Source organism: Microplitis mediator, chromosome 7 (genome assembly GCF_029852145.1).
Source record: "Microplitis mediator isolate UGA2020A chromosome 7, iyMicMedi2.1, whole genome shotgun sequence".
NCBI classification, from domain to species: domain Eukaryota; kingdom Metazoa; phylum Arthropoda; class Insecta; order Hymenoptera; family Braconidae; genus Microplitis; species Microplitis mediator.
Genome location: NC_079975.1, coordinates 15,779,215 through 15,851,303, shown reverse-complemented (window position 1 = coordinate 15,851,303; position 72,089 = coordinate 15,779,215). Strand labels below are relative to the sequence as shown.

Below are 72,089 nucleotides of genomic sequence, written 5' to 3'. Positions count from 1 at the left end.
GAAATCTGATATTATCTAGTTGCTATGTTAAAGTACCTGTAAAATCTTTTTAACCGATAATAACCGATATGTAACGAAAAAAATATATAATAAAATATTTGTATCTATTGCTCAGTAAAACTGAAAATTAAATAATAAAATAAAAATATATTATGTATATGTATATATATATATATGTTTTTCGAGAGGTATATACTTTGTATTTAGTTAAAACTCTCATGTAACATGGATGAGGTGCGCATGCTAGGCAAGTAATAAATTATAGAGATAATAATACAGGTGTATGATTAAGCAGAGGTAGTCGAATAGATCATGTTTTGGAGTGAAGGGTACAACGGTTGATGACAGCTACCAGAAACCGGGCCAGGTTTTCCATTTCATTTTTAGAGTAGATGTTTAGGATCTTGAGCAGGGGGAGGTTGAGGGGATGTTTCGATAACACTTTTGAAGTGGTGGGCTTTTAGATCCTCTAGAGTTGGGCAACTTGTTATGATGTGTTCGATTGTTTCAAGGCTGTCTCCACATGATTTGCATGGCAAACTGGGAGAGAGGTAGAGTCTGTACCCAAGGCATGTAATACAACAAACATATTTATTGGCGAGTCGAAGTTGAGTGACCATACGGGAAAGATTTATCGGACATCGGATTTCTAAGTATCTTGGTGTACCCAAGCTTTGACACCAGAACAGCTGCGATTGTAGTGAAGATGATCGGAGGTATTTTTCGTAGTCGAGTCGTTTAGCTCTATTATTAATTGCGTCTAAAAATGTGGGTTTGTGCTTTTCCCAGAATTTCGGGTCCAGATTGGCGAACATATCTGGTACCGGTACTTCTTTTAGAATTTTTTTGAATTAAGTGACCCAGTTAAACTGGATCTTGCAAGTTGGGTTGTTTGCTAAGTTTATTAGATAGATGAGGCAGATTTTAGGCCATCGATCTTCACCCATCTTAAGAATTCTTATTATCCAGTTTCACATTTGACTGATTGCCATCACGGAAAGTCGTGTAATACCCGTTTCCAGTCTGATCATATATCCAGGTGTGTTCCTGGGAAGTAACAGGATTTTTCTGAAGAAGTCGTCTTGAGCCTTATTAACAGTATTGAGGTGGTCCAGTCCCTATGCTTCGATTCCGTAGAGTACAGTTGGGGCGACGAGGCTGTAAAATAGTTTGGTTTTGGGTGCCCAAGAGTCTGATTTTGCTTTACTTAGGGTGGAGCACGCTGTGCCTGTCGCGATTTTAGCTTTGCGTAGCGCTGCCTCCGCTGCCGAGCTACCCTTGGTTACACTATCTATCATCGTCCCCAGGTAATTGTATTTCGAGGTGGTTTTAATGGGTTGACCTTTGTAGTAAAATGCGTTTTTTTCCCTGCGTCTAATCCTGCCGGAAGAGCGGCGAACCATGACTTCAGTTTTACCTGTGTGTACCGTGAGTTTGTTCTCATCAAAGAACTCTTCAAGTGCGGCTAGGATTTTTGTGGTTTCTATGAGAGATGTACCGAAAATGACTGCATCGTCCGCGAACAGTAGTGCTAGTAGAGTCCTCGGGCCAATACTTAAGCCTTTTATACCTTTTTTCTGGAGGAAGGATATTATATCAGAGATATATAATATGAATAGTGGCGGGCTAAGTTTGTCCCCCTGCAGTACGCCCTCCGTGGCTTCAAAGACTCAAGAAAAGTTTCCCTCTATCCGTAATTTGATGTTTGCCTGCTCGTAGACCTCTCGAACAGTGCGTATCAACCTGCCACTGACTCCAATCTTGAAGAGTTTCTTCCATAATAGATGATGGGGTACCGAGTCGGAAGCTCGGCGGAAGTCTATATATATGCAGTACACCGCATTGCCGTTGAGCCTAATTTTCGTTTGGAGTGCTGTTATGAGGGTAAATATCTGGTCTAGACAGCTTCGACCCTTCCTGAAGCCGGCTTGCTCTTCGGGGACAATACTAAAGGCTTCCATCCAGGTGTCTATTCTTTTATGGAGCAGACTTGTGAAAAGTTTAAGTAGGTTGTTAAGTAGAGCTATACCTCTATAGTTGGCAGGGTCAACCTGCACTCCTTTTTTAGTGATCAGCGTAACTAGTGCTGAAGGCCAAGCGTGAGGAACTTGTGCGGTGTTCCATATCTTGTTTAGCACTTCTTTTATATAGTTGATCCAGGCAGGTGGTAGATGCTGAAGATGTTCATTTAAGATTGCGTCTGGTCCTGGGGACTTATTTGTCTTGCTTTTCGCGATAGCTTTGCGAATTTCATGATACGAGAAGTCCTTGTCCAAGTCAGGGTGGCGGACATCAGTGTATACCGTGTCATAAATTGTTCTTGGAGGATAGACCGTAGAGTAAAATTCTTCACATGTGCTGAGCGGTATTGGGTTTGGGTTTTTTTGGAGGTCTTCTTAGCCTCCTCACCAGCTGCCAGAAATCTTTCGGTTTGGAGGTTTGGGCCATAGTGTGTCTTATATTTTGGAGGTAGTTCTTAATTTTTTGTTTCCTAGCCTTACTGAGTTGAGTTTTGAGGTCATGCAGTTCAGCTAGGTTCTTTGGTGTTAATCCCATTTTACGGCAGTTCCTCTGGCATTTAGATAAGGACGATCTGAGAGTTTTGAGTTCGCAGTCATCCCATGGTTTTCTGGGCATCCTTCTGTTAGGTTCACCGGATGTAATCAGTTTCATTCCCGCAAGCTCGGCTGATTCGTGTATGGCCAGATGGAGATCAGCAGCAAGTGTGTCCACCGTGGTATCGGTGTTGATGAGATGTATACGATGAGAATGACGTAAGGTTTCGGCGTACTGAAAGGCGTTCTCTGGTTTCCAGATTAATTTGCCGATGGTAGACTTGCTTCTGTTCACCGTGGCATTCGAGATAGCCATAGATAGAAAGAACTTAGTTCGAACAGGGAAATGATCGGAGCCGTAGAAGTCATCCTCCACTTCGAGTGAATAGACTGTCTTGGCTGCTTCATAGTTACACCAAACTAGGTCCACCACACTAACACCACTCTGGCCATAATATGTTATTTTACCTTCGCTGTCCTTGTTCGTCCTCCCGTTGAGAAGAATGAGACCATTGCTGGATAAAAAGTTTAGTAGAGAGATACCTTTGGGGGTGACATGGGTGTCCTGGGAAGATCTGGCTGATTGCAGGTATGTGACATTGGTTAATTCGGTTTTAAGACGGTCCAGGATGTCCCCGAGATTCAGGTCTGGTTTAAAGTAGAGTAGGCCCATAAAGACACAACGCTGCGGTAGTTTGATTTTAATGATGATCCAGTGGTTGTTTATTTCAATTATGCTCGATTCAAGTTCGTCTTTGACCAATGCCAGTAGGCCTCCGCTGCCCCTTCCTTTATTGTGAGATTTTGATGCATTGGACAAGATACATCTAAAGCCTCGGGCCCAGCTTGGCGGGGAAGTTAAAGGTGAGGTAAGCCATGTTTCTGTGAGCCCAATAAAGAAGGTATCATTGGAAATTGGTAGGTTGTTACAGTTTTCTATACCATGACAGTTCCAATATATAGCAGTGATGGATGCTGGTTGCGTGAGATTCAGAGATTCTTTAGTCCATTTCTTTGTAAACCTGTTCCAGGTAAGGCATTTGTCTTTCAGGAAAATTTTGTTTGAGCGGATCCTTGGGTGATTTCCTTTTTCACGTTCTTCTTTAGCTTTCCTCCTCAGTTTGAAGGCTTCTTGGCTCTCTAGTGGGGTTAAATCGTTATCAATAAAGATGTTAGTATCGGCCAGTAGTGTCTTTGTACTCTTCATAATTTTAGCTTTGGGTTCATGTTCGTCGAAGTGCACAATGTGTCGGCTGCCACCGATGTTTTTAATTGATTGGCAAGTATTCTTCGGAACCCCAAACCTGGACTCTAGGAATTCACTGATTTCATTTTGAGGGTTAGGTGTAGAAGTTACAAATCCTCTTATGATTATGTTATTTCTACGGGCTCTGCTCTCTTGGATATCAACCGATCTGGAGAGTCTATTGATCTGGGATATTACTTCAGCATTTGTGCTGTTGCTGGAACTGGATTCAATCTTTTTTTCCGCTGCTTCAAGTCTGGAAATAATCGGTTTCAGTGTGTTTTCAAGATTAAGATTGTTGGAACCACACTTACCCGATTCTACGGCTTCCAATCGTTGCATAAGTTCCTTATGTTCGGCTTTTACCGCCTTAACTTCATCGGATAAGTCGGTGAACTTTTTATCTAATGATTGCAGGTGGTTCTGGACTGATTGTGACGTTTGGCTGATGGTTTCCTTTATTTGTGAGAACTGCGTATGATTTGCTTCTACCAATGATACAAATTGTTCAGCTAACCATTTGAAAGAATCGTGGCTGGGGATGGTTGAGAAGTCTGGCAATTCCGGAGGTTGGTTTCTGACTTGATCCATCTTGGGGTTTGAATTAGACGATTCTTTGGGTGAGATGATTGACGGCGGGTCATGGCGCTTTGTTGGTTTTTGATTGTCTGCGGGGGCGTCTGAGAGTTCTCTTCGTCTTTTAATTCCAGTTCATAGCTCGTCAATAGCCCCCAGGGAGTTTGACCGTTCTCTTAGTTGTTGAATTGATGGTCTTCCTAGTTTTTTGGTGCTGATAGTAGAATCAGAGTTGGGTTTACCCTTTGTAGATGTCTTATGTAAGGTTGAACAAGCTGTGAGTTTATTTTTGACCGTGGTTGTAGCCGTAAGAGATGACATGTCAACCTAACCTCACATTGCACCCACGTGGCGCGCTGATATTTTAGGCTCACTACACTGGTGATATGTTGGCAGAATCACAGTTATTTATTTCTTGCTGGGTTCTTGAGGCAATAAGACACAAATACGACGGTATGTCTGTATTTTTTGGAAAAAAGAACTTTGAAAAACAATAAAAAGAAAATTACAAATTCAGAGCACGAGGTGTACTATAACAAGTCCGTAGCGCCCTCCTCCAAAATAAAAATATAAATATAAACAAGAGTTTAAATTTAAATCATTCAAAACGAATATAATAATATACTTTGCTTCTATCTATTGCTCGGCAAAACCGAAAATCAAATAATTAAAAACTACAAATATAAAAATTGAAATACTCAAAAAAGAAAAATATAATAAATTAAAAACTGTGAATTCAAAAGAAACATGAAAGAAAATCGTAAACATATTAAGTGCTATTTCTCGATATATTACAGATAACCGGAAATCAACCACCGACTAAAAGAAAAATTGTACCGGCAACGGAAGTCAGTTGCAAGAGCTACGTTGTGACGGAGATTCTTTCTACGGCCCAGCTCAGCGTACGCGAATATTTTCCCGGCCTATGAACGCAGCAGCACAACAGCAGCTTTATCACTTCGAAGTATAGTGACCCCAGCAAAAGCGAAAGTAAAGTATAAACTGCGAGCGCGCATGCTCCATAGGCAGCGCGCCAATCATATCATCCCGCTTCTTCTGTATCCATCTGTCCACACTGAAAAGTGAAAGTAGTCACTCAGTCCCCTGAAGTTCACACTCGAAAAGTAATAAATCGATACTGTAGCTATATTAGGGTGGTCCTAATTTTGGACATTTTCGAATTTCTATGCTCTCAGAGGTTTATGTAGTTCGAAATGAATAAAAAAAAATATTCTCCAAGTTTTAGGTCTCTATCTCAATCTAACCCGTGCTGCACAGCGATGTAAGTTTCCCGTTTGAATAACATGGAGTTTTTGGCATTGAACGATTAATTATTTATTCCGGCCAAAGCAATCGTTCAAAAAATTTGAAACTCTGTAGACTTTATCCTTATAGTAGTTGCTACTTCTCAGAATTTTTACAGATTTTTAGCTACTATGATTTTGGAGGTACAGCAAGATTAAAAGAAAGAAAAAAAAATTTTTTTTTATTTTTTATCTAAAATTTTTTTTCAATAACAACAAATCACTCTGCATCCTTATCAGAAGTTCTTACTTTTTTCGATTCTCGCACCCAAGTAAGTAAGCGGCATATCTGTGTTGCACTAATACAGTCATCAGGATCTTTGGCCGAGTTTTGCTCACGAAAAAACGAATATTTCCGAAAAATTTTTCAAGTTTATTATATTAACTCAAAAATAGATCCATTTAAGGAAAATTTATTATAGCTATAAAGTTGTAAATAAATCACTAATTTGACCTTATAATACACAAAACTGAAAACTTTTAGTTTATTATTTATTGCTTATAATAATTAATAAACTTAAAGGTGACTAATTTATTGAAGCAAGTATTAAAAGAAATTTAAGTGATTTTTCCAAACGATATCTGAGATCAGTATATCTATGTGACTAATCTTATTATATGCCTTGTTTTATTATTTAATAAATAATATAAATAAATTAAATTTCTTTTAATACTTGCTTCAATATATTAGTCACCTTTAAGTTTATTAATTATTTTAAGCAATAAATAATAAACTAAAAGTTTTTAGTTTCGTGTATTATAAGGTCAAAATAGTGATTTATTTACAACTTTATAGCTACAATAAATTTTTCCTAAAAAGGATCTATTTTTGAGTAAATATTATAGAAAATTTTTCGGAAATATTCGTTTTTTCGTGAGCAAAACTCGGCCAAAGTTCCTGATTACTGTATTAGTGCAACACAGATATGCCGTTTACTTACTTGGGTGCGAGAATCGAAAAAAGTAAGAACTTCTGATAAGGATGCAGAGTGATTTGTTGTTATTTAAAAAAAATTTTAGATAAAAAATAAAAAAAAATTTTTTTTTCTTTCTTTTAATCTTGCTGTACCTCCAAAATCATAGTAGCTAAAAATCTGTAAAAATTCTGAGAAGTAGCAACTACTATAAGGATAAAGTCTACAGAGTTTCAAATTTTTTGAACGATTGCTTTGGCCGGAATAAATAATTAATCGTTCAATGCCAAAAACTCCATGTTATTCAAACGGGAAACTTACATCGCTGTGCGGCACGGGTTGAAATTGAGATAGAGACCTGAAACTTGGAGAATATTTTTTTTTATTCATTTCGAACTACATACGCCTCTAGGAGCATAGAAATTCGAAAATGTTCAAAATAAGGACCACCCTAAGCTATATATACCATTTTATACGATATAGCCTACCTAACCTATAACTGCTGATGCATTACCACGCTGATCGTTTTGCATTTACTTACAAAGATAAATAATTAAACAAAAACAAAATATATACGAATATTATTTAAATAAATTAATGCAATAATTATTATTTTGAAATAATTAAATATCGTAATCAATCTGACTATAACTAATATTACCAGGTAACAATTGTAATATATACCTTGTGGGTCTAACTTGCAATTTATTTAAATTCATTTGTTCAATTAAATAGATTAAATAACCTGGATTCCTCATTGATTACCTGCATATTATTTGAATACAACATTTTTATAAAAAAATAATAATTTATAACCTGTAAGTATCAAAACCATCTATACAATAATACACGAATGGTAGCCAAACTTTATCTCTCATTTTACTACTTGATAAAAAGAAAATGAAACATACAATAAGTAATACATAAATTTTATGTCCTATTCAGCCATCATCGGGATAGCAACGCGCGAAATAAAGTTCATAAAACGAAAAAAGATACGCTCGATTAAAACGTATGATATTAAATTTATGTAACTGACAATAACAATTATAATTACGTGACCGGAATAAAAAACAGAATTGAACGAACGATTTAACCGAGTATATAATATCTATTTAAATAAATCGGACCGGTTCACTGATAATAAAATACTACGTGACACTACATGAATAAAAAAAAAAAAAATCTGGGCGTCGGTTGGCCCTGCGGGCCAGCCTCAAAACTTCCCGCTGTTTTCGAGCTCAAGGAGCTTGAAAACATCACTGTGAATATATTTTTGAGCTCTTCGAAATGCCATTACATGCAATCATTTTTTTATGAGCTTCTCAAGATCTAACAAGTAACGTTTTATGCTAGAGTTTAAAAGATAAGAATCAAAAATCATTAATGAAGAAGCGGCTTTTAAATTTTCATTTTCGATTATGTTCTCTGAAGTACATGTATTGAGGCAGAAATCAATGTCAGTGATCAAAATCAAATTTGAATGAGTTTTGACTTAGGTCAGAGCAATAATATATGGCATATCCGAGAAAAACATTGAAAACTGGGTTTTCTCAATTTTTTGCTGACAATATGTTTAAAACTAAGGAAAAAGTTACATGACATTATCTGATGATCGAAAGAGACTATATTGAGAAAGAGTTGGTATGATTTCAGACACATTTTAGCACTTTATATTTTGATTTATCCGGAAAAAATAATATAAAATGTTATTTTTCTAACTTTTCAGCGCCGATATCTATTGAACTAATCAACCGATTTTGGCGTTTAAGGTGGCAATCGGCGCGTTTTATTGAGTTCTAGAGCTGATTAAATTTTGAAATTGATCGGATAAGTCATTTCAAAGATAATCGAAAAAAACCGTTTTTTATCATTTCTTTCGCCAACGATATCTCTCGAACAAATTAACCGATTGAGATAGTTGAGGTGGTATTCGACGTGGCTTATAAAGTTCTAGAGCTCATAAGATTTTGAAGTCGATCGTTCAAGTCGTTTCTGAGAAATGACTAAAAAACTAAAAAAAAAAAATGGTCTGTCAGTTGACCCTGCGGGCCAGCCCCAAAACTTCCCGCTGTTTTCGAGCTCGTTGAGCTCAAAAACATTATTGTGAATATATTTTCGAGCTCTTCGAGCTCGTAAATACTTTTGTATGCCATTGTTTTGTAAAAAACCATTTTTTAGCATTTCTTTCTCCCACGATATCTCGCGAACAAATCAACCGATTTTGATGGTTGAGGTGGCAATCGACGCGTCTTATCAAGTTCTAAAGCTGGTCAAATTTTGAAATTGATTTATTTAGCCGTTTTTGAGAAATTTCAAAAATACCAAGGAAAAAATTTTTTTTGAATTCTTTCGTCAACGGTTTCTCTTGAACGAATGAACCGATTTTGATGGTTGAGGTGGCATTCAACGCGGCTTATAGAGTTTTAGAGCTGATTAGATTTTGGAATCAATCCATCGAGCAAATTAAAAGTTATCCTAATAAAACATTTTCGGAAAAATTTTATTTTTGAAATATCTCTGAACGCACCCTACCGATTAAGTTCAAATTTTTACGGCTTCAGGACATTAACAAACCACGTCGAATGACACCTCAAGATCAAAATCGGTTCATCCGTTCAAGAGTTATGAATATTTACATACATACATACGTACGTACGTACACACATACATACACTCGGACATCATCGTGAAATTAGTCAGGATAGCTTCCTAGGACCTCGAAACGTCGACATCTGATGAAAATTCGATTTTCGTAAATCGGACCGAAACCAATAACTTCCCGAATTTTTGAAAATTTACAATTTTCTTAGCGGGCGGTTAAAAATTTTTTTTTTTCGTAATTCGCCAATATTTTCAAATCTGCTTGATCAAATGATCTGATATTTTCAGGAAAGTTGAGAGCCAACAAGCTCTTTCGATTGCCACCTCAACCATCTAAATCGATTTATCAGTTAAAAAGTTACAAAGAGTTTACACACATCCACACACACACACACACACACACACACACACACACACACACACACACACACACACACACACACACACACACACACTCGACTTTCGACAATCGGGGTGTTTCGTCGCAATCCTTATTCATATACTTCATTTTACAAAACATTATATGTATATTAATTCATTTACATATTTTTATTTTTATTCTTACAAACCAAATTTTGTTAGCCTAACAAAAATTATATTTTACTGCGCTGGGAAATATTTTTAATCCTCTTAAGTTATATTTTACAATATTTCCATTTTTCGTCAAACTCTAAATTTTCCTATTTTAGAAACTGATTGTAAATATATTTTAAGCCGATTTTTATATTACTAGGGACACTTGGGAATTTCCCAGCACTTAGTCTTGTTCCCAGACCTTAACATCCCGACATTACAATTTTTAAAGTATTGTTTAAACATCTGCTTCATAAAAATAGCTGTTGCACAGTTAAATTTTTGTAATATTGCAATCCACATCCTCTCCAAAAAAAAGGTTCTCCTTACGGTCAAAATATTATGGCTCTAATCCCTTAAGCCCCTCATAAATCATGACTCCCGTTTCCTTAAGTGTCCGCACTGCTCACCTCTGACCTCCCTACCCAAACTCCGTCGGTCCCAGTTAAGTGCCCACCTACAAACCTAGCTAATTACCAATGGCAAGACCCATTATCCCTCTTTCCACTTATTTGCCCGCAACTGCCCAATAATTTCCTCGCATTTTTTCCTTGGTCCTTTTCCGCCACTAAAATAACTCCGCCTCCGAAAAACTCCAATTATTTTTAAACATACTTTTTGTAATCAGTAACTCACCAGACTTGTAAAGAGCAGCAAGCTCAGACAAATAAAATACCATAAGATTATTTTATCTTACATTTCTTTTCATTTCAAGAATCAACGCACACTATTTTATTTTAATATTGCTCATCGCCAGTTCATTATTTAATTATTTTAAATTACTGCGGTAAACTAATCGCGGTACAAAACACGGGGTGAAAAAAATAACTTCTCAATTTTTCGAAAATCGTCGATTTTCTTAGCGTCTACAGATAGAAGAGTGTATTTAAGGTCATCACAATTTGCAACGACAAACTAAGCAATCACAAGACGATATAATTCGACTTCAAAAGGACGTAAATGAATTACAGCGCGGCTTGACCCAATTAAATAATCATCTAAGTGAGACCAATCAAACCATCGCGGTTTACACTCGCTGTACCACATATATTCTGAAGAGAGTTTGCACTCGTGAAGACCTGGGGCTAGAAGATCTCCGATTATCGGAAGAAATGAACATGGAGAAATTACCAGATTTAAATGTCAACCCTGCCGATATCACCGCAGAAATTATTTGAAAAGTTGCCAATACATGTAATACTCGACCTGCTTCACATTTACACGGTCCTCCACCACTACCATCATCTCCTCGCCCTATTATACCGAACGCTAACTCCAGCTACCACCAGCCTCTCCGAGTCGACTGCCCACATGTGACAGCCGGCCAATCAATGCATGGGACGGAATATAACAGCCAACGAAGCTTCGCTAAAAATGTAGCTGCTGCTGAAGCTACTATGAAACAGCGTGGACTCACATATCCCAGCTCCACTTTAAAAGCCCGGGAATATTTACGAGCTTTGACCGACTTTGGAAAAGAGATGGGATTAAGTGAATCTGAACATCTGACACTGGCTAAGACGGCGATGTACCAAGCTGAAGGATATTGGGTAAGACAATACCAACAATCATGGCATTGCTGGGAAGACTTTGCAAAGTCTTACACCGAATACTTTACACAAGGAAAGACCGATCTTGACATAAGTCAAGAAATCATGACGACCTATCAACAATCGCAAGAAGAACCTAAAACGTTCATCAAAGAAGCCATGATGAAATATCAAGAAATAGTTAAAGCACCATTAGAAGAAGAGCAAGTTCTGGTGATCAGAGCTCGCTCATCATATGAAATCCAGTCTCAACTTGACTCTCTGGCTCCTTACACCAAAACCTATGCGCAATTAAACTCAGCCGTGAGAACAGCTGTATAACAATTAGCTCAGAGAGCCAAAGCCGCTGCAGAGACCAGAAAACCTGCAAAATATACCAAAAGAGCGTATGAGGGAGTACCTTCATCAGACTTAGAAGACTTGGGAATTCATCAATAAATATAAAACTTGTCTTCTGCATAAGCCCGACACTAACCCACCTAATATTCCTAGAGGTCACCGACCCATTACCGAACCTTGGGAGTGTGTATCGATCGACACCATCGGACGGTTACCGCGTTCAACTTACGGTAAAACGCATGTATTTGTGTTATGCGACGTGTATACACGCTACCTAGAAATAAAATCGACATCAGAACCAACCGGCAAAAAAAAAGCTGTCGAATTTTTACGAGATATTTTTCGCCGATGGGGACCTGCTCGTGTTGTTAGCTCCGATAATGGCACTGAATTTACCAATAAAGAAGTAACTTCATTTCTGAATTTAATGCAGACCACCCATGAATTACACCACCTTATTCTCCACAATCCAACCCAATCGAGAGAATCAATCGAAATTTAAAAATTATGATTCGATCCTATTTAATAGACAAACATACTAAATGGGATGAGTGGCTACCCGAACTGACCTACGCTTATAACACCTCTATTCACAATTCCCTTGCATGCAGCCCTGCCCTCCTTAATTTTGGCAGAGATCCTAGATATCTAGAACTGCACCGCAACCTTTCCATAATACCTGAAACAAATATACCTGTGGAGCGTGAGCGGCTCGTCGATTTATTAGACGAGATCTGACACTTTGTCAAATCAAAAATGCTAAAAGCTCAGGATACTCAAACCACTTCGCGAAAATCCATACGACCAGAAACTAACTCAACTGTTGGTACCGAAGTATATATTAAATCAAAAACACTGAGTCTTAAAGCAGAAGGAATCACTGGTAAGCTCGTTCCACCGCACAAAGGTCCATTTTACATTGATAAATTTGTATCAACAAGCATGGCTACCATTTGTGATAATAATAATAAAATAATAGGCACTTATAAACTACCTGATTTAAAAGTGCCTATTTACCTTGAGTAATTAATTATTCTTTTTATTCACAGAGTCTACCACCTGGACGTTGCCAACAGTCGAGACACTTGACTGAATACCTGATCATTGAACGAGAAACTTCTGTATAAACAACGAAAGATGACTGAAGAGGCTGTCAACCGTTCATCTGTCCGCCAATACTGGGCCAACCCTGTGTTTAAGGCACCTGCATTTGTTGGTCCAAATATACCAACTACACCAAATTCATTATACTGATTTCACGTCACCAAAGATCATCGACGTACAATCGTTTACGAGTAGCCCAACAGTAAACTTGTGGAGGTAAATGAAATTTACCAAGCCGATGTCGAAATCAACAGTCATCGCTACCTGATTTTTCAACTGTTCCTTTCATCGTACCACTAACTATCAAAATTAGAGAGTCAACTCACGAGAATCACTATGATCTCCGCGACACCATAACAGAGGAAACCTGGAGAAATTACTGGCGGAAATTACGTCAAAAAGTTGAAGCAATACCACCAACTACAAGAACCGTGAGAACTCAGACCGCCGAGACCAGACTCTCATCAGTACCGGGATCTACCAGATGTCTACGATGCAAAAGAAAGGGACACCACACCAAGAATGTAAAACCGCAAAGTTTGGGGATGATTACTGCACCAGTTGCTTAAGAGTGGGACACAACAACAACACGTGTCCATATTTACCATCATCATCTGCGGGCTTTGAAGTAATGAAAGAATTTTGCCTACCCTGCAAAACTCAGCATCCATATTTCGACTCCAAATGCAGGGCCTGTCAAACTCGGGGGAACATCAGCCGAGACGACCGAGGAGCCGTGGATATCCTTTCACCATAAGAATACCACCTGCATCCAACCGAGTGTCTCGTACCTGAGGTAATCGTTTCAGTAAGTTTTTCTTACAAAAAAATATTTCTTTGATTTCCGTATTATTGAAGAAAAAATTTTGTTTTATGGGCTTCACCCAACTTGAAAAAAAAAAAAAAAAAAAATTACCTTTTATTTGTTTATTTAATTAATTACTCGAGGTAAAAAAAAAAATAGAAAAAAAAATATACATTTACCTCAGATTACGAAACTAACGACAGCCTTACTAGTCAACCACCGTAAGACCTACTCAATAAAATATAATGAATTTACCGATATTATCAAAGAAAAAAAAAAAAGAAAAAAAAATATGTATATGTGTGTTACATATTATAACGTTGAAATAACATTTGAAACTATTTAAAAGAATATATATGAAGAAAACAGAGTATATAAAAGTGTTATAAAATTAAATGATACAGATAATGGAAAAAAAATTATTTATTAAAATTTGGGTAACATTTAATTCATATAAAGAACAATGTATTACTGTAATATTGAAGCTACCTGCCATTAACTTGAAACATGTTGTGATAATTAGTATTTATCTTTGTAGCTCAATTATTATTATTTTATTTTTATTTTCATTTTGTATTTTTAATTTTTGTTTAATTTCTGCAAGAAATGGGATATTGATAAATCTCAATGATGTTACCTGAAAATAGTTATTTACGTTGACTATGTATTAATTACATTAATTTATTAATTATTATTATTATTAATTATTAATTATTGATTTGTTAATTAATTTATTTGATTAAATCAATTTATTATTTTATAGAACTGTTGTACGTGATCGCCTATTCTCATGGTACTCTTTGTTTCTTTTTCGACTGAAAATTACGAAGTAACTTCCAGTCTGGCCCGGGGGTGTAACGAGGTTTAAGACACCTCATTATCATACCATGATAACAGACTGTCACCCGAGATAAATTATCATATGTTACCGTATTTACCTGCTAACATATATGTCGATTATTATTATTATTTAATATTCCCTTTCCATTTGCTGTTTTAATGGAAGGGATGCGCATCTTTTCGGCGCATAAGCACCGACGTGAATCTATAAAAAGGCCTGCGCGCTGATTATCATCAGTTTTTACTCATTTACTTTCACTTTTCATTATGTCTTTATAATAAATATAGTTTCACATTTTTAACCTTTTTTTAATTTTTACCCGTTTACGACTAAGTATCCGGAAGCATCTAAGCATTTCCTTAGATAATTATAGCCTATAGCATTCCTATAGGAGACGGAAACCCCGTAGGGATACACCTTGCCGTATCCCCGTGTAAACTTGATTACACCTCCTAGCCTATAGCATTCCTATAGAAGACGGAAACCCCGTAGAGGTACAATTTTCCGTATCCTCGTGTAAACCTGATTACACCTCCTAGCCTATAGCATTCCTCTAAAAGACGGAAACCCCGTAGAGGTACAACTTGACGTATCTTCGTGTGAACCTGATCACACCTCCTAGCCTATAGCATTCCTATAGAAGACGGAAACCCCGTAGAGGTGCGACTTGCAGCATCCTCGTGTGAGCCTGATTACACACCCTAGCCTATAGCATTCCTATAGTAGACGGCAACCCTGTAATCCACCTGCTTGTGGTTTTTAACTGACAATTGTGATGCTTTGATCACAATTGTCCTCGCTTATAATCTCGTTTCTATCTGCACCAGTGAATAACTAGCTCTCAGGTAAGTATAATAATACTATTATTATAGCTTCTCCAACTCCTAGTGCATATTATTTAATTTCATTCAATTCTTGTGGCTTGTTATGCAAGTACCTGTAATCGATATTTATTATATATCATTTATATATAATCTGGCCCCACGAATCCCGATCCTTTATATGTAATTTCTTAACATATAAAAATCTCAAGGCCAAACGGTCGTCTGGTCCCTACGAACCGGGTAATACAGGATCAATTACCAAATAATTAGTCTACTGGCTAAAAAGGACACGGGCCCATTTAATTTAAATGGGTCACGGACGGTTGATTCACCCCTATTAGAGGGGGTGGACCTCAACTTCGTTTCAGCCTATCACTTGAAGGATCTGGATACTTCATGTGCATTTTAAAATGTCCTAGAGTTCAAGAGATGGTTCTGGCATTTTTATGGAATTCAACCAACCTATGAAAAATCGGTTCAGATCTTCAATCTGTCACGATAGTTAAATGTCGCGGCATCTTCGCAGTAGGTCGGAGAAGGGCAACAGATGGCAGCACATGCTGCTAAACACGTCTCCCATACCATTATTATTATCATACTATTATTATTATTATTCTATGTATTATTTAATTTTATTTACTGTGTCTTTATTATGTATTTAATTTCCTAGGTAAAAATTGCGTCTGATTCAGTAAAATTTGCGGAATGTTATAAACGGATAAATTGATTTTATGGACGCCGGGATAAATAATTGCGCATTTATTTATTTTATTATGTGATTACTATTATTATTATTTTGGTTGGTTGACGCATGCGCGTCAACGCAACAGTTGGCATCGGTAAATTTATTTATTTTAAATAAATTTACTATTTTTATAAATAAACCAATGCGAGATTTACCGGTGAAATACATTAATGATTGGCTCTAAAATGTGCGAATGGTCATTTAATGTCGGGAATGGACAAATTACACGAAAAACAAGTCATGCATCATGTTGGTGTCGATAAGTAAATTAACATGCGACAGGTATATTGCTCCATTGGTTGAAGTGAGAAAACATTATAAGATGGCGCCGGCCGAGGTGCCGGCATGGGACTCACGTGCTGCCATGGTCAGACGTGGATAATCTCTTGTGAGAGTAAGGTGTGCTGTTGCCGCAAAATTTTATAAATTGAGACGCCGCTTGGGCAAATTTGCATATAATTGAGAATTTATTGGCCATTTGGAAAATAATATTGCTTTGAGTGTGGCATTCATTAATATTGCAATTAAAATTCAGACCAATGGAACCAATAACCACATTATTTTACAACGACGACTGTAAGTACCTTTGTGTTCAATACATTGGCGTGTAATTTGTCCCGTTTTGGTGGCCATTCGCATATCTCACGTGTGAGTGAGAGAGAGAGCGTACGAATTATTCTGAATTTCCATATATATACACTCGCGTACTTGTCCCGGCGATAAAATCTTACCCAAAACTTAGAAGTTGATAATCTGTTATTATATTTTAAATAATTATTGGTGACCGTGTATATGATTGACGGTAAATAATTATTAATATTTACAATTATTGTCTTACATCATTAAATAATTATTGGTGACCGTTCATATAATTTGGCGGTAAATAATTAAGAACATTTAGATTTATTATTATATTATTTAATAATTATTGGTGACCGTTCAAGTGCTGTTGGCGGTAAGTAATTATTAATATTCATAATTATTATTTTACTTTTTCAATAATTATTGGTGACCGTCTGTATGTTTTGTCGGTAAATAATTATTACCATTTACGTTTATTATATTTTATTAACTAAATATTGGTGACCGTGTGTGTGTGTTGTTGGCGAAAAATAATCATTAATATTCACAATTATTATTTTACATTTTTAAATAATTATTTTGATTATTAGTGGGAACGTTTTTCTTTCAGTTGTGGTCTATATTTACACATAATTAAGTAGTATCTGGGAACACTTTGATTTAATGCGATAATATTACTTGATAATTATTATTTATACTATTTATTATTCTGCGGTAAATATATACCCATCTGTAATTTTTTTGTTGTGATCAGTATTCACCATTTGGAAATTATTCTACAACTATTTACATATCACCAGTGAGTGGGTTATTATTTTGCGATAACGATTTAATTTATTATCAGTGATAATTTATTTTGAGTTTAAATAGTTATATTGGGATTATTATTAATAACCATTTGTTTATGATTGTGCGTTGGTCAGTTTTTTTATAATTAGTTCATTATAAAGTCGACACACTGGTGATTATTGGCAGTAATTAGTTACAGTTGCTAAAAGTATTATTAATTTCTGCGTGTTCATAAATACTATTGTGATAAAATTATATTGTGCGCATAGTAATTATTATTATTAATTATTTATATTTTGCTATCACGTGCGAGTGATAGCAAGCCGAGTATTGTTATTGTTTTGCGTTATTTGACTATTAGTCAATAATTTATATTGCGAACTGACTCTTTTTCTATTTATATTATTGTTTATTATTTTATATACCCGCTGAAACATTATGACTCAAAATATATCGGGTTAAATGGCTACCAACCCGGGATTTATTTAAAATTTATTGTTTATTTATTGCATACTATCTCTTTCTTGCTTTCCTTTCCAACACCTGAAACTGCTCTCTGATTATTGTCTTTTATTTCATTTTTTTCATTTTCATTTTATTTATTGTATATTATATTTTGTTCGTGGGGTACACGAACTGGCGCCCAATTCGGTTATCTAACCCAGCCTGGGAAGAGCTGTGTGTCCAGTGGGGATCGTGGGCATCTCCAAGGGATATTTTTGGTTTTGTTTGTTATTTTTATTTTCAGTTTTACCATCGGTGGGCCATAACGGCTATTCTGCACACACCACACTCCGTCGTGGATTGCGACGAATAGTCAGGAACGTTATAAATCAATTGTGGAATTTACTTTGTATGGATGATCGAGATATCGCATGTCTTGATAATACATTTATCCTGGAAAATGCAATCCAGCAAATCGTTTTCGCTTGGCATAAACTACCCGAACGACTACAAAATAATGAAAAATTGATTGGCTATCGAAGGTGTCGGAATCATTCTCTTTTTTATGATAATATTCCTGATCGTCTTGCATATCCATTCAGAAAAGATTGCTCTAACTGTATTTTTTTAAATTAAGATAAAAGACGATATTTTATGTAAGACTAAAATGTGTATTTTTAGGTTAGGAAAAAAATACAATAGTTTATCATACATTTGAGATTATATCAAATAAAAAAAAATACTTGAGGTTATGTAAGACTTAAATGTATATTTTAGATTATAAGTAATAAAAACAATGTATGTCAATATAAAAAATAGTTTATTTATTTATAAATGTAAGTTTTTTAATTCATACAAGTTTAATAATTATGTTTAATTTATTAATTCTTTGTTTAAATCGTTCTCGATCTCTTGCTGCTTGTTCCCATTTGCCTTTTCTTGCTTGTTCGTGTGCAAATCTCCATACATACAAGTAATGTATGGTTGGCGTTGGATTAAATTGTACAGTCTTCATATTAGTTTTCGTACGATGCTGCTTATGGGATTATACTCGACGATGCGATCATGTATAATGAGGCAATAAGCTGATGTCTGCGCAGAAAATTGATTTGCAGATTCAAATTCCAGGTGAATGTCCACAGGTCCAGATTTAATTGATTCGTTTTGTTTCGAGCAATCGATAACATACAGTGGCGCTCGTTCCAAAAATTTCTTCTTTGTCAGCAGTGGTTCAGGTTCTTTGTTATAGTAGAAAATTTGGAAATTTACATACATGTCATACAACAGAACATATTGATTGCTTGCGATGTTGAGATTCAAATTCCCATAAGGATAACTCTGAGAGTTTAAAAATAATTTCATGTCCTTGATGTTGCAGTGATCAAATCTACTGGCATTTTTAGTTGCATCATTTTTTCTTGCTGTTTGAAATCCAAAAATGACAAAACGTGGTTTCGCGAGCTGCGTAGAAGTTTTGACAGCCCAAATGTGCTTTGAAGTATTTGGCAATAGAGGATACTCGTACAGCTCCCAAGCACGGGAACTGATTGAGATAGCTGGATCACTTGTAATATAATTCAAAGCTTCAATTTTTTGATTATGAGCCATAGTCACATATGGTACAATCCACTCGATTTTTTGCAGCGTAATTTTAACAGCTTCAGCATGAGCTCCAGCAGCAGGTGTGGCCACAGTGTATGCATTCAAATCGGAATTTGATCTTATTAAAATTAATTCATGCTTTGCATTGATGACAACTTTATGGTAATCTTCAGCAAATCCAAGCAAAAGACTCAGTGGTATAGATACATCAAAGTAGCCATTATCATTGTGTAATTTGTTGACAGCTTCATTCATAATCCAACCCGAATTTTCTAGTGTATTTTGTTGATCAGGACTCGGTGATGTGTATCATTTCATGAAACTTGTGATACCAAAATTTTTGCTACGATCAATCTCAACACCATTGAGTTCGTAGCGTATTTCTTCAAACATATGACAAACTGTCATGTTGACCATGTGAGTAGTTGCACTTACAGCTGTACCATCAGACTTTGTGAATTTTCCGTACACATGTTATGTACTTTTACTCGGAAGTAGACACAAACCTTGATGTTGAACTGCGATTCTTATTTTATCGCTGTTGTTGAATGTTGATGAAGTATACGGGAGATGAGCATGCGCTTTATAGTGCCCAATTGACTCATCAAAAATTATTTGTCGTTGAATATTTAAGATTTTCGCCGCCATGGACGTGTACACGTCAAACAACAAAAATAAATTTTTATTTTCTTAATTTCCCACGTAATTTTAGCCCTAGGCTCTGTAGAAACTGAGCGTTCTGATGTGTTAACACCTTGTGAGGTACTTGGCGACTGATGTTGCTTGACCATGCTGCTATCTTTTTAAAGCCAGCACCACTTCTTGTCTCATACACGATACCCATTATTTTATAGACTTCATATGTAGTCTTCTCGTTCTCGTCTCGCCTCTGAAATTAGCCAGTTTTCCGTCTTGATCTACAATTCTCAGTCTGAGATTATGTATTGCTTGTATGGCGATCGGTGGATAAATGATGTGTGATAGCAATTCAACAATCTTATATCCAGGTGGCACACTCGGGAAAAATTCATGAATAGTGTGAACTCTGTGTTCATTTATGTAAGCACCTGATCCCACTGAACACATGACCTTATTTTGACGTCATACGTAGGTCATGAGCAATGTCACGACATTTGATGTAAATTTGATGTCAACCTGACGTTCTACATGACTTTAATATGATGTAAAGCTTGTAACATCATATTGATGTAAGCATGACTCTTGTATACGACGTCACAGTTATGACTTATGTATTACGTACGTTTGACATAGAATCTACATCACATTGTTATGTAGTAATAAAGTCATTATCCGTATATCATAATGACGTAATTTTAAAATCATACATTTATGTCAGTAGCAAAGTCACGGTTATACGTAATATGGATGTCACTCTTAAATCATATCTTTACATCAGTGACAAGTCAGTATTTTACGCAATGCTGATGTAATTTCCGAGTCATAGTTTTTATCATCTATTTATTGAAATAAAACAATCATAGAATGAATTTTCAAATATGTGTAAATGTGTAAAAATAACAACTAAACGTCGAACATTTTTGGGGTCAAAGTAATCGATAAACTCGATAATAGATCATTCAGACGTTTTAGATTAAAACATTAGCGTGAGCATAAAAAAATTAACTTTATTTTTTTAAATGATATATTGAAAAAAGTGAGGCGAAAAAAAATTTTCGATCGTAAAGCACTCTCTGATGCTTCGCATCATGAGTCGTGCAATATCATTTAGGATGACAAAGGAAATGTAACGACAGTTTGAACTCTTTTGCTTTTATGATTTTAAAATTTAGTATCACAATTTTTCAATCGATTAAATTTTATACGATTTTGTGAAATTATTTAATGTTTCGCAAAATTTTATATAAGATTTTTTAAATTTTACATCCCAACAAAAAATTAAAAAATTTGATGAAACTTAATGAAATTTCATACAATTATCATCGAGGCCGACAAATATTTCTTCTATAAAATTTCATATAAGTTCATGGAGTTTTTTAAATTTTGTAAAAATCCATCACGAAAACTTATTAACTCTGTCTTTTCCAGCATTTCACTCTAAATACATCAATTAAGCACGAGATTTGAACTCTCGTGATGTGGACCAGTGAGCAACGTTCAGTACTACCAGCCAAGAGGAGCCGTGTTCGAACCCAGCAGACACCCAGGATTTTTTCATCATTTAACGTTATCTAATCTTGTTTCAGAATTCGCAATGCGTTCGGGCGGTAATAATCAAATCAAAAGTTCGGTATTTCATTTTATTTTTTTCTTTTTCAAAATATTTTTTCCGAATTGATAATTTTGACATCACCCATATGTCATATTGACGTCATAGAAGGTCACACAGACATCACATTTACATCATGCATACGACATTAGTTTTACATCATAATATTACGTAAAAAAGTGTGAAATAATGAGTCACACCTGACTCATTCGTGACTTATATCTTACGTAAATGATGACATAGCGTAACGTCACTCTGACGTCAAATTTACGTCAATGTGTTTACTGGGATGTGATGTTGCACTCAACTCTCAGAGCATTGAGTTTTAATATCTTTACTTGTAAATTTGATGAGTGAGTTTTATGTGGTGCAAGTTTCTGATTTGTGAATCCCAATAGCTGACCAATAGAATCTTCGGGTGTAACATTGACAAATTTGTACTATTCAATTTCACTTCTCAATTCATTATTGTTTGCTCTTATACTGATGCTGAGTCTCCGTAATTTCTTTTGAATGTATTTTTCAATGTCAGTGATTTCAGAACTTTCTGTTGGTATTGTCAAGATTTTCTCTTCAACAGTTTTATATTTTTCAGCTGCTACATCATTTTCACTCACCGAGTCATTTATATTATTATTTTCCGGCACGGTGATATTGTCATCAAACTTTGTAATTATCGCCGCATTTCTTCTAGCTCTTTTTTTCTTGAATATTTTCTTTTTCTCATCAATGCTATTATCATCATCATTATTATTTTATCCACAGGATACGATACATAGAATTTATTAGCACCTACATCAATATTGGGTATTGAAATAAATGTTAATAACTCTACAAGTCCTAGGACATAATTTTCAGTTGGTGATAATTCAATTGGTGGGAAGTAGTTGGCCTCCAACACGGATCTCGATTTTGTTAACGTTAATGTGAATGACTCAGCCATGACTGATGTGCTGTACACAAAATCACATCAATTTATAGTTGTCTGATGAGAAATTTAAGACACAAATGTCCACTTATAATTGTATTAATATCCTGATATCTTTTGTGATTATATTTTACGCTACCAACATCGAGATACTGCATAAGATTTGCGGTGATTGTAGATTACCAAAACTATCAAAGTAAATAACTTTATCCCTATTTTTCTTGTATGCAACCCAATGAGTACCAGGTCCATGTTTGTCATCAAGATTAATAATAGCTGATTCGTTTTTTTTCGGTCCAGCTTCAGGTAAATCGTTTCTCATAAAAACACCACGAAAGTTTGGAATTTTTAGAGCTTTAACGTACTTCAGTAAGTCGATGTTTGTGAGTGCTTGATGTGGAAGCTCTACTTGTTTTTTGACTTGCATCCTCTGCCTACAGGATATGGTCTCAAGTATAAGCCCATACCACGTCTGTAAGGTTTCAAGTATAAATCTTTCCCCACGGATATTTGTTTCATTTTTAAATTATCACGTTTGCTCTCCACTCATCGATTTTTGGCGGCACTTGCATCATTTACAGCTTTCGCTATACCAGTAGCACCTTTATATTTCTATATTTTATATTTTTATATTTATCTCTACTCAAAATCTCTAAATCAGCCGAAGTACAAATTTTTAGAATCTTTACTTGAACCAATAGAAGGTATTGGATTTTTTACATTCAACGAGCATGAAGAACTGCTGAAACCTGAAGATGCAAAACCAAACTCATTGATGATATTTGATGACGTTGCGAGTGAAAAACAAGATCATATCAGGGCATACTTTTGTATGGGTCGACACAAAGATGTTGACAGTTTTTATCTCTGTGAGACTTATACACGTATCCCTAAACATTTGATACGTGACAATGCAAATTGTATAGTTCTCTTTCGACAAGATGAAGTGAACTTGAAACATGTGTATGATGATCATGTAAATACTGACATGTCATACAATTTATTCAAAGATTTGTGTTCAGCATGTTGGAATGATGATGGTAAATATGGTTTTGTAGTGATTGACAAAGACAGTGAACTAGATAGTGGAAGATATAGAAAAGGATTTGACTGCTTTATTAGTATAAATTAAGTTGTACTTGATAAATAGTCATCAGAGATCAAGTGAACTCTAACATATCAACATGAAGACTGAGGAGCTTTTAAAGCAGAGAGATGTCTTACATCAGATATCTCAGGCAAGTGATGCTATCTGACGGAAGCATAGAATGCTCAAGTTGAGTAAAGACACAGCTGAGAAGGCGATGGGTGAAATGTTTAAGCCTATTGTTACACCTCTGCAGAGTCTAGTTAAATCATCTAAACATAAAATAAAACAAGAAGTCAAGCAAGAATTCAAAGAAGAATTTAAAGATGATAATTCAGCGGTGAATAATGATACAGAACTTGATGATGATGCAAGTAAATACAACAGTATCATCTCTGAAGATAGAAGTGTTACTCTGGAGAGAACACAAATATATCCTGCTGCATCGAGTACCCCCGCTCAGCCAATAAGTGGTGAAAGAAAATCTTATTAAGCTAAAGTATGTAAAAAAAGTAAAGATATAGATATAAGATATGGTGTACGTCGACGTTATAATGATTTTTATATTGGTGATTCTGAAATAACTTTCGATGATGATGATAATAAAATCAATATAAAAAATAAAAATTACTCTGTGACTCCTGGTTTATTGGAATTATTATTTAAAAAATCACCTGATGATTCAAAAGTTACACAGGATGATAAAAATAAATATCTCGAAATTATAAAGATGACAAATGCTAGTTTCATCATCATTCATGATTTTATAAGCATATAGCTTGGCCCTAAGTCCGGTGAAATGAGTCATAATTTTCCCATTATTCTCATCTTTCATCAGACCTGGGACCTTTTTGTTTGCGATCGGCATACTGTACGAGTTTTGAGGGGGCCAGTCCGAAGTATCGAATTTTGAAATATCTTTTTTCATGATTTCGTAGATATCTGGTACTGTAAAGTGGTTAATTAAACTGTCAGTGTCCGTGTACATCAACTTAGACTGTTGATTTGTCAAGTTCTGTTTGACATAGTTATAGTGGAAATCATATATAAATGTTTTTGATAAATCTAAAATCGCGAACCCAGTGTAAATAGGTTTATCAAAATATACCTGGGTTGTTTTCATTTCCACTATAACCATGCCTTTGTCCAAAATAGTAAGACTATGGAAGTTAGGTTTACAAATGAGGTCTGATGCACCATATCGAGCAGACCATCTTGTAACCAGTTGAACATCTTTGTGTTTTCTAACATTCTCCATAGTCTTACCGAAGACTGCGTTATTCATGAGTTTGAAGAAATTCTTCTCAAACTCATTTTGGGCAGCCTTCCTACAGTCTGTATTTTTGTCCATGTATGTCTTTAGCCCTGGGAATCGCTCAAATTTGAGTATACGATAAATTTTTTTAACTGCATTCCTAAATCTGAACATTGTTTTAAATTTTCATAATGTATTATATATATATTTTTATCATACAGAGTTGTACATAATTTTGTAGACTTGCTACCCGGAGGTAAAAAGTGCTCAGCGCACAATGGTAAATCTTTGTGTAGTTCATGTAGCTCCTGAGGATAGTGCAAGTCTACTTCTAAAATATATCCTACATTATCCTTAGCATTTACAAAGTTATCTACATCATTTAAATCATTTCCATCTACCCACTCAAATGAGCCTTTGGGTAGTGGCATACTTATTGCCGCGCCATACAAATTATTCACGTCAAAGTACATCAAATATGACTCGAGTTTATTTACATCAAATACACTACCCATGTACCGATTGTTGGCCTTCGCATACCTATTAGTACACTGAGACACTCCACCTCGTATACCTTTCTTAATGAAACGTACCATTTCGGAGTCAGTCAACAGTTCAAGTTCCACATTGGTGTACTTCAGCATTGCATCAAAAGCTAATCCGGGCGCGGTATAGTAGTGCAGCGGGTCTAAGTTATAATTATTTAAGCAACTTTGTCTGAAATTTTCAAATACATTGGCCAAGAGTAGTACATCCGTCTTCAAATACAGATCAGAGTACTCACCCAATGTTCTGATATTAAATTTATTCCAGACAAGTTGAGCAAATGTATAATTATCATCAGATATACCATTATTAGATAATTTTGAAAAAAATGAGTTTTGATCGGGCAACTGTTTGTCATTAAGCTTATCTATGTTTGTAATATATTCATACGGGACTACGCCCTTGCGAGTAACTAATTGAAATTTTTCCGGATCTGGGTAGCGAAGTTTTGTAATTTCTTTATTGTCATCATCAAGATAAGATCAGTGTTGCCATAAATTTTCTCAAGGAACCACTACTGTCGAAAAAAAAACCACTAAAAGACCACTAACGCTACCTGAGAGAGAAATATTGAAACCATTTAAAAAAAATCGTCGATTTTCTTAGCGGGAAGTTAAAAATAACAAAGCGTCAATTTAATTAAATTATTTGATTGAAATTCAATTTTGTTGTTAATAAATTCTATATTTTTATGATTTATAACAAATATAAATATTAATATAAATTATAATTAAATAAAATACACAGTTAAATATTTTATGTTAACTTTTTATATAAAATAACTTTATGACGTTTAGCTATGACTTAGACTTTATGACTTAGTTACTTTCGTCTGAAGAACTTTCAGGGCCTTCAATTAGTACTTCATCCGGGACAGCGTAAGCTTCTTTTGTCCGGATTTTTTTTATAATGTCTTCTGGAATTTCATAAGTATCACAACATTTGCCTGCTTGTGACAAACCAGCTCTTATTGATAAAATTGATGTTAGCATTGGCAAAGTCATTTTATTTCGTTGTTTGTTTTTTACAACATTCATACTACTAAAAAGTCTCTCCACATCGGCGTTAGAATGAGGTAATATCAATAACGAAATTGCAAACGAAGCTAGTTGTTGAAATCTGGGATGTCCTTGAGCATCTTTGTACTCCAGAACTTCGTACCAAAATTTTTTGGTATCATTGGTTTCGGTCCATGATAATAAATGTATTTGACGCCATTGCTCATCAACTTGCGCAATTAATTCTTCATCCTTATTAAAATAAGTTAATAAATCAATAATCGGTTGTTTATTGGGGTTCAATGCATTATTTACGCTAATTTTTTTAATATTTTTCATTATTTGTAAATTATTTGGTAATCTTATTTTTAATTCTTCAATCAGTTTAACAATAAATGTAATACACCGACCCCGAATTGCTTTATCATCATCATTTGAAAGTCCCTTTTCTTTCAATTTAGTCATAACGTTCTCAAATCTATATCCTGAGTAACAAGTTGAATCAATATAGTCCTTTATATTTTGTTCAAAAATGTCTATTTTGTGAGAAGAAAGTGTAATTTTATTCACAAGTGTGTTAATTAAATTAATTAATTCATCACAAAGTTTTGTGTGATCCGTATCTTTTGACTCAAAAAGTTTATTTACTCTATTTACCTCAGAAAGAATTGGATAAATAAATGATATAAATGCAAAATTAACATCATCGCTGTACATTGAATGTAACTGTTCAGCTGTGTAACACCTTTCATCCATTTTGGCGATTGAAAAGTGAGTCTTCAGTTCAAGCCATTGTTGGTGGATTCTTGATACTGCTGATTCAATAGACAACCATCTAGTTTGAGAAGATTGTACCATTTTCAAAGGGTTTTTTCCGTCATTTATTGCGTTGTACAATTTTTTATATTTATCTTGCCTTGACGAAGACCGGGCAAACCAATTATAAGTTTCACTAATTAAAAACTCTAGGTTCCGAGGCAAAAATTCTTTTGCAGCAGCTGAAACTGCCAATTGTATTGAATGGCACAAACAGCGTACTAGAATTAAATTGGGAACGTCAACTTTCAATTTGGCGTAAACACCGTTGTTTATGCCAGTCATGACTGATGCATTATCAGTCCCAATACCGACTAAATTTTTTATGGGCATATTAAATCGATCAAGAGTTTTTTTAATTGCAGAAACGATGCCTTCAGCATTTGACTCAAATAATGGTGCAAGATCTAAATAGGTTGATATAATTTTCTTATAAACATTACTGTAATAAATCACTATAATACCCAAATACTTTAACACAGCAATATCAGTGGATTCATCGAGCAATAAACTATATGACTTATTTTGTAAATGTTCTTTAAGAATATTGAAAAAATGTGGCGCCAAAACATTTATTATAATATTAGAACATTTAGTTCTATGTAATTTAATTTTAGTTTCTTCGTTGTGCGAATGATTGACTACTGTACCCAAATGATCGATTAAACTGATGCTGGAATGTACAGCCATAAATAATGATAATCTTGCTTCTTCTTTTTTTATTGAAACTGAATTATTTTTTACTGTTTTGAAAGGAAGCTTTTGTTGACTAATTATTTCCTAAAAAAAATTAAATATTCAAGTTAATTTATTAAATAATTTTTAACATCGTTTGTTTTATATCTGTTTAGGATAATATTAGTAATTTAATTATTAAATGGAATTATCAATGATTTTTTGACGAACAGATTAAAATACGTGATTGTTAGTATATAGTATTGTAAAACTTTATATGCATACAAGGTAGTAATAATGATAATAAAAATGTAATTATAATTAAATGTACTAACTTTGGCTTTTTCTAAATGTCTTGGAGTATTCCCGTGATTTTTTAGATCAGAATAATGGTTTTTTAATGTAATACCACACGCTGTACATTTCGCTCTTAGACCAGATGTACTTTCAACGGCTTGTAACCAATTTTTCAAAATCGGGTCTTGAAGCCAAGCGGTTCGAAATTTTTGACAGTATTTTGGAGGGAAAAAAAAACGACAGAAAAAAAAATTTGAAATCTATTTATTTATAATTTATAAAAAAAAAGTAATTAATTTAATTGAAAAAAATTCTGTGAAACGTGCATAAAATATAATAATAAGAACAATATTAACAATGCATTAAAAAAAAAAAATAAATAAATAAAATTATTTCGCAAAACTTCTTTACCACCAAAAAAACCACTAACCACCAAAAATAAATTTTACCCACTAGGGAGAAATCGAAACCACTAGATTTAGTGGTAAAACCCCTAAGATGGCAACACTGGATAAGATGCAAATTTTTCTAAACTTGATGCCATGAATCTAAATGAATCTATGAAGCGTAAGGATACGGATATCTTATCAATAGACTTTGTGAATGAGATATATCGCTCTTTTAAAATGGCAATAATGTAACTTTACCTTCAAAAACTGTTGCTAAATATTTAATTAAGAAATGCGAATCATACCCAGATAAATTGTGAAACACACACAAAAAAAGGAATTCTTGGGTCAAGAAGAAAATCGTTTCCAAAAATAAATTCTTAAATTAAAATATCCTCTTTTCTTGTTTGAAAAAATTTTCTCTTGGTAAAAAAATTTTTTTTTTTTAATTAGAGTATATAAAGCTCTTCAATAAAGAAATTCAATTTTGATTTAAAAATATAAATTTTTGCTTTAAATGTTTTTAGTTTCTCCGAACAAGAAAACAACTTGGTAGGCTCAAGAAAATTTAGCTCTTGGTTTTAGAAGATACCAACTCATTCTAAAAACATCGTTCTCTCGAATGTAGTCGATATCGATTCATTTCGATACATCGAGTTTTTAAACGGAGGCACATTTAACTTACTCCAAGTAAAAATTAATTTATTTAAAGATTTGATAACATTTAGTTCAAAATAAATGTAGACTTCATCTTAGAACGATTAATTTTAGATTTAAAAAATAAAAAACTCATTTTAAAACTAAATTATACATCAATGTAAATAAAAAATACTTTTATTTTAAAATATAATAAATAAGTTCAATTTCAAATTAATTTTTTTTATTAAAAATTCAATTCTCAGAATATATACAATTAATTATCAAAATAAATTTTGATTCTTTATTACAATAAGAAATTTTTTTTGTTTATGAAAATAAATTAAAGGTTATGTTATTTATCCTGGCTTCATTGACACTATGAACTGCATGATACCACACTAAAAAGGAAACAATTTTATATGAACTTAGGATTAGAAATGAAAACAAACTTGATTATCTGATATATGATTAAAAACAGCATAAATAAAAATTAACTTACTTTTTTCGCGATTGAAACGACACCCTTTAACTTAACTTAAATCAGGAAATAACACCAGATATAATGACTAATAACTACAATAACTCACATTTTTACCGAGCACTTCAATTCAAAACAATTTATGTATATGAATTAGTTAATTGTATAATTAATAAACTAATACTATTAGAATATTGGTGTGTAATATATAATTGCACATATACGGCGCCAGCGCTGAACAGACTCGTTTCATTTTTTTGGGATCTTCGGGCGTCTACGTGTATACACAAAGTAGTGTCCGAAGTAGAGAAGCTGCATAGACCCGAGTGCTCCTGTTATCCGAATGCTGCTATGGAAAAAAACCAAGAGCTTGATTTTCTTGACTTGAATTTTTTTTATTTTTGTTTCAAGCAATAGCCACTAGTTGGTTTAAGAAATCTGACTCCTTACGTAGAGAAGTTAAATTTCATAGAATAAAATATTCAATATACATGAATGAAGAAATTCAAAATATTAATTCAAAAAACAATTCACTTTCTTAAAATATTTTTTCTTTTTGAACTAAAATCATATATTTTTAACTTAAAACTTTAACCCACTTGGGTCGAAAAAATAACTTTTTGAATCAAAATAATCAAAATTAAGAGAAAATTTTCTTCAACCAAGATTTATTCCATTTTCCTAAATATTCTCTTGACTCAAGATAATTCTCTTTGAACCAAGATAACCTTTCGGTCAGTGCACTACTGGTATTTCATGGGGTTTCGGATGACTCAAATTGCATGAGATGTGTGCAGGTCCGCGATAGTTGCCCGTGAAATGGCAATGATCATAGCATTTCTCTTTATCAGAGGCTATTGTTTTTTCGAAAATATGACAAACAGTTGACCGATCATGACTCTTTTGTTGCTGTTTGCCAAGTGGTTTCATAGGTATAGGATTCTTTAAATACTGCTCAACTTCAATAGCAAAATATTCAAGTTTATTGACAAACCACTTTGCGCAATCAGATGATCGATTAATTTGAAATTTTGACAAATTGCTGTCATAAGTACAGTGACGATAAAATGCAATGCTGTGTGGAACGTGTTATTGAATTTCATCATCCCTCTGAGGCTCTAGTGTACACTCTAAGTCTGCGTAGACAACAAACGGTACCGAGTCTTTATTACGATAATTATTAAATTTTAATATTTTGTTTTCATTAGTAGGAAATTTCATACGGACTTTATTTAATTTGAAACAGTAATCATTGTGACTATTGAAAGATATTTCTGTTTTGAAGTGATTCAAGCACCTATCACAAAAATGTAATTTACAATGTGACTTCGTGATTTGACTTCTTATTAGTCGCGATAGATTTTTAATTAATGCAAAATGATAAACAGGCTTATAATTTTTAAAATCATTTTCAGTGGACATATTGAAATTCACGTTAGCCTGTACTATGAAAAGATGAATTTTTTTTTCGTTAGGCTTACAATTTTTACTTAAATACAATGGTATAATGGTACTTCTCTCATCCCCGAAACCGTTAAATTCTGACTCAATACCGTATACATTGATTGACAAATAATTTAGAGTTTCGAATTTCGGTATATCTTTCGGAGTAATTGGAAAATCAATACCTTCATACTGAAGTACGCTGCTGTAATGAGGGTACGATGTTGTCCTCTCTGGATGTCCAGTATGAGCTTCGTGAGTTGCCGCCACATCACACCAGAGAAAGCAGTACTCGTCGTGGTTCTCGATGTTCAAGACTGCGCGTTTGAGTTGGATGTCTCTGGGCAGTCTGATGAATGTAGATGCTCCAGCTTGTAGAGGTGTATATCTGGACATTGTGATGACCAAGCTATGGATGTCAAGTAATCGCCACCCCGAGTCCTTCTGATTAAACTCTTCAACCTATTTTAGTAAGTTCTCGTTGACATGATTAGCATACCAAGCAGCGAGAGACGTTGTGGGTGTAATTTCACGACTTGTAGTGTTGAAAGATTTAGTTTCATCAACGACGCCATTAATTTTTTCATTTCTGAATTTGCATATAAGTTCGACGTTGATTTTCCCTGGTTAAAAAAGAGAATTAAAAAGGATTAAGCCATGTAACGTGGCCATTTAAGAGAGGATTGGCAGTATTAAAAAGGATTAAAAATGTTCAAAAATTAATTCTTTTTAATCCTTTTTAATTCACTTTTTTAACCAGGGTTCACCCTAGCAGCATCTCTCAACATTTCTTGGATTTTTTCAAAAACCAAGTTTCGAGAATTGTTTAAGAATTCTCTCAAATCAGTGTGAGAAAGATTTGTGACACATCCAGTTCGAATCTTGTTAGCGAAAGCGTTATCGAGATCTTGCCATTCAATAAGTCGATGATGCATTCTCAAATCACCACCTGTAGCCAGACCATTGAGTTGAGCGAATTGATCGCCATACCAGCATAAAAGCACTATACTTGCTTGAACACTTCTCTTAATTTAAACACTTGATTGTGGATCTGCCAAAATAGTCTTAAAATATTCAATTGTCTCAACACACACCTGATAGCACCTCTGGCAATGTTCTTCATTCACTAACTCTAACTGTAAATCATTGTATAATTGTGCAACAGAGTTCACCAAACCGTGAAGTGCATCAACTAGCCACGCCATTTTAAATAATGTGTCTTATCAATAGTTCACAATGAAAAAATGTGTCTTTTACACTAAAGACTATTTAATAAGTGTCAGTTGCACAAAATTTAAAACTAATAAGTGTCAGTTGCACAAAAAAATTAACTACTAATAAGTGTCAGTTGCACAAATTATAAGTGTCAGTTGCACTAAAAATAATGTCTATGCACTTCACTTAAACTAAAAATTGTTTATAATTATTTAAAACACCGTAGAGAACTTCACAAAGAACTTTAACACAGTGAACGTCAGACAATTTTTTATAGGTGGGAGATGACTCGTTAACTGCGCAGTAGAAAGTTCTAGAACAACCTGTGACGTCATAAATGACGTACTTAAAATAGATGTCGCCCCAAAAAGTACCAACATTACCAAGCAAAAAGTAGTGAAATCCCCTAGAATATTGTGTCAACATAACCTAAAACGTGTCAACATATCCTAAAACGCTAGATGGCGTGACGAATGGTATGACGTCACCTACTACGCAGTTTGAAAATCAAACAAAGAAAACGAGTTTATTCCTGCACATGAATGAGTCATCAGTCTAAAAATAGATCTTCTCGAACTTTCTACTCCGCAGTTATAAAATCAAACAAAGAAAACAAGTTTATTCCTGCACATAAATGAGTCATCAGTCTAAAACTAGATCTTCTCGAACTTTCTACTACGCAGTTTCAGAATCAAACAAAGAAACCAAGTTTATTCCTGCACGTTAATGAGTTGTCAATTTAAAAATAGACTTTCTTGAACTTTCTATCGTGCAGTTTTAAAATTAACCAATGGAATTAAAATATTATTAATTTAAAAAATAGTGTGGTGGGGGATATAACAAATAGCTGTGCCGGATTTCTTAATTATTCAGTGATTCATTGTCCGTTGTCGAGATAAAAGCTATCAAAATGGAAAAGATAATAGATGTTCAAGGGTTTAAAAGCTCACACAATCAGTATATTGTAAAAGAACTTGCTGCAATTACAGTTCAACATAAAATTGATGGTGTTAAAGAAATTTCATGTACGTTATCCGAACCACCTTGTGATTGGACTTCATTATCAAATCAGTGTCAACGCTTAAATACTAGGGTAACATATGATGATCATGGAATCACTTGGGATGCTGAAAAAACATCATATTTAAAGCTAAAAGAAACAATTGAACATGTCAATGATAATTACAAACATATTTATGTAAAAGGTTTTGAAAAAAAATTATGGATCCAAGATTTAATTGGAAGGGAAAAAATTGTAATTGATTTAGATGATTTCAAAGTTCCCGCGTTGAAAAATATAAAATTATTAAACAAAAATTTTTGTGAATATCACTGTAAATTGAACAATAATAATAATAATAATAATTATAATAATAATAATAATCACTTTTGTGCTCTGGAAAATGTAACAACTTTAAAAAATTGAATTTTTAAGTAATTAATGATATTGAACTTTGTTGTTATTCTACTTATTCTCTATTTTTTTTCCCTTTTCTTATTATTATTATTATTATTATTATTATTGTTATTATGACTATTACAATTATTGTCATTATTATTTTTAAAGATATTAAGTTATCGTTCACATTTTTATAACCTAGAAAATAGTTTAACTTTATAATTAATTATTATGATTTTAACTAAATTATCAAATAATTTAAATCCATTCTGGTAGTCGAAAATTGATGATTAATTGACATCAACTTCCAAAAACAACTTGTTATCACATTTTGATGACAACAAGTTAAATTTACCACCACCATTGCAGATCAGATGTATTGATTTCGAATTTCCCGCATTCGAAAAAAACAATTACTCGCTTGCTTTTGGAACATGTAAAAATTGGTAGTTTAAATAATTAATAAAATTGAACTTGATGTAATTCAACATTTTTTCATACAATTATTATTTTTAAGATATATTAAATAATTGTTTACATTTTTTTAATAACCTCCTTATTATTGCAATTAAACTATCAAATAATTTAAATGCATCCTGACAGTCAAAAATTTATGATAAGTTGACATCGACTTACTAACACAACTTGTTAACACATTTAATGACAAGTTAATACATTGAAGCCACCCTTTATAAAGTAAGTTGACATCATGTTGTTACCAATTTTCTATCTAAAAAATAACTTTCGCAACCAAAGTACACTGATAGCCAAGTTGCCTGCACCTTGTCAATAATCTACTACCGCAACCTGTCGCCAAGTTGGCCGCAAAATTCAGTATTTCTATGTGTTGACGGCAACTTTCCGAGCAACGTGTCGGCAACAGTTACACAAGCTGAAAGTTGTCGACAACTTGTCCTCGAGTTGGTCGCAACTCAGGTACACCAACTTTCTGATCAGAAACTCTGGCTATCAGGATATAAATTTTTTTTTAAAGACAAAAGGTAAGTATATTTTTCATGGATTTGATTCTACCATCACCATTAACGATTAGATATATTGATTTTTATGTTGCACCGTTAGGAGGCGGAGTTTATTTATATTTAAATTCTTTTATTAAAGACTTTTATATTTACAATTCTTGAATAAAAAATAATATTGTTTAATAAAATTTTCTGAAAATTATCTAATCACAAATATTTGTGATAATGATTATCTAAAAAATTTTGTTATTTTATTTTTTTAACCAGTTGACTTGATTTTGAATTTTTTCCCGCGCATTATTTTTGTGCATCAATTTTATATTCATTAAAGTGATGATTATTGTCAGAACTAATTAATTTGATGATTAAACATGCCCATATTCACTGTTTCTATTTAATGAACGTGAATAATTATTTAATTACATTCCTGTTGAAATGTAAACATAGCGGCATGTTCGAGCACGTGGTTATCTTAACCGCCATTACATAGCCAGCTAAATATTTCCCTCTTAAAGATATGAGACTTATGAGGACAGAACGGGGGTGGTATTTTCGGGTTAAAACTTGTCTCATGAGACAAAGAAAATATCTCCAACGATAAAAGTGTGGATTTTATCAAATGTGAGTATAAGTTGTAATAATAATAAAATAAATGCATGCCAGGACTGGTTGGTGGTTAGGATGTTGGAAAAATACACATATTTAAAAATATAACAATATTTTTATTTGTCACAGCACAAAATATCACTGGGTTACAAATTAAATCGTTGATATAATTGATTATTATTGTTAATTGTCTGAGCTCATGAATACGGAATTAAATGAATGCAAATTGTAAAATTGAGCGCGAGTAATTGTTTTAAATAATTAAAGTCATTAATTTAAGTTTAGTTGAACACTGATTTGATTGTAAAAATGTCAGAATGAAAATTAACATGAAATCAGAGGTTACCGAGTGAAGTTAATTATTGAATACGTTAATTACTATTTCTAAATAACACTAGATACATAGTAATTTAATTATTGAATTTCAATCATAATGATCACTGAAGTAAATGAATTTAATGAGCTCATATTAAATTGCACTAAATTTAATTTATGTGTTGAACACGTGGTAGCATGATTGTGTTATGTCCGCCGCTTAATTTTTTTATTATTTATCCGGGATTTCTCCCTTTGGTAGCGATAGTAATTTTTGGACAAGCGGGTTGGAGGGTGCGGACAACAATAAAGAATACGAGGAAGAAATTATCTTCCTATAATTTATTATTTATAGTGGATCTTTTCGAAAATTAAGAACCCAAACGTCTCCAAAGAGACTGGTGCTCTTGTTTAAGTCAAAGTATTTTATGATGATAGAAAAATAGTTCTTTCACCTACCTTTCGATGTCAATTCTTCTAGTGCGGCAGCTATTATCCCTCCAGGACTAAACAGCTCACTCGACCTTCCTGAGGGTTGGTAGAATGGGTGCGGCTGGGTTGGTAGGATGATATCTTATGTACTACTTTCGAATGAAACCGCAAGGTTGAAGTGATGAACTTGATCTTTTATTAATTATTTCAAATTACAACGTTTTTACTGAACGTCACTTGTTCACTCTAAGTTTTCACAACTTTATATTTAATTTATATTATAGGATTATTTATCCTTAACAGATATTTTTATAAGTGTTACGTCCAAAATGTGGTGTGTATCGTGATTTTGGACATAATTTATTATTTTTATTATTTTCGGCCCTAGTCTTTCGACCAATAGACCGGGATCACACTGAGTGTATTTATCTGAGAGGTGTGTTTAAATAAAAGATATTTGATGTAAAAATTAAATTACTATATATTATAAAATTGAAAAATTCGATAATATGAATACAATAAACTTGATATTATTTTCTGAAAGTATTAGGTGGCTAGTCAGCCGACTCTAATTTACAATAAGATTCGTTCTAATAACTAGAGAGGACTATAGAATTTTGAATACAATTTCCGTGTGTTGGAAATGTTTTTGATTTTAATACAACATAAACTTAAAAATTACAATACCTGTAGTCGCAGCAACTGGATGTTTGTACAATCGTAATTTTCACTGATTCTAGGTATTACCTTTGCTAACAATTTATTTTAACAGTTGAATTTAAACTTATAAAATCACTAATTTCAATAAAACTCTTAATAATGTAAGTGTGCGGACACTTGTATAATATAAACTAGTACGGAACAAGTGTGAAAGCGTGAGGACGCTGTATATAGAACTGAACTAGTACGGAACTAGCGTAAATAAAATTTAAGTGTGAGAACACTTGTATAAAATTGAACTAGTACGGAACTAGTGTAACTTAATTTTTGTGAAGACACTGTGACTTGAACTTCACTGCCTCAATGGACCTCTTGTCCGGGACTAACTATTTTTTGATTTACGACCCTTTTTATAATTTCTTATCGGATCCTATTTCGTCTATTGTTTGGGGGAAACTGTGTCCAATCGGAACACAGTTCCTATGGGTCCTTTCCCTTTCTCTAAGATTTTCACCTTAGGAAAGCGTTAAGGGCACACGCCTATGTGGGCTTATGTGCGTGCGCACCCACACATCCATCCACATGTACAATTTTTTACTTATAACAATATTTTAAATTTAAATGTTCAAATTTATTTATTATTCTTTATAACATTATGATTTGTTAACTTAAAATATTAATTTTAATTAACATTATGTTTTTGATTGGCGTTGAGCCTATTTTATTTATTTATTGTTATAAGTTTTCTACTATTTTTGTTGGTCAATTAAATCCTAATTTGAATTGAAAATAGGTGGCTAGCAGCCAACTCTATTTGATTATTAGTTATTCTTTTAATATTTGAATCTAAGAAATATTACGTTTTAGAAATTATTTATTTGGTTATTAATTGTTTTTTTTTTTTTAGAATTTCATTATTTGGATATTATGATTCAAAAATTATTTATTCGATTGTTATTTATTCTTTTAAATTGTTTATCTGAATATTTTTATTTTAAGAAGTATTAGAATATTTTTTATATTTTATGTAATGACTACTTCGTCATCAAAATTCAATTTTTCTATTTGTTTTATGATGCCAAGATGTCTCGACAAAAGTGCACTCAAAGATAAAGTGAGGGATTAAGATTATTTTTATTTATAACTAAAAATATATTCCACGTACACTTTTTTTGATAAAAATATTTTTGGGTTTCTACGAAAAATGTTTCAGCTGGCCTTTGGGCCTTTACAGTTGCCCGAGGGGTCATTAAAATTACATTTAGGTGTTTGCTCTAGCATTTCAAAAAAATATCAAAGCAAACAAGTCTTAATCCCTTAAGAGCATTTTACATTCGTCATGTCTTATCACTAAATATTATCGAAACATAAAAATGATAATAAAAAAAATAAAATCTGGTCGTCGGCTCAATTTTAATAAATACAACAGAAATTAAAAATAAAATACAACGTTCAGCTTTTTAGCTGGACGTAACATAAGATTTCAATTTATTTTTAATGCGTCCTTTTTCACACCCGAAAAGTGGTTTTATGCGCAAATTAACTCGGCACGAGATGGAATCGCAAATTCACGTGATTTGCGTCACTGGTTCGATCGTACCGGATGGTTTTTATAATCCGACAAATATTGTACTAGACGAACGATTACTACAGTTGCGTCAGATCGAATTTTAGATCAATATTTGAGGATTTGTAATATAAAAATTTAAATCCCTTACTGACTTTTCGACGCCTAGGGCGGATTCCTGCAGTAAGGTTAATAGAATTTAGCAATCTTTGACTATTTCTTATTGACTTTTCGACGCAGATGCGGATTCCTGCAATAAGAATTAGCCTAGATTATTTAAGAAGTGCCCTATTGACTTTTCAACGCAGAAGCGGATTCCTGCAATAGGGTTTAAGTTAAAAATTATTAAAAATCCTCTTATTGACTTTTCAACGCCTAGGGCGGATTCCTGAAATAAGAGTACACGAAATTTCGACGTTCGAATATTCGCGGACCGTAAGTTTTATGAACCGACTAGCCCTGAGCTATGGGTGCTCAGGCTTTTTATAAACTTTGATTGGTAATTTGATGGGGAATTTATAATCATTGTCATTGGTGGAAAGTGACGACAGTTTATTATTTATTCGTTAAACTTATTGCAGGTGTCTTCCCACTATTCTTTGCCGCATAAAAAGGTGAAAAAGCTGACGCTGCGTTTTCGCGCGCTTTTCAAAGAGGAGCTCAGAAATAATTATTTTAAATAATTATAAAAATGAAAAAAAATTATTTGGACATAACAATTGCAGAGGCTACTGAGCGAAATATAACTTTTAATTTGTTTAAAGTTTGAGCATAATGATAATTAGTTAATTGTAATATTGAGTCCTTTAATTATTTGAGCACTGGTAACAAGTAATTATTTATTAAAAAATGCACCTGTTGCGTTCCCGATGAATAACCTCGTGGTCGATGATCGCTGATTTAGTTGAGTTCTTCGTTAATTTATAACTGAGTGTTTATGTTAGCAATTATAAGAATAATTATATTTTTATAAAGCTTACTGATTACTAATTGCTTTTAATTAATTACTTTTATTTGATTACTCGCGATGAGCGCAAAATGAATAGATTTAATATAACACGTGTTGCTACATGAATACGTAAAACTGAAAGATAATGGCGTCGGTCTTCTCAACACGAGGCAGGAAATTTCGATGCGCATGCACCACACTGCGCTAGTCAAGTTTGAATTGACAGACACTAGGCCCCAGTAGGTGCTGCCTCTATTTGCCGGAAATGCAACTACATTCAAATTTGAATGTAGTTGTGATTACGCAACAGTATCATCATATTCATCCGTAACTACATTCTTTAATTGTTTTATTAAATAAATATATATTTTACTAAAATTTAATTAACATAATTAAAAATATGGTGAAAAAAAAACATGATAACTGCGTATCAGAATATTGATTACATTTTTTCAATTTTTATAACGCTTTTTATTAATTCTAAACAATTAAAAATAATTTTTGTATATTCTCTAAATTGATATGTGATTCTAAATATATTTATAGACCCGCTTCATATTCTCTCTCGTATTTCCATCAAAAGAACAAAAATTAATAATAATAATAATAATAATAATAATAATAATAATAATAATAATAATAATAATAATAATAGTTCAGTATAAATGTGGTGACAAATAAAAGTTGAAAGAATTTTTTAAGTAAAAAAACGAAATGATTAACAATGTATATCTTCCTCTTATAATGATATTGAAAAATTGTTTTTTCAGAAAAAAAATAAATAAGGAGAACAACAAAAACATCAGGTGTAGGAAGTGAGTTATATATAATTGTGATTCAAATAATAAATATATGAAATTAAAATAAATTTTTTTTCCAGGTGGGGAACGTGCTGTCTTATGGGTGCATAATACATAGAGAGTTTGCAAATTTTCCAATGGATGACCCTGTGGAAAAGTTCTGATAAATTCTTATAAAATTATGAAAATTTCATATCAGAATTTAGAAGTTTAAAATATGTCTTTAAGAACAAAAAAATTTTCTTATACAGATTTTTATAAGAATTTATCAGTTGTAACCAAAATTACTTTTGTGTCAGAAATTACCAGCATTCTTTCTATGAGATTGATTAAGATTTAAGAAGTTACAAGATTTTATAAGTTAATACGGTTGGAGATTTATGAGATTGAGTACGAAGTTTTGTTTTTATAAGTTTATAAAGGTTCAATCCAAAAATATTTTCAATGAGATTTCTACAAAAATTTGGTACAATATAATACTTATAGAACCTCAATAATACAATTTTTTTTTTGAATCAGTAGAATATATAAGTTTCAATGAGCATTTCCATGTCATGTAATATCTTATGAAATACTGAAACATAGTTATCATTTTTCATAAGAAAACTCGAAGCATTTTTTTTTTAAGTTTAAGAGATTAAATTAGAAATTCCGAGGACAAATGCTGACTATTTTCTGATGAAAATTTTATAAGATTTAATAAGGAAATTTTTGATGGAGTTAACTTGTCAAAACTTAAAGTATAAAAAATGTATTCAAACAACTACGAGAAATCAAAGTAATGAATATTTTCTTTTCATTCTTAATAAAGAAATCTTATGTAACAGAACCTTTAAACATTACACACGCGTTGTTGTGTGTAAGTAAAGGACAAAACATTACTCTAATATATATTATATATTAAATACATATATAAGAAAAAGAGAATATCGTTTGTGTTCTCAATAACCAATCACAGGGCTTCCTGCTCTCGATGCAAGCGTAGCGCGTAGCTTAGCGCGGCCCGAAGTCCGAGGTAGTATACCAATACTGTATACCATGTTCACTTGTCGCTTAAGTGCTGTAAAGTACTAACGTTTCTGAGCCCTTCGCATGTTTCTTTGTATCGCATATATTAATTTCATAGTTTGATTATTTTTGAACGATAACTTTTAAAGTGGAATTTCAATGTGATTGTTAATCAGTTAAAAAAAAAGTATTTCCTCATGTTTGCGTATATTAAATTATTAAGCAGTGGTAAATTCACTACAGTTGGGATTAACCAAATCAAGAAATATAAGAAGAGTAAGCCTAATAAAATATTTGAAGTTAAAATAAAAGGTGACCCTGATTAAAGAAATGTATTTGACAGGATTAAAAAGGATTAAAATTTTAATACTTTCAAATCCTGCTAAATACTGTAAATCCTTTTTCAAAATTCACGATTAATCATATGAAATACTTTTTAATACTAAAATAATCGAAAGGAGTAGAAGGATTTGAAAGGATTTAACTAGCATTTGAAATTTCTAGTTCTATTGAATACTTTTTGATCCTGAAATAATGTTTTTATTTCGTTATCTTTTTAGGATATAAAAGGATTCAACCAGCATTTAAAATTTTTAATGCTATCGAATACTTTTTAATCCTGAAATAAAGTTTTTATTTCAATATCTTTTTAGGATATAAAAGGATTTAACTAGCATTTGAAATTTCTAATGCTACCGAATACTTTTTAATCCTGAAATAATTTTTATATTTCGTTATCTTTTTAGGATTTAAATGAATTTAACCAGTATTTGAAAATTCTAATGCTATTGAATACTTTTTAATCCTGAAATAATTTTTTTATTTCATAACCTTTTTAGGATATAAACGGATTCAACCAGTATTTGAAATTTTTAATGCTATTGAATACTTTTTAATCCTGAAAAAATATTTTTATTTCGTTATCTTTTTAGGATATAAAAGGATTCAACCAGTATTTAAAATTTTTAATGCTATTGAATACTTTTTAATCCTGAAATAATGTTTTTATTTCAATATCTTTTTAGGATATAAAAGGATTCAACTAGCATTTAAAATTTCTAATGCTACCGAATACTTTTTAATCCTGAAATAATTTCTTTATTTAATTATCTTTTTAGGATATAGAAGGATTTAACCAGTGTTTGAAATTTCTAATGCTACCAAATACTTTTTAATCCTGAAATAATGTTTTCATTCCGTTATGTTTTTAGGATATAAACGGATTTAACCAGTATTTGAAATTTTTAATGCTATTGAATACTTTTTAATCCTGAAATAATTTTTTTATTTCATCCCTCGCGGAATTGCCATAACGGTATTTCTACGGTATTTTCCGAGTATTTTTTGGGTATAAGTATTATTACGGTATACCCTAGGTATAAATGCGGTATGTTTGTGAAATTTTATTACCGTATTAATACCGTAAATATATTGTGTTGATACCAAATTTATATAGGGACTGTACCGTATTTATACTGTGTTTATACCGTATTTACGCTCTTGCTATACCGTATTTGTACAATGATTATACTCCATTAATATGGTTTTTATGCTGTACTTAAACGTCGGTTATACCGTATTTATACGGTTGCTATACCTCATTTAAACAGTGGTTACACGGTATTCATATAATGCTCGCACCGTATTTAAACGGTATTTATGCGGTATAAATATGGTGGTTATGCCGCATTTATACAGTGATTATGCCGTCTCACTCTGACAGGCTGAAAAATACTTTTCATATCTTTCAGTTTCATTAACAAACAATCTTCAGATTCTATAACAGATACAATATGTTTTACTACTACTTGCATTCTTAAATGGCTCATCTCTTCACTATGTTCTGCTTTCAATTTTTCAATAAAAAAGTACAGCTGTAAAAATGAACTAGTTTATTTTTACTTTCACAAAAAAATTTTTTTCAAAAAAATTTCTCTCATTAACAAATAAAAACTCTTGAAACTAGTAAAAATTTTTCAATTTAAACATAAAAATATGTTTACTTGAGGAAAAAAAATTTTGATTCAAGATTAAAATTTCAAGCTAATTATTTACTTGGTGCAAGAAAATTTTACTTTTCCGAATCGTTAAAACAAAATTTCTTGAATCAGGAATTGTTTTCTTGATTCGAGTTAACTGTTTTTTCTATGTAGTAATGATTCGCAAGAACATCAGATAATTTTGAAATACATTTAGGATCAATATTAATAACTAGGATTATTTTATGATTAAAAATTTCATTCTTCAATTGAAACATGTCTAAACACTGCAGTGTTTATGTCGTATGGCTATTTTGACATAAAAGTCTTTTTTTAGCTCATAAAGTTCTTTATTTGTACATTATAAAAACCTTCACGCGTCTTTTAAATTTTAGTTTCTCTACACAGAAAATACAGTTAACTTGAACTAAGAAAAATATTCTTGATACAAGAAAATTTTTTTTAACGATTCGGAAAATAAAATTTTTTTTACATCAAATAAATAATTATTTTGAAATCTTTACTTTGAATCAAAATTTTTTTTCCTCAAGTTAACATATTTTTATGCTTTAGTCGAAAAATTTTTAATTGTTTTAAAAGTTTTTATTACTTAAAATAAGAGATATTTTATTGAAGAAAGCCGTGCCAGGTTATTGTAGCAATATTGCATTTTTTTGTTTGAAAAAAATAAAATTTCTTGGAATAATTACTATTTGTTTAACAAAAGAATTTTCGTATGCTCCAACCAAAAAAAAAAAAAGTTACTCAAACCGAGAGAAAAATTTCTTGGGAGAAAAGATATATATGGAAGAGAGGGAAGTCACTGGTGCTAGGCAGCAGCAGCGAGAATAGTTCGGTGCGCGCCACTAGGCAGCGCCTACGATTTGTAGTGTCCCTGGTAAGAAACTTATTTCAGAAGTCTTATATTCCGAAATTGTGACCATTCTGGCGCGGGTACTCCTCCGTTATTTGATAGAGTGATAAGTACCTTGTTTGATGGTAATATAGTACAACCTATATTACATAATGACAAAAATATTTATTATCAATGTTTCCATAAATAATTTATCTCTGAATTTGAACTTGAGCTTTAACAAAAATGTTTTAATCAAAAGTCTATAGAATCTCTACTATATGATTAAAAATATTCGAGTGACATAATACATTGTAAAGCAATATAAATAATTATATAGAGCCATTTATCATTAATAATTATATATAGTTTTTTTTACCATGTACTGGATAAATTCCGTATAAACACCTCATTAAATCAGTAGAAATGTTGTGTGAACTCGGTAGAAATGCCGTACAAATTCAGTAGAAATGCCGTATTATTACGCTAACAATGTCATATTATTACGGTAGAAATTTCGTATAAATATCATATACATGAAGTATTAATCTTATAGAAATGCCGTATTAATACATTAGAAGTACCGTATTATTACGGTAGAAATAACGTATTAATACGGTAGAAATGCCGTATAAGCTTCGTATAAACGCAGTATAAGCTCTGTAGGAATACCGTAATTAAATTTCACGAACATACCGTATAAATACGGTAAAACTACTTGTTATCGACTACGTGTATGCTCTTTTAATACAGTGTTCAAACCGTATCATGAAAACCGCGAGGGATAACCTTTTTAGGATATAAACGGATTCAACCAGTATTTGAAATTTTTAATGCTATTGAATACTTTTTAATCCTGAAATCATGTTTTCATTCCGTTATCTTTTTAGGATATAAACGAATTTAATCAGTATTTGAAATTTCTAATGCTACCGCATACTTTTTAATCCTGAAATAATTTTTTTATTTAATTATCTTTTTAGGATATAGAAGGATTTAACCAGTGTTTGAAATTTCTAATGCTACCAAATACTTTTTAATCCTGAAATAATGTTTTTATTTCATAACCTTTTTAGGATATAGAAGGATTGAACCAGTATTTAAAATTTCTTATGCTACCGAATACTTTTTAATCCTGAAATAATTTTTATATTTCGTTATCTTTTTAGGATTAAAAAGTATTTAAAAGTATTTAACAGTTTAAATCATTTCAAATCCTGTTAAGTCATGTTTTCAGGATTAAATAGTATTCAACAGAATTAAAAAATTTGAATCATGTTAAATCCTTCTGAATCATATTTTCAGGATTCGATAGCATTCATAAGGATATAAATTTTTTTAATCCTGTCAAATACTTTTGTTTAATCAGGGAAATATCACCAGTGTTTGATTGGTGCTACTCATGGTAAGTTAAATGTTTTATTAATAATTATCAGTAATGTTAAATTCTTAAATAATGGATTGAAACCAAAGTCTATGTAGTATGTAATTTTTTCTGTTTATTGTCATTTCTTAGAAGTACAGAAGATTGGTTGATACTTTGTTTTTCTATTAACTTTTAAAATAATCGAATTTCCAATTAAGTATATATTTTAAGTAAACTATCTAACCTGTGGAAAATATGAAAAGTATTAGAAGCTTGGAGAAAACTCAAAGAATCTTGTAAAAAGGGAAAATCTCTGTTCAGAATCTATGAGAATTTTATTAAACATGATAAATTCTGATAAAATATCGACAGCTACGTATACAGGATTTATGAGTATATCTGATTTTATATATGTATTTGTCCAGATTCTATCAGAATTTGAGACATCTCTATAAGTATTGACATCTATCAATCAAAAGTATATTATGTTTTTTACTGTATGCTCTGTTTAGAAAATCTCATAGAATCTAATAGATTCTCATACATTCTTATAGAGCTTTTATAAGAATGAATGAGTTCTATGAAAAGTGCTATAGTTAAGTATAGGGCATTATGTATACAGCTATAAGAATTTATCGGATTTTTTAAACAAGGTATTTATTTATATTCTTTTTTTTCAGAGTCAAAAGAAGAACTTGATAACATCATAAAAAATGGCGGGCGAATACGATTTCCACCTGCAGCATTATTCTCAGACTTATCTGAAGCTGATGATCAAGCGTGCTTGAAAAAGAAATCTACTGCTCCTAAAGACAATAAGACGCGTGATATATTAAACAAAAAATTATCAACAATCAATAAGGTATTATTTTACATTATTATTGATAAGTTTTATTTAATTTTTTTTATTAATGATACTGAATCTAACAGGCATCTGACAATTTGAGAAAATTCCACCCGTAGAAATGAAAAAAAACTACAAGTACAATTAAAAAAAATATATATTTTATTAGTACTTATTTATTTTTTAAATTAAATCATTAAATGGTCAGGTATCTATTGATTTCAGGATCATTTATTAAACAATATTGCGTCTTAATATGACTTTTTACAACTATATATTAATTGTGAACGATTAATTATCATCAAAAAATTATTATTTCAATGAGATATCTCTGGTGGTAGAGTACTAATCTGTTTTCTAGGTCAATTTACTTTGATATTTTCTCTTTATGGAGGTCATTTCTTCAATAACTTTTCAGCTTTTATTTTACTTCCCGCTTAAGACGTTATAAATTCTGAAAGGTTATTATATTCAGTCCGATTTTCAAAAGTCGAGTTGCCACTACTTTCGAAAGAATTTCAACCGATTTGGTATAGATTTACGTAAAAAATTAACATTGATGCAGTGCTAGACACGTTAATTAAGTGCAACAATTAATATTTTACGCCTTTATTCATTTGCCATAAACTATTTTTTTATTGCAAATTTTAAATAACTATATCGGGATGATTTCAAACATTTTGAAAAAATTTAAACGAATTTGTATATTAGAATCTATAAAATATTTTGTGAAATTTCAAATATTCTACTTTAAATCGTCTAAACTTTGTTATAAGAAGTTTGATTTTCTTGTTCAATCAAATAAACTACTATAAGGCTACGGTTTAAGAACTTAATATAATCTAATATGCATAGAAAATTTTTATAATATTTTCAATAAAATTAACTGAAGCTGATTTCATATAAGTAATAAAAAATTCAATCTTTTTGTTTGAACAGTATCTTTAATTTTTTTATTCTAAAGTAACCATATACGTTTATTATACATAAAATATTATTGGTTAACTGCCGTTCTTTCTGCGCTTTGCACTGTTTTAAACTATATCTTCTGTATAAAACAGTATAACAATCGTTTAAGCTGTTGCACTATTCCCTAAAAATACTTGTAAAGATATTTATAGAGTACATACAACTCAATTTACCCTACCACTAATAATAATAATTATAATAACAATAATCATGACATTAATAATAATAAAGAAGTAAATACGTTGATAATTTTATAACTTATAACTTGATTATAAAATTTCTTGAGTTCTGTTTCTCATTTATGGATTAATAAAGAAACCGTGTATTGGTAACGTCCTCCGGTGTCTTAACTACTTTTAGAATAAATTGAGAGTTAAATTAAAAAGAAATTTTTTTACATAATAGTAAAAACATTAAACCGATAAACAGTATTTTTAAAATTAAAAACACATTTTTTTTTATTAAAAATGTAGCAATGATCCTAGTTACTTAATTATAAAAATATTTTTGTTTTTTTGTTTTCCCTAAAAACCAAGACGAAATAAGAAAAAAAAAACAGATTACTTCTTTTCAATTTTTCTGTTCTACTAATTCTAAAGAAAAACCAATGATTTTAGATAAAAAAAAAAATATAAAAATATTTCTTTGAATCTTTTATTATTTGAGGTAGTTATCCTGCTACAATATGGTCAAAAAATTATGGTTTTTTTCTGTATCCGTGATAAAGTTTACCTGCAAACTACTCTATACGTATACGTCAATATTGTTAAATATTTTTTAAAATTACAATCTGACAACGTCACGTATGCTCTGCCAATGATTGGTCTCCTCCTCTGACTATTCAAATTTCCTGCTCAAATAATACTATCCATACTTGTGTACAGCGTTGTCAGATTGATTCTGTCCTATTCGCCGAGATGTATATTTTCTCATTTATTGTTGAAGTTTGCGTTTCTGTATCTCAATAATGAGATGGTGAATACTTATTTTTTTTTTTTTTATAATTCAGCTGTTAGTTTTTCAAAAGTTTCTAACTGTTAGTTTTTTTATCAGAATCACGAGCGCGACTTGAAATGCACACTTCTTATTGCTCACAATATTAACGATCCGAACTTTAATTATAAATAACAAGAATTAGAGATGGTCAATCCACTTCAAATTTTAATGGTAATTGTATCTTGATACTCTTAATAAGTATACAAAATTGTAGAATTTTCGAAGTGTTAATTGGGATGCAGCATGCAAACAATTATGTATCTTTTTATGGTGTATCTTCATTATCAGCAATGTATTTTCGCTATCATTATTTGCATCCAATATATTTGCTATTATGGCTTAAAACATTCGATTTTTTTTATCTATGCTAGGGTTAGTAAATTTTTCAACCGATCACGATGAAGAGATTGAATAATCGTTTGCTAAATTCATCATGTGATGAAAAGAGTGTAAGCAAACGAACAGTATCTCGTTGGAAAAAAATATTTGCCGATGCATCAGAGAAAAAAAAAATAGGTATGCCAAGTTAATCCTATTGAAATTACCAAAGTATGCGTACATAAATTTGTGGACTTTGAAGTAAAATAAAAAACTTTTCCCTGTTCAGAAAATCTCATAGAATCCATTAGATTCTCATAAATTTCTGTAGAAATTTTATAAGAATAAATGAGTTCTATGAGAAGTGCTACAGTTAAGTATAGGGCCTTATGCATACAGCTATAAGAATTTAAACATAAGCTATTAATATTATTAGTTCAATGATGAGTTTGTTAAAGAAATAAAATAGAGACTTAGATTGTTATGATCATCAATAAATTAGCATTAATATTTAAAATTATTAATATTTTTCAAATGAAAAAATGTAAATGCTACTGAGAAGACTTTATAAAAAATATCCATTCACATCAGATCATGCGAAAATTATGATATGTAAAGGTGTTTATGTGTATTTTTTATATGACACTTCTTATCATAATCCATAGAAAACTTTTTATAAGCTGGTGAACTTATACTTAATTTAGAAATTGCAACATACACAGTTATTGTAGATGCTGTAAATTATTGTACTTCAATGTCAACTATCAGTAAAGTATTAACTTCTGAATGTTTTGATTAACTTGCCCTGCTTAAAAAATCCGATAGATCCTTATAGCTGTATGTATGAGGCCCTATACTTAACTATATAACTTCTCATAGAACTCATTCATTCTTCTAAAATCTCTATAGGAATGTATGGGAATATATTAGATTCTATGAGATTTTCTAAACAGGGTGATTCATGATAGCCCAAATAATAAGTAAATATTGTTGAAAAATTAAAATCAAGAAAATATACGTATACGTTTGATTTACTTATCATGATCATTAAATTTGCTGGAATTTTTTGTTGTTAACATAGATTCAGGAATTTTTAATGAAAAGAATGCAGTTGAACAAATATACGATACAAGCAATTCGGATTTTGAATCAGCTTCAATAGTTGACAATTCTTCCACTCAAAATGATAATATAACCACTGTCGATGATGATGTAAACACCGACGTGGATGATGAAAGTATCTGTGATGATACATTTGTAGATAGCAGTTGCGATGATATTTACAGTGTTTGTTCATGCTGCAATGATGATATTAGTTCTAACGATGATTATAACCAAATCGGAGGTAACATACCCAATGAAAAATTATTTGAAGCCAACGAAGCGGAAAATAATCGTCTCATGTTCCCATCTGCTAATCTCAAAGTATCTGATGTGTTATTAATGATAGAAATGTTTTCAATTTCTAAAAATTTAACAAAATCCGATCAAAATGATTTACTGAAGTTAGTGAAGATTTTAGCTGGACCAGATTTTGAATCGTGAGATTGCAGTTATTATTCAAGATCAAAAATTTTTGGTGTAACAGATGATAAAAACTCTTAATTTTTTTTGTGAAACTTGTAACGTAATTCTTACAAAAAAAAACTTGCAAACGGGTTCTAAAAAAGAAAAGGTGCAATGTGAAAAGTGTAAAAAAAACTTTAGTGTTTCTTCTCAAGCAACAAATTATTTTATGAGCGTAGATATTAGATATCAAATTCAATTAATTTTAAATCAACCGCAAATTCAAAATAGGTTTTTTTATCATATAGCAACTGAAAATCGATCATCAGATATTTTTGATATTCGAGACTCTAACTTATATAAAAGATTAAAAAGCGAGTGCCCAGGTGTTTTTACATTAAATTATAACACTGATGGTGCTCCCATATTTAAAAGTTCGAAGCAGAGTTTTTGGCCACAGCAATTAATTATTAACGAATTGCTTCTAGAAGAACGTTTTAAACATATCATTCTAAGTGGTGTTTTTTTAACAGACGCTGAGCCTAAACCGGAATTTATTAATCTTTACAATAAAGAATTGTGTGATCAAATTATTTACTTAACGAACAATGGCGTAGATATATTTAATCATTCGACCGGAAAAAATTGTAATTTGAAGTTTACGCTACTTTGCTGTTGCGTCGATACACCGGCACGCGCAACTTGTCAAAATCGAGTAAAATTCAATGGCTATTATGGATGCAGTTGGTGTTATGAGCCGGGTTTTTATGTTGGACATGCGGTGCACTATCCACTGAGTGAAAATGAACCAAATTTACGAACTCATGAAAATCATATGGGAAATATAAAAGAAGTTGAAAAAATAAAAAAATCGTCTGATTTAAAAAGTAAGGTGCCTACAGTTATGGGTGTTAAGGGGTCTATGGTTTTCGTTGAAAAATTGCCTCTCTTTGACAGCATTTGGGGGTTTCCAATAGATTACATGCATGGTTGTTTGTTAGGAGTTACGCGCCAGCTATTGGAATTATTAAAAACACCCGGCGTAAAATTCAAACTAACTAAACAACAGCGTGAGACTGTTGATAAACGTTTGTCATCTATAAAACCTCCTCACGAAATATACAGATTACCCCGACCAACTGCTGATATGTGTAAGTGGAAAGCATCTGAATTTGAATCTTGGATATTATATTGGAGCCTTCTATGCCTGGATGGTATCGCAGATCCAGAATTTTTAGAAATGTACGCTCTTTTCGTTCGAAGTGTTTTCAATTTACTGAAAACAAAAATAACGGACGAAGAGATTGCAAGGACTAAATATGATTTGATCAAATTTGTTGGGTTATTTCAAATTGAATTTTCGGAATCAGCTATGACATTTAATGTACACTCTCTCTGGCATTTGTGCAAATCTGTAGAAGAAACTGGACCATTGACGGGTACATCAGCTTTTCTGTTCGAAAATGGTATTTTTAACCTAAAAAAAGAAATAACTGGTCCACGAAGTGTTAGTCATCAAATTACCAAAAAATTCTTAAAGAAAAAAATGCTTTTATCACAGTTAGATGTTTTAACAACATCGTCTCAATCTAAAAATTTTTGTAAAGGACTGTTTACTCACGATGAACTGAAGGATTTCTTAAAACTTTCAGATGACATTGTTCTTACAGGAAAAACACACATAAATGTGCGTATTGAAGACGAAATTAAGAATCTTATCTACGATAATAGTGTTCTGATTTATGCTTATAAAAAATGTATTTACAAAAAAACTGTAATTCACAGTACAGATTATACTCGAGCTACAAAAACTAATGATACCTATATACGATTACAGTCCAGTCAAATTATTCACATTCATCATTTAATAGTTATAAAAGGACAATGTTATGTTTATGGCTGTCGTTTAAATACTATTCCTTATTCAATTGGTAGCGTTCAAGTAGATCATATACAGTGTATCATAGATAATTGCGGAGATGATCAGATATTCACAAGCATATCTGATTTTAAAGAAAAAGTTGCTTTCATTGAGATAGAGCAATCTCAGTTTATCTGTTCTTTCCCATATATTTTGAATATGAATTGATTACTACCAATTATTATTCATTACTTATCATTGCAGTAGGTTAAATTTAGATTAGATATGATACTAAGCATAGAAATATATAATTATTTTAAGCAAATCCACTATCTTACTTAGCAATTAAAATACGTGTTACGGTTAGAACGTTATTTGTTAAATTTCTATCTTTTAGATATCGCACACATATTTTTGTTTTAAGATATTGTTATCGATTAAGATATATTTAATTTAAAATTTTAAATAATGATTGTCTATTATTTTTAACTTGGTGATTTTTAAATTGTATTATTTCCGTCTTTATTATACTGTATATTGTTACTATTGTGCTTGACCGCAATTAATCGAAATAATTAAAAACAAACGTAATTTATACTGGAAAAGATTTGGTTTGAATCCTTGATGAAATATAAGCCTCGTAGTGAAGCTATATATGCATGTAATTTTTTTTTTTAATTAGGAAATGATGACAATTACGCTTATACTTATGTATAATTAATACTAAATACTTTAGAAGCAGTCAGTTAAAATTTTTATCTGATTTTTTAGTAGTGTTTGATTCCAAATAAATCCTTATTCTTTTGTAAGATGTGATAATGCAAGAAAAATAAAACTTAGACTTGATTAAAACATCAGAATAATTTAAAAAAAAATTACAATAATCATTTTATTTCATTTTATGTGAGTGTATACTTTTAAAGCGATTAAGAATATAATGGTCTTAGTTGTTTATGGGTCATTGTGTTCACACTCCTTATTATTAACGTACATAAAAAATAATTTTAAAAGATATGTCTATTTATGTGTGATGTTTTTATTATAGGATCGTTTTAATATTGAACAAGGTAGTGTAATGGCAACAAATCTTGAAGAACGTGAAGTGACTGATCTTGAATCCATAAAGGATAAACCACATAAGGTGAAGTTCATATTAAACAAGCGTATTTTCAACATTGAATTTTTCTGACAAATATTTCATTTATTTATAGCGCAAAAAGAACAATGACAGTGAAATCCACTCATTTGATGAAGTCAACAACAAAGAAAATGTACGTTATATGAATGTTTTTGATAATGTTATTGTCCATAATTTGTTCAATTAATTTTTTTCCGCAATGCTTATTTAATGATACTATTATTTACTAATCACTTAATGAGTTTATATATTTTTTCATTGTTAAAGAACTCTGTGGACCCTAAGAAAATAAAAAAAGAACCGGGATATAAAGTAAGTTTCATATTAAAGTTATTTTCTTATGAAGGATAAAAGTTTGTAAAATGAACACCGTTTAGAGCTTAATAATTGTTGGTAGTAAATGACTTAATTATTTTTAAATTACAAAAATCCTTTTTATACAAGAGGACAAAAATATAAAATAAAATGTAGTGTGATAAAATATTTTGTTTTCATTATTTGTTAATTTAATTGTATTTTGCAGTAAAAAAATATTGTCACTCGAAAAAGTGAACTTCTTTCAAAGCCAGTATGAATCACAAAGAAACTTTCTCTTTAATTATTATTTTAGTGCGTTGACTACTTATCAAACTTTTTTTATATGTTAAGCTTACTCTGGTACGAGGTAACGACGATATACTTGCCAAAGAACCTGGAGACTTATACGAAAACGAAAATGAAGTTTTTATTTCTGAACCTACTTCAAGCAATGATTTTCTGCCACCATTACCTCACCACGGTAGTTCATCTTCAACAACAGAAAAACAACAATCATCAACAACTTTCTTGAGGCCGAGTACTTCAAATATGGGAAGTAATGACTTAGAAGATAAGATGAAAAAAAATCCAGTTTTGGAGCAAAAAGCAATGTAAGCTTTGATTCTATGAATTTAATATAAGTACATCGTATTTAAATCGTGTTTTTCTGAATCAAATACATAAATATACTTTTTTTTTTAAAATAAAAGTATTAGTAAATTTAAAGAAAAAAAAACCCTGCTGAAATATTTTTTAAAAGTGAAGATTAATATTTTCAGTGTTGTTACACCTGGGAAAGATAAGAAGAAGAAAAAACATCATTTTAAAGAGGAAAAAATAATAACCCAAATGGACCAAATGCAAAGTGATCTGAGTGATGTCAAAAAGGAGCAACAACTCCAAAGCCAAATGTTACAAAAATTATTAGACTTTTGGAATGAACACAGAGGTACACTAGTATATTTTATTATATTAATTTTAATTACCAATAGAAATACCTTTGTTTATTATATTCACTATGTGTGTGATGTTTAATGAGCTGTAAGTTACTACATATTTTCTATTTATAGAAATTTAATGGTCAAATATTAACTCTCTAATGAATTTCTATTACCATTACTCATTCTAAGCCTAATTATCACAAACAGAATTTTATACTTTAATATGTATATTCCGATGCAAAACTTTCTTCTTATAGTTTCTAGTCCAATATATTCTACTAATTATTGCAAAGCTAATTTTTTATTTACTTCTATAAGTTAAATTTATAAAAAAATGAAAAATCTGCAATTATGATCGGATAGTGTTATGAAAATAAGTTTTTCAATAAGAAATTTATTTTACAGATACGCCATCAAATCTTGGATCAGTGGAATTAGAGAAAAAAACAGGATTTCCTCAAGTTGGTTTTACTCGAGTATCGGATAACAGTGTAAGCTTTTCTGTACTGTTTTTATTATCGCGAGTTCATAGAATTAATGACTAATGATTTTGAATAAAAATTATTATAGATCCATCTAGGACAAGGTGTTTTTGTATCTAAGAACTCTTATCTAGCGGCAAAAACTAAAGCTAAAAGTGCTTCACAATTTGTGAGGCAAATGTTAATAGCAGTATTTACACCTGAAGAGTTGCAAAATAGCAGTGTTCATGGAGCTAAATCTAACAAAATAAAACAAGAACAGCAAAAACCAGGACTGGATCCAACTAGATTACAAGCCGTGAAAGGTATAATGCAGAATAAAAGCAAGCTATCCCGAGATCTTTTCTAAATAACTAACCCGGAAATGTGATATCAAGTATGTAATATCGAAAATAAAAAGAGTGTACGCGCAAAGCGAAGGTCATCGGTTAGTATTAAGTCTAGTTGTAAGATTCTATGTCTGGAGTGTGGGAGTGCAAGAGAGAAAGAATGAGAGTGAGAGAAACAGAGCAAGAGTAGATGCGAGGTATTTTAGGTATGATTCTTGAGGGAGGCAAGTACGAGGAGTGGGAAAAGGGATGAGTGTCGAGGGTCAGTTGACCTGAGTGTGAAAATTTAGTTCTGTACGAGCATTTGACAAAAGACGTGCCATTTGTCTTGTAATACATTGTTTAATAAACTTACAATATCTTTAAACCTGACCAACTACTCATCACCTCTAGAAATAAGAACCTTATCCTATTTATTCCTGTAGGATATCACATTTTTGGGGGCTCAGCCGGGATCTAGAGTGCAGTGACAGTTTGAGTGTTAAAGTTGAAAGTTTTGACAGTGTAACCGGGGTAATATGGCAGACAACGGGGTAGCCAACGGAGGGGTAGGTTTAACTGATGAGGAAGTGGCCCAGATGACCATACCAGAGCTCAAAGCTGAGCTCAGAGGAAGACGCCTCAGGTTATCAGGTCGAAAGCGGGAACTTCTGCAGCGGTTGATGGCCGCGTTGAGATTAGAGCGGGAGCACGGTGCACGGGACGACGAAGAAGACGACGGCGACGACAACGAAGATGAAGACGAAGAAGAAGAAGAGGAGGAACCCCAAGGCATCCTGGAAGACGCCAGGGCTGGCCAGGAGGTGAACCCTCGAGACAACGACGAAGTTGGAGCTCAAGGAGACCGTGCAACCCCAGTAATCCGACGACCAAACAGACCCAATCGTACGCTATTGCTCTTAAAAGACGTGGAGAACTCATTGGAGAAGTTCAGTGGGGATGATTTATTAAATGTTTCCCGTTGGATTGAAGATTTCGAAGAAATGGCAGAAGTATGTGGGTGGACTGACGTGCATAAAGTCGCATTCGGGAAGAAGATGCTGACGGGTTCAGCGTTGGCGTTTGTGCGGCAAGAAAGGTGTGCGAAGACGTGGGCAAAGCTCAAAAAAGCCCTGAAGGACGAGTTCGAGGACGAGGTGACCGACCAGCAGATTCACCGAGAGCTGGCGCAAAGGAGGAAAAAAGCTGATGAGACCTTGCAACAGTACATGTACGCTATGCGTGAAATTGCGGGGCAAGGAACAGTGGATACACGATCATTAATTGAATATATCATTCAAGGTATCCCCGACGAAGTAGCGAACAAAAGTGCACTGTATGGTGCCAAAACGATGCAGGAATTAAAAGAGCGTTTCAAGCAGTACGAAGCGATGAAAAGAGATATGAAGGCGAAGCCAAAACTTATCGAGAAAAAGGATGACAAGACGAAAAAGCCGGAGGTGAAAGGTCATCCGAAGAGGCGAATAGCTGGTGAGAAAAGTGACAAACCGAAGTGTTTCAATTGTGGTGGTGAAGATCACGTAAGTGCGGGGTGTCCTGATAAGGAAAAAGGTGCGAAGTGTTTCAATTGCAATGAATTTGGGCACATCGCGGCGCGGTGCCCAAGCAAGAAAAAAGAATCATACGTGATATCAAGACCAGACATGAAGAAGTACACTAAGGAAGTGTCAATAGATGACTCTAAGTTTGTAGCGTTAGTGGATACGGGGAGTGATTTAACGTTTATAAGATCAGATGAGTATGCAAGATTGGGGTCACCACCATTAGGTAACCGCAAAATTGAGTTTGCAGGCGTTGGATCCACTGGCAATGAAACTTGGGGTGATTTTTCTAAGGTAATTAATATTGATGGGCATAAATTGCCCGTAACTTTGCATGTAGTATCTAATAAAGTTTTGACAAATCACGGTCTGTTGCTGGGTACTGACTTCTTGGACCAGGTAGAGGTTAGAGTCAAACGGGGCGAAGTTACTTTTTTGAAGTTAGACGAAGCTGAGATTAACGTAGATGCACCCGAGATTTTTAATATAAATGTTGTAGATAAGACCAAGGAGGTAGACTTGTCTCATATCGAAGATGAGCATTATCGAAAAGCAGTACGGGATATTATTAACGGGTATAAGCCGGAAAAGACGCGAGATGTTGGTTTGACAGCTAAAATTGTCTTAAGAAGTGAGAAGCCAGTAGTTAGACGGCCGCGAAGACTGACTCCGTGTGAAAAGAAAGAAGTAGATGATTTAATGAAGACGTGGATTAATGAAGGCGTAATAAGACCGTCAAATTCTGAGTACGCGAGTCCGATAGTCGTAGTAAGAAAAAAGAATGGCTCTATTAGAGTTTGTGTCGATTTTCGCGAATTAAATGAGCTTATTGAGTGTCCGCATTTTCCATTGCCGTTGATTGACGATATTTTAGACGCGTTACAAGGGTTCAAGTATTTTACAACGCTAGATTTAAAGAATGGGTTTTTTCATGTGAGAATGCACGAGGACAGTTGTAAATATACGTCCTTCGTCACGCCAACGGGACAGTATGAATTTTTAAAGTTACCATTTGGTTTAAAAATTTCTCCCATTATATTTCAAAAATATATTACTATGATTTTTAAAGAGCTTATAGATAAGGGTATTGTTATAGTTTATATGGATGATATTGTTATTCTTGCGAGAAATTTGAAAGAGGCATGGGAACGTTTACTTATGATAATAAAGATAGCCGAACAACATGGGTTGGTAATAAACTGGGAAAAATGTCGTTTCCTATTGACAGAAATCGAGTATTTGGGATACGTTGTTTCGGAAAACACCATAAAACCGTCTACTCATAAAACTAAGGCCGTGGCTAATTTTCCCAAACCAACATCTGTTAAAAAGGTTCAAAGTTTTTTGGGTCTCACGGGGTATTTTAGAAAATTTATTAGGGGTTACGCGAAGATTGCTAAGCCGTTAACAGATTTGTTGAAAAAAGATGTAAAGTTTTATTTTGGGGACAAAGAAACCGAAGCGTACGAGGCCTTGAAGACAGTACTTACCAATGGTCCTGTGTTAAAATTATACAGAATAGGGGCTAAAACTGAGTTGCACACAGATGCGTCTATGGAAGGGTACGGGGCAATATTGATGCAATTAGACCCAGATGACGGGAGGTTTCATCCGGTTTATTTTGCCAGTGGAAAAACAACTCCTGCGGAGTCTAAGTATACAAGTTATGAGTTAGAAGTGCTAGCTATTGTAAAAGCATTAGTTAAGTTTAGAGTGTATTTGTTGCCTATACCATTTACTATTGTAACTGATTGTCAAGCGTTTGCGATGACGATGAGAAAGAAAGATTTGTGTTTGCGTGTGGCCCGATGGGCATTGTTGTTGGGTGATTTTAAGTATCAGGTACATCATCGGCCAGGTAAAAATATGCAGCATGTTGATGCTTTAAGCCGAAATCCATTGCCGAGTATCATGTATATAACTGAGAGTGAAGATGGGCTGATTGCACGTTTAAGAAGCACACAAAACAAGGACAATGAAGTCCGTAAACTTATAGAGGCCGTAACGTGCAGCCAGGCCAGTGGGTATGTAATTAGGAATAATATTCTGTACAAAATCTGCAAAGACGATTTGTTGATTGTAGTACCGAAGGCCATGCAGACTCAGGTAGTCAGGCAGGCACACGAACGTGGCCACTTTGGGGTCACAAAAACCGAAGCAATTGTCAAGCAAGACTTCTGGTTTAGGGGACTGCGAGAAAAGGTCGAGCACGTAATAGCAAATTGTTTAGACTGCATTTTAGCTGAGCGAAAGTTGGGTAAACAAGAAGGGCATTTAAATCCGTTAGACAAAGGAGACACGCCGTTGGATACGTACCATATTGACCATGTGGGCCCAATGACGGCTACAAAGAAAAAATACGCGCACATATTTGTAGTTGTGGATGCGTTTACAAAATTTACGTGGCTTTATCCTACTAGATCTACTGATGCAGCAGAGGTATTAGACAGGTTGACGAAGCAAGCCACCGTGTTTGGGAATCCAAAACGAATAATCTCTGACCGAGGAACGGCGTTCACGTCCAATGCGTTCAAGGACTATTGCACCGAGGAGAGTATTCGGCATTCCCTAATCACAACAGGAGTTCCTAGGGGGAACGGGCAGGTAGAGAGAGTTAACCGAACTCTCATCCCATTGTTAACAAAGTTGACGGCGCCAAATCCAGATGATTGGTATAAACATGTAGAAAAGGTGCAAAAGTTTTTGAACTCTACAGTCAACCGAAGCACTGGGAAGACGCCATTTCAGTTGCTTATTGGAGTAGATATGCGGCTCAAGGAGGATGCGCAGATCAGGGAGTTAATTGAAGCAGAGTGGACGACGCAATTTGAAGAAAACCGGTGTGTTTTACGTGAGGAGGCAGCAAAGGCGATCACCGATGCACAAGAAAGAAACAGAAGAAACTACAACAAAGGAAGAAAGGATGCTAGGCAGTATGAGAGCGGTGACTTAGTGGCCATAAAAAGGACACAGTTTGGAGCGGGTTTGAAGCTGAAAGGTAAATTTTTGGGTCCGTATCGTGTAGTGCGAGCGTTGCGGAATGACCGCTATACGGTTCAAAAGGTTGGGGAGCATGAGGGCCCAAACCAAACATCAACGACTGCTGACTTTATGAAGCTCTGGGTTGACAACGACGGGGACGAAGATTCAAGCAGCAGCGAGGTAGAAAATGACATCTGAGGGCAGATGTGCATGCAGGGATGGCCGAGTGTAATATCGAAAATAAAAAGAGTGTACGCGCAAAGCGAAGGTCATCGGTTAGTATTAAGTCTAGTTGTAAGATTCTATGTCTGGAGTGTGGGAGTGCAAGAGAGAAAGAATGAGAGTGAGAGAAACAGAGCAAGAGTAGATGCGAGGTATTTTAGGTATGATTCTTGAGGGAGGCAAGTACAAGGAGTGGGAAAAGGGATGAGTGTCGAGGGTCAGTTGACCTGAGTGTGAAAATTTAGTTCTGTACGAGCATTTGACAAAAGACGTGCCATTTGTCTTGTAATACATTGTTTAATAAACTTACAATATCTTTAAACCTGACCAACTACTCATCACCTCTAGAAATAAGAACCTTATCCTATTTATTCCTGTAGGATATCACAAGTATATTCACTAATTAATCTTACAAATTTATATCCACTAGTTTCTACCTGTAATTAACTATCTAACGGAGAACTCTACGTTGAAACTATTCTACTGTAACTCTTTTTTTCATGTATGAATTAGTGTTCCCGAAAACCATACATTTTTAAATAAAATGTTATATTCACTTTCAAGTAGATAATTTTGAACTGAAATAATAGTTATTTAATTTAAAATGACAACTATAGTGAACATTTTAATTACAGACATAACTTCGTATTACCTTAAGGAGTCAGGAATATCAAAACAACGCTATGATGCAGACATAAAAGCGTTTTACTCTTACGTAACCAGCAAAATAACTGATTCTCGAGCTGAAACCAAACGTCCGTCAAAGGTAAAAATAAAAAAATTATTATTTGTGATTGAAAATAGCCACATATTTGACCTTAAAAGATGTTAAATTTTTTTAACTTCCCGCTAAGAAAATTGTAAATTTTCAAAAATTCGGGAAGTTATTGGTTTCGGTCCGATTTACGAAAATCGAATTTCCATCAGATGTCGACGTTTCGAGGTCCTAGGAAGCTATCCTGACTAATTTCACGATGATGTCCGAGTGTATGTATGTGTGTACGTACGTACGTACGTACGTACGTACGTACGTATGTATGTATGTAAATATTCATAACTCTTGAACGGATGAACCGATTTTGATCGTTGAGGTGTCATTCGACGCGGCTTGTTAATGTCTTGAGGCCGTAGAAATTTGAACTTAATCAGTAGGGTGCGTTCAGAGATATTTCAAAAATAAAATTTTTTCGAAAATGTTTTATGTGGATAACTTTTAATTTGCTCGATGGATTTATTCCAAAATCTAATCAGCTCTAAAACTCTATAAGCCGCGTCGAATGCCACCTCAACCATCAAAATCGGTTCATTCGTTCAAAAGAAACCGTTGACGAAAGAATTCAAAAAAAATTTTTTCCTTGGTTTTTTTGAAATTTCTCAAAAACGGCTGAATAAATCAATTTCAAAATTCGACCAGCTTTAGAACTTGATAAAACGCGTCGATTGCCACCTCAACCATCAAAATCGGTTAATTCGTTCGCGAGATATCGTGGAAGAAAGAAATGCTAAAAAATGGTTTTTTACAAAACAATGGCATACAAAAGTAATTGCGAGCTCGAAGAGCTCGAAAATATATTCACAATAATGTTTTCGAGCTCAACGAGCTCGAAAACAGCGGGAAGTTTTGGGGCTGGCCCGCAGGGTCAACTGACAGACCGATTTTTTGTTCATTATTTAAATCTGAGATGATCAGAAAAAAATTAAAAGCTTTTTTAATAATTTGAATGAATATTCGTTGTTCTTTTCGAATTATGAATAATTGATATTAAACTAAATAACAGTTGAATCACGCTAAGGCAAAAATATACATAACTTTTTATTTTAGAAGCCTGAAGAAAGCCGTGTAATGAAATCGAATATTGAAGAAAATATTGAAGAAAATACTCTAGCCTCAGATAGCGAAGAAAGCAGTGGAGATTCTGATGATGAAGAGACTAGTACAGAATTGGAGAAGGACGATGAAAACAAGAAAGATACCGAGAAGGATAAACCTAACAAAGAAGATTCAGAATTTGTTGCTGAAAATGTTGACGATGAGCTGACTAAAACGATTGGCCCTGAAGAAAGCTCTGATTTGATAAAAGAAGAACACAAAGCTCATGATTATGAGAACGTCGAAGAATGAAGAATTTATTATTAATATTTTGATATTGCTTAATTACTTTTCCTTAAGTTCTAAATATTTTTATAACGCCCTTATTCGTATCTAAACATTTATTTATAATATTTAAATAAGCTGATCTAGTTTCATAAGTATGGTTTTTAAGATTTGAATACTTATACTTTGTGTTTGTCGTCGAAAGACCTTATTAAATAAATCACAATAATTTTAATGGCAATATTATTGTAATCAAGTGATTTAATCCCAAAAATTATTACAAAAATTTTTAGTCAGTTTCTCCCGAAATTCGGTCTAAAAAATTCGAAAAAATTAAAATTCAGATTCAAACTGGTAAAACTTTTTGAATTTACTTATTAATTCTCGTAAATATTTTCTGTTGCATTCGTGTTGGGTGACTGCATTTTCTATGAAAATCCTCTCAAAAAAACGTTATGAAAAAGCTGATTAAAATTCTCAACTAATTTTTTTTTTGATATTCTCTTACAATAAATATTATTTTCGAGTTTCGTGGTCAATTTCTCTCGAGATTGGGCATAAAGAATTACAAAAAAATTCTCTGATAACGACTGGTAAAACTACACTAATGCAAAAAATTAAAGGAGCAGAAAAATTTTATAAATTTTTTAGTGATTTTTGGAAGGCTGTAACTTGGTGAAAAAAAATCGTATCGAAAATTTAAAAAAAAGCTTTTTATAGCTTGAAATCTCTAGTTTAGGTGTATTTTTTTTTTAATTTTTTAAAAGCTCCGATTATTGCGCAAACATGAGAAATACCACGAGCCAAAAAATTTCGAAATTTTTTTTTTTTTCCGAAGAGTCCACGGACCGCGGAAAAATTCTTTCAACCAAACGAATGAATACATCGTTTAGCAAATTTATTCAGCTTCAATTTGGTTTTTTTTTTAACCTCGTAGGACACTTTGTCGCAGAGATATCAGCCTTCAAACAGAAAATGATCCTTTTGGCTTTGATCTTCGATATTTCAGGTACCAATGATCGCACAGAAAGTTAAAGGGCGGCGTTGAAAACTTGAATAAATTCTCTACAAGACCCTGTCATCATTTTTTTTAAAAAAAAATTTTTTTTATTTTTAACATCCATTAGAAGAAAGTACAAAAAAATGACTTTTTTTGGTTTTTTAGTAGATCAACCGCTACTCTGCAAATATCGATAAAAAAAATAATGTTGCCAGGGACTTTTTTAGCTTAATGTACCCCCAAGACCCCTGTAAATTTTTAAATTGATCTATCGAACCGTTTTTTGGGAATCATCGATCAAAGTTTAGCTAAACAATTAAAGGAGCAAGTTTTGTTCCTTTAATTGTGTAATCATAATCAAAATGAAAAAATTTTTTTTTTCGACTTTTCTCAAATTTTTGCGTTGGTAACTCAGCAAATGCAAGGAAATGACAAAAAAAATAAGAAATTTCCAAAAAATGTCAAAAAAATCGAAGAAAAAAAAAAATTGAAACTTGTTTTTTGTGTTCTAAATTTTTTTTTGACATTTTTTGGAAATTTCTTATTTTTTTTCCATTTCCTTGCATTTGCTGAGTTACCAACGCAAAAATTTGAGAAAAGTCGAAAAAAAAAAATTTTTTCATTTTGATTATGATTACACAATTAAAGGAACAAAACTTGCTCCTTTAATTGTTTAGCTAAACTTTGATCGATGATTCCCAAAAAACGGTTCGATAGATCAATTTAAAAATTTACAGGGGTCTTGGGGGTACATTAAGCTAAAAAAGTCCCTGGCAACATTATTTTTTTTATCGATATTTGCAGAGTAGCGGTTGATCTACTAAAAAACCAAAAAAAGTCATTTTTTTGTACTTTCTTCTAATGGATGTTAAAAATAAAAAAAATTTTTTTTTTAAAAAAATGATGACAGGGTCTTGTAGAGAATTTATTCAAGTTTTCAACGCCGCCCTTTAACTTTCTGTGCGATCATTGGTACCTGAAATATCGAAGATCAAAGCCAAAAGGATCATTTTCTGTTTGAAGGCTGATATCTCTGCGACAAAGTGTCCTACGAGGTTAAAAAAAAAACCAAATTGAAGCTGAATAAATTTGCTAAACGATGTATTCATTCGTTTGGTTGAAAGAATTTTTCCGCGGTCCGTGGACTCTTCGGAAAAAAAAAAAAATTTCGAAATTTTTTGGCTCGTGGTATTTCTCATGTTTGCGCAATAATCGGAGCTTTTAAAAAATTAAAAAAAAAATACACCTAAACTAGAGATTTCAAGCTATAAAAAGCTTTTTTTTAAATTTTCGATACGATTTTTTTTCACCAAGTTACAGCCTTCCAAAAATCACTAAAAAATTTATAAAATTTTTCTGCTCCTTTAATTTTTTGCATTAGTGTATATGAACTTAGATGTTTATTGATTCTCGTAAATATTTTTTTTTGTAAGCGTGTTGACTGACTGCACTTTCCATATAAATCCTATCAAAAAATATTATGAAAATGTGGATGAAAATTCTGAACTAAATATCTTTATCAAGTCATGAAACAAAAATTATTTTCGGGATTTATAGTCAATTTCTCCCGAAATTTGGCATAAAAAATTACGAAAAACGTTAATCTGCTGATAAAAAATGATGATAAAGCAGTATGAACTAACTCATTAACTCTTGTTAAAATTATTTCTAAAAAAGTCCGATCGGATTATTAGTACAAATAACAAAGAACAGATAAAAAAAAAATTTTTTTTTTACTGTTGTACTAGTAAAGTCTGATAAAGTTACTCCCATAACATTCTCATTACATCTTATTCATTAACATAACCATCGTTCTCTCTTCTTATAGTTACTCATAGCTGCCAAATATTAATCATTTCTCTTTCATGATTCTTATAACTTTTATGAGAATTTGGAGTCGAAAATATTTTCGACACTCTCGTTATAAGAAAATGATTTTATAAGTATTCATAAGGTTTTCCATGGACATATACTGATAATTTTCTGATAACGCATGTTTTCTATGAGGATTCATCAGACCTTTTCCTCAGGGGAGTTAAAAAATGAAATCACCACACAACTGCGTCTAGCCATCCTTAGTGGTGAAAAATTTGATGGTGCAGATTTAATTATTAGAGGACTGGCGGTAACACTCACCATTATCACATCGAAATTGACATGGTGGTTTAAGATTCCTGGAGATATGGTACCGTTAACAACAAAATATATTTATACCGGGAGCTTGTTAGTAGAGCAATAGTCAAAAATGAGGCGATTGACTGAAAATGATGATAATCATAATATACTAGGTAATAATCAGTTTCACATTCATTACAATATTTATACATATTCATATTGTTATTAATGTAAATAAAATTTTTCGGAGTGGCTATTCGTACGCAAAACTGACTCTAGCGTGACTCTAGAGTGAACTTAGCGTGAATGTAAATTTTTATGGAAAATGACGAAAATGAGCTTACTCGTGAGCTTTAGCGTGAACTTAAAGAATGGCATAAATATAATTCATACGCATTAATGAATTACTTCAAGTTTAATTTAATCGTGAACAAATTTATCATTAATGTCACTGAAAATTAAATATTGAATAGATTATATAAATTAAATTTTATTTTATAACTATAACTCATAAAACTTATAAAACGTTAAGTCAACGTTAAATATTACTATATAAATAATATAAAGAAAAACATTTGAAATTGAAAATTGTGATGATGTTAAGGTTATACCACAACGAAAATAAACGTAGAAAGCAGGAATTGGTTTAGTTTCATAAGTAGTATCCTCATCGTGAACGTTCGGAAATCGACTATAATCGAAAGAAGTCGACAATACACGAATATAACAACGTTGAATTTAAATTGTTTTCCGCGGGAAAAAATAATAACACATGATTGAAATATTTATATAGATCGATTAAGACAAGGAATCAAAATGAAATGAAAATTTACAATAATCCCTGAATAATTGCGGAAAAATGTAATTAATTATTATTAATAACTAACAGCAACTAAATAGTTGTAATAATATAAATCACAAAACATACTTGATAGTCTTAAAATAAAAACGAAAAAAAAAAACTTTAAATATATTGAATAAATACATTAAATGATTCTTAGTGTATCAATAGTTGTAAGTTTAAATATAAGCGGTGTAACTATATTTTCGCTAATGACAAGTAAATGCAAGATACACATATCGAGGTAGCATGGATTCTGAATACAAATACAGGTGCTCTAAGTTTCTTGATATTGATAGCAACATGTAGATTCTACCTGAAATTGATTTAAAAATGCCTCGTGAATATACAGGACTTACATTCCCACTGCAGGAATATGCAGATCTTAAATTCACGCGGCGTGATTATACGGGACTTCCATTCATGCGGTGGAACTTAACGACGTAAAGACTTTGTTTAAGACTGATGAATAAATTCAAACGTAAACATTATTTTTTATCTATAATAACTAGCGTCAGAGTTGGACTTTATAGCTCCAAAACAATAAGTCTCAGTACCATCAACTTGCATGAGATATACTTATATTGACGTATAATTGCCTATCGCGTGAATTTAAAGAGCTTACATTCTCACTGCGGGAATGTGCAGATCTTAAGATCACGCGGCGTGAATATACAGGACTTACATTCCCGCTGCGAGAATATGCAGATCTTAAATTCACGCGGTGGGACTTAACATCGTGAAGACTTTGTTTCAGACTGATAAATAAATTTATATGTAATCATTATTTTTCATTTATGATAACTAGTGTCAGAGTTGGCCTTTATAGCTCCAAAACAATAAGTCTCAGTACTGTCAACTTGCATGAGATATACTTATATTGACGTATAATTGCCCATCGCTTGAATTTGAAGAGCTTACATTCCCGCTGCGGGAATGTGCAGATCTTAAATTCACGCGGCGTGAATATACAGGACTTACATTCCCGCTGCGGGAATATGCAGATCTTAAAATCACGCGGCGGATTATACGGAACTTACTTAAATCGCTTGGAATTTTTTTTAGTTTTTCCATCGTCGTCTCAAAAATTTTTTGGGATGATTTAGAGCCAGTAAAAATTATATCTTTGCAGACGTGAGGAAGCATATTTTTTTCTGACTGACAATTTTTTTGGACTTGCGATTTTGCTAATTTTCACATGCCCTATTTTTGGAGTGGAGTTTATTTCTTGATCCGTTGGTTTCAAGATATCATCATTTTGTTTCCATCGATCAGGACACAATTCTTTTTCAAATAATGATAGATTGAAACATGTGCGCGCTGCAAAAATGTGGACACATGGAAGAAGCCACGATTGATTAATTTTACAGCCGCATTGATTTGGAGTTGTATAAATTCTTTCATCATAAAATTCAATAGAAATTTTCATTTCCTCCGCATCTTAAATTTTGTATTTAATTCGCTTACTCAATGTAATTTGTTTTATAACGTGATTAAAGGCTGGTTCAGTGAGGTACATTTTGTACAGTTTTTCATCTGAAGTTAAATTCGTGTCGGTTATTTTTTGTATGAAATCGTCTTAGCTTTTTTATGAAGTGCTTCATAAGCTCGGCATTGCTCAAATTCAAACAGAGCATCAATAAATTGAACAAGAGTGTTATAACGTTGAATAGCAGCTTTTATCTTGTCATTTAGAGACTCCAATCGATTATTTGTATCGTTTCCTAATGTACCGTTAACCATATTATGAACTGTCCATTCTTCTTTAATGTTGTGCCAATTAATATTGTAATATTGTAAGACTGAAGCTGGAACTGTTGTGGAAAATTCTTGATAGACTCGGTTGTATATTTCTGCTGTTCTGCTTTTAGCAAGCTTGTTCAACAATTGAAGAGCTACGTTTTTTTTCTTCTTTGCTAATACCGATATGCGAAACTGAAACTTCATGTTCGAAAGTCCTTAGTGTATGAAAAAGACATATAGAAGTCGGTACTGACGGAAATAGTTCATGGAGGACATATCGTTCTACAAACTCTTTGTCAGTCATAAAACTTTTTATTCTAGAACATGCTTCGATGTTATAGTTTTTAAAACAAGTCAAGAACCATTTCATTGTATCTCGTTGTTCATTTGCTAATATTCCGACAGAAGCAATATTAGTTTGTGCATTACAATCTTCCACAACAACCAGTAGCGATGCAAAATTTCTTTTAAATAATTTGTACGTTCCGTCGATAAAAACGATGTCAGGATACAATTTAATAGCATTTTTCATATTTTCAGTGATGAAAAATAATCCAACGAACTCATTTTTATCGTTTTGTAAGATTTCTACATCTGCTCCTGAAAAAAAAAAAAAAAAATTTCAATCAACAGAATCACAAGTAACCGAATTTTTTTTTGGCTGTTTAATTTTCTTTCAACAATTTGATATTTATAAATTATTTTTAATTTATTAATTACATAAATGATTCTAATATTCATTAATAATATAACAAAAACAAGAATTTCAATAACTAAATAAAAAAAAATATGCAACTTGTTCATTCATGTGGCCTTAAAAAATGAACAATTTTTAGTAGTACTTGACTTTTAAACATATTTGATTTTTCATACATTGTATATTCATTTCAATTTAATAAAATTAGATAAATCGTTATATTTATTCCGTTCTTTAATTTAACTCATCAATTTTAATTGATTAAATTTAAAAATAAAAAACATCACAATACAAAATTTCAAAAATCATAAATTTTGTTTACTTGGAAATTAGAAGTTGATTTTTTGAATCAGTTTTTGTTCAGTCACGAGCTTAATCATTTTGAAAAGCTTCGTGTACTTTCGCTACGTACGGGAGCAGCCGAACTCGCTACTGACTTGAATGTCAGAATAGTGCCGGGTCACTCGCTATCTGGGCCCGACACCTGCAATTTCTTACTCATGACCGTGCCACGTCGGCATGAGTACCCGCTACCAGCCGGCCAATCAGAGAAATTGGCGGCTAACTATTTCCTGTTGGCGCGCTCTTAAGCCAATGGGAAAATTCGTTACTGCAGCCATGCTGCCACGTCACCACCGAGCAGCCACGAAGGAAGAAGACGACGTCTATTTCCAATCTACATCGAGCAGTACAAACTCAGCTATCCATCCAACCGCTTCGCTCAAAATAGTATATCTCTAGTGTGATCTAAGTCTGAACCGCTTCGCTAAATCTCTGTTTAAATATTCTCAATAATTAGCTAGTATATCAAGGCTACTAATTATTGAGTATATATTGAATTGTTGCTCGCTTCTTATTAATTATAAATTAATTGTCGCGTCATTAACCGCTACCGACCACGTGTCGGATTTATGCGCGTATTCGTTTACAGTCGCATTCGCTATCGCGTATCTTGTAGTTGCATTCGCTATTTTTCTCATAGTTTTAGTGTACATATTGTTTAATAAAGATCTATTCTTTTATCTGTAATTTGTGTTAATTGTTAGTTATTGAATTAACCACACCTACACCAGAATCCCACAGAGCATTCGCTCATTTTACAGTTTTAAAGAATTAAAATGAAGAAACTGGGAATCAAAAATGAAAATTGGTTTTTTGATAGATCTTTCCATATCTAAAAAGCCAATAGGACTATCCTGTTTAGAAAATCTCATAGAATTCAATAGATTCTCATAAATTCCCACAGAGATTTTATGAGAATGAATGAGTTCTTTGAGAAGTGCTATAGTGAAGTATAGAGTCTTATACATACAGCTATAAGAATTTATCGGATTTTTTAGACAGGGTATTGTATTGAAAATATATATATAAACAAATAAAAAAAGATTAGAATAGAGTTAATATAGAAAGATTATATATATATATATTAGGGTGTCCCAAAAAAAAAAAAACATTTTTTTTTTCAACGTCTTATTTATGGGCTCAAAAGTTACTTTATATTATAAAAAAAATCCTTACCAATTTTCAGCCAGATATCTTTAAAATTGAGCTATCACAAAGGGGGTCCCCTTTCCCATTTAAAATACACGCAAAAATTTTTCATTTCAAAATCTGTAACTTTTTTCTCATTCATTTGACGTATATATGATATCAGATACTTTTTGTAGGAAATTAAATTTCTTACAAGAACGTGCTTGTCAAAATTTGAAAATAAAATTTTTTGATAGAATAAAAATGAAAAATAATTAAAAAAAATTTACCACTGAGGAAACTAAATTTCTGTTGATCTTTGAAGCCTCGTAACTTTTTCCTAGTTCGTTTGACGAACATAATGCATCTATACTTTTTTGTAGAGAATTTGATTTCCTACGAAATTATACTAGGCGGAATTTGAAAAAAAATTTTTTTTCCTAGTCTTAATAACGAAAAACTAAAATGAAAAATTTACGCGTGTATTTTAAATGGGAAAGGAGACCCCCCTTTGTGATAGCTTAATTTTAAAGATATCTGACTGAAATTCGGTGAGGATTTTTTTTATAATATGAAGTAACTTTTGAGCCCATAAATAAGACGTTGAAAAAAAAATGTTTTTTTTTTTTTTGGGACACCTTAATATAGATATATATATTAGGGTGGCGCAAAAAAACCGACTATTTTTTTTTTTTCCATCTCGCATTAAAATTTGTTGGTTTACGATGTTTTAAGAAGCCTCTCCACAAACCAGCTCGACAAAAATTTTTTAAGAGGTCGCTCAAGAATTTTGAAAATATCAAAAATGATCGAAATTCGGATTTTTATTTAAAATTTTTTTTTTTTCTCGTGGCAGCAATAGTTTATATTTGTAAAATCATGACCATGCTGAAAATTTCAGCCCAAAATTGAAATATGTAAACGGCGCTCAAGAATTTTGAATGTTTCCGAGCGCAGTCTCTTGGACGTTTTTGAGCGACCCTTAAATATTAATAATAAAGCTTCTCGACTTTTTCACCATCAATTTGCATGACAATGAATGAAAATATAACCCGAGAAATAGAAATAATGTTATTTACATACTTTTTTATTTTTTAATCCAATTTGTAGGTTTTTTCGCTTATTCAAAACTTACAAAATTTTATTGTTTCAGACTGTCCTGTATATTTTTGGTTATGCAAAAGTTATATTTGAGTGAAATGACAATAATTGAGTTATAAAAACTAAATCAAACTATTAGTTACATATTATCAGTTAATATTCGAAATTCTTGAGCGCCGTTTAAGTATTTAAATTTTGGGCTGAAATTTTCAGCATAGTCATGATTTTACAAATATAAACTATTGCTGCCACGAGAAAAAAAAAAAAATTTTAAATAAAAATCCGAATTTCGATCATTTTTGATATTTTCAAAATTCGTGAGCGACCTCTTAAAAATTTTTTATCGAGCTGATTTGTGGAGAGGCTTCTTAAAACATCGTAAACCAAAAAATTTTCATGCGAGATGGAAAAAAAAAAAAATAGTCGGTTTTTTTGCGCCACTCTAATATATATATATATATGTATATATTAGACTGTTTCAAATTAAGCGACTATTTTTTTTTTTTTTTGAAGAACTTTGAAAAATCGAAAGGATATGTTAAAATATGTTGACAGCTAAGATATGAGCTCTTAATATTGATATTTAGAGGTGGCTGTTTATAATTTTCGGTTTTTCATTTAGTAACATGGTAAAAAATACATAACTTCCGAAAAAATCAAGATACAGAAAATTTCTTTCCAAACATTTTGTACCAAATTTACCGACCTACAAAAAAGGTCTTTTATGATTTTTGCATAAATTCAACCATTCACAAGATAACCGACGTCAAAGTATGATACAATTCGAAGAACTTGTTTTTGCTCGTTCTGAATTTTATACCATGTCGACTAATGAGAATTCAGGAATTCTTAATACAGTTTTTTGTAGGAAATTGAATGCTCTACAAAAAAAGTCTCTTATCATTCTTTGATAAATCCATCTGTTCGAAAGTTATTGGAGCATGAAGTCAAGTTAGAGTAATTTTTGAGATCTTTTTACTTTTCCGGCGAAACTATCGGACTTATTATAAAATGTCATAGGATATTTTTTGTAGATAATTTTATTTTCTAGAAATTATCATTGATAAAGTTTTTCGAAATTCTGCATTGTTTTCTAGTTATTTCCATTTTATTGCCAAGCTCTTAAAATCGATAAGAATCATTTTTTTTTCGGTGCTTGGCAATAAAATGGAAATAACTAGAAAACAATGCAGAATTTCGAAAAACTTTATCAATGATAATTTCTAGAAAATAAAATTATCTACAAAAAATATCCTATGACATTTTATAATAAGTC

General features: G+C 32.3%; 2 protein-coding genes across 3 annotated transcripts; one reads left to right on the top strand and one right to left on the bottom strand.

Moving 5' to 3' along the window:
* Positions 1 to 18,806: 18,806 nt before the first annotated feature.
* On the bottom strand, positions 18,807 to 19,652 carry LOC130671936 (uncharacterized). Its single transcript, XM_057476083.1, has one exon. The coding sequence runs from the start codon at positions 19,650 to 19,652 to the stop codon at positions 18,807 to 18,809; it is 846 nt and encodes a 281-aa protein (XP_057332066.1).
* Positions 19,653 to 45,263: 25,611 nt separating this feature from the next.
* LOC130672206 (uncharacterized) lies at positions 45,264 to 62,080 on the top strand. Of its 2 annotated transcripts, none has more exons than XM_057476621.1 (11): positions 45,264 to 45,364; positions 46,006 to 46,187; positions 52,865 to 52,960; positions 53,031 to 53,090; positions 53,225 to 53,269; positions 53,606 to 53,865; positions 54,034 to 54,203; positions 54,601 to 54,686; positions 54,766 to 54,982; positions 60,387 to 60,517; positions 61,577 to 62,080. In XM_057476621.1, the coding sequence occupies exons 3-11, from the start codon at positions 52,895 to 52,897 to the stop codon at positions 61,871 to 61,873; spliced, it is 1,332 nt and encodes a 443-aa protein (XP_057332604.1). In that variant the 5' UTR covers positions 45,264 to 45,364; positions 46,006 to 46,187; positions 52,865 to 52,894; the 3' UTR covers positions 61,874 to 62,080. The 2 variants fall into 2 exon arrangements, with proteins under 2 accessions (XP_057332604.1, XP_057332602.1); XM_057476619.1 differs by having other exon boundaries at positions 61,574 to 62,080.
* Positions 62,081 to 72,089: the final 10,009 nt, after the last annotated feature.

Bases quoted from the DNA above. Each gene is read 5' to 3' on its own strand.
- LOC130671936 (XM_057476083.1), bottom strand. From the start codon at position 19,652: ATGAATGAAGCTGTCAACAAATTACACAATGATAATGGCTACTTTGAT.
- LOC130672206 (XM_057476619.1), top strand. From the start codon at position 52,895: ATGGCAACAAATCTTGAAGAACGTGAAGTGACTGATCTTGAATCCATA. The intron at 53,091-53,224 runs GTACGTTATATG...TCATTGTTAAAG, and splicing joins AAGTCAACAACAAAGAAAAT to AACTCTGTGGACCCTAAGAA. The intron at 53,270-53,605 runs GTAAGTTTCATA...TTATATGTTAAG, and splicing joins AAAAAGAACCGGGATATAAA to CTTACTCTGGTACGAGGTAA.